Source organism: Folsomia candida, unplaced genomic scaffold (genome assembly GCF_002217175.1).
Source record: "Folsomia candida strain VU population unplaced genomic scaffold, ASM221717v1 Fcan01_Sc016, whole genome shotgun sequence".
Lineage (NCBI taxonomy): Eukaryota > Metazoa > Arthropoda > Collembola > Entomobryomorpha > Isotomidae > Folsomia > Folsomia candida.
The window spans coordinates 2,515,181-2,587,045 of NW_019091208.1; the positions used below are offsets into that span (position 1 = coordinate 2,515,181).

General features: G+C 37.4%; 7 protein-coding genes and 1 long non-coding RNA gene across 8 annotated transcripts; all 8 read left to right on the top strand.

Moving 5' to 3' along the window:
• The first annotated feature begins 6,608 nt into the window (after positions 1 to 6,608).
• Positions 6,609 to 12,414, top strand: LOC110856552 (cathepsin L). The gene is made up of 8 exons (XM_035857087.1): positions 6,609 to 6,823; positions 8,736 to 8,956; positions 9,401 to 9,485; positions 10,674 to 10,897; positions 10,977 to 10,984; positions 11,419 to 11,514; positions 12,031 to 12,177; positions 12,295 to 12,414. The coding sequence occupies exons 2-8, from the start codon at positions 8,783 to 8,785 to the stop codon at positions 12,329 to 12,331; spliced, it is 771 nt and encodes a 256-aa protein (XP_035712980.1). The 5' UTR covers positions 6,609 to 6,823; positions 8,736 to 8,782; the 3' UTR covers positions 12,332 to 12,414.
• A 5,027-nt stretch (positions 12,415 to 17,441) lies between these two features.
• On the top strand, positions 17,442 to 19,873 carry LOC118437797 (cytosolic beta-glucosidase-like). The gene is made up of 3 exons (XM_035857170.1): positions 17,442 to 17,587; positions 18,176 to 18,573; positions 18,917 to 19,873. Exons 2-3 carry the CDS (start codon positions 18,364 to 18,366, stop codon positions 19,073 to 19,075), a joined length of 369 nt encoding a protein of 122 aa, XP_035713063.1. The 5' UTR covers positions 17,442 to 17,587; positions 18,176 to 18,363; the 3' UTR covers positions 19,076 to 19,873.
• Positions 19,874 to 27,622: 7,749 nt separating this feature from the next.
• LOC110856523 (vascular endothelial growth factor receptor 1) lies at positions 27,623 to 33,764 on the top strand. The gene is made up of 10 exons (XM_022105008.2): positions 27,623 to 27,704; positions 28,071 to 28,205; positions 28,283 to 28,567; positions 29,060 to 29,120; positions 29,202 to 29,287; positions 30,028 to 30,334; positions 30,869 to 31,278; positions 31,441 to 31,566; positions 31,921 to 32,134; positions 33,284 to 33,764. Exons 1-10 carry the CDS (start codon positions 27,645 to 27,647, stop codon positions 33,391 to 33,393), a joined length of 1,794 nt encoding a protein of 597 aa, XP_021960700.2. The 5' UTR covers positions 27,623 to 27,644; the 3' UTR covers positions 33,394 to 33,764.
• A 6,931-nt stretch (positions 33,765 to 40,695) lies between these two features.
• LOC110856524 (cytosolic beta-glucosidase) lies at positions 40,696 to 43,759 on the top strand (the record flags this gene model as incomplete). The annotated part of the gene is made up of 7 exons (XM_035857088.1): positions 40,696 to 40,833; positions 41,178 to 41,329; positions 41,411 to 41,579; positions 42,138 to 42,353; positions 42,429 to 42,567; positions 42,726 to 43,123; positions 43,505 to 43,759. Coding segments are annotated over 7 exons (1,341 nt in total), but the record flags the coding sequence as incomplete, so codon positions are not given.
• Positions 43,760 to 43,863: 104 nt separating this feature from the next.
• Positions 43,864 to 51,631, top strand: LOC118437758 (discoidin domain-containing receptor 2-like). Its single transcript, XM_035857089.1, has 4 exons — positions 43,864 to 44,190; positions 44,354 to 44,479; positions 46,739 to 46,795; positions 51,491 to 51,631. The coding sequence occupies exons 1-4, from the start codon at positions 43,864 to 43,866 to the stop codon at positions 51,629 to 51,631; spliced, it is 651 nt and encodes a 216-aa protein (XP_035712982.1).
• Positions 51,632 to 53,070: 1,439 nt separating this feature from the next.
• On the top strand, positions 53,071 to 55,280 carry LOC118437856. The gene is made up of 3 exons (XR_004836425.1): positions 53,071 to 53,232; positions 53,299 to 53,393; positions 54,895 to 55,280. It is a non-coding gene; the product is annotated as an uncharacterized LOC118437856 (long non-coding RNA).
• A 646-nt stretch (positions 55,281 to 55,926) lies between these two features.
• On the top strand, positions 55,927 to 58,377 carry LOC118437759. The gene is made up of 2 exons (XM_035857090.1): positions 55,927 to 56,068; positions 56,138 to 58,377. Exon 2 carries the CDS (start codon positions 56,146 to 56,148, stop codon positions 58,375 to 58,377), a length of 2,232 nt encoding a protein of 743 aa, XP_035712983.1. The 5' UTR covers positions 55,927 to 56,068; positions 56,138 to 56,145.
• A 2,097-nt stretch (positions 58,378 to 60,474) lies between these two features.
• On the top strand, positions 60,475 to 63,679 carry LOC110856525 (myrosinase 1-like). Its single transcript, XM_035857091.1, has 3 exons — positions 60,475 to 60,612; positions 60,947 to 60,971; positions 61,045 to 63,679. The coding sequence occupies exons 1-3, from the start codon at positions 60,475 to 60,477 to the stop codon at positions 61,224 to 61,226; spliced, it is 345 nt and encodes a 114-aa protein (XP_035712984.1). The 3' UTR covers positions 61,227 to 63,679.
• The last annotated feature ends 8,186 nt before the right edge of the window (positions 63,680 to 71,865 follow it).

Here is a 71,865-nt window from a genome sequence, read left to right on the forward strand (position 1 = left end):
AGGCTAATTTACATAAACAAGTACTTACGATGGGGTTACCTCCAAGCTCGTTGGTAAAGTTTAACTTTCCAACTAATTGATATATGTATTTATATGTAGGTTTAATGTCTCAGCCCACCGTAAGCACTCAATTTACAATATTTTCGTTGAGAAATCGCATTTCGTATTGTATATTTAGAGTTTTATTTAGTCAGAAAGATACATAGTGTAAACATTAATTGTGTGGCAGATGAGACCGATTGAGAGACGGATCGGTCGTGACTTGTTGACATTGGTTGAACGAGTGGATATGAAAGATAATTATGTATAATTTGGGTTTTGTCATAGGCCGGTCAAGGTTTTCAAGACAAGCTGAGCCATACATAATTAGATAATTAATTAAGTTATGCAATGAGCTTGCAATACATTGAGGATGATAGGAGGTTAGCATGCTTCATACATAGTTAAATTAGTCTGGAGATTAAAATAAGCTAAATAAATTAGTTAGTTATTAAAATAAGTTAAAATATGGAAACACTGCATTCACTTTACATGAATATGTATGATAGCGCATTCTTAATGGACTGAAACTAGGAGTTAAAGAAAATCGTCCCCCACCAATAGGCACAACCTAATCGCCTCCAAGTAGGTTTTAAATATGACACTGTTAGGATTTGGATAAATTGACTATTGAAAAACCAAGGCATGCATTTATTATGGGAGGTTTTTGGGTGGGGCGCGATTAGTCTGGGAGGCGATTGAACGAGAGGAGATTGGGTGGGAGGCAATTGGAAAGGGAAGCTGTTGATATGGGAAGCTAATTTCCTCAAGATGCCATTACTTGGAGGCGACTGGGGGGAGGCCATTGGTGGGAGACCATCATCCGTAAGCCTTAAGTCAAAGCTTTAATTAAATCCTTGTCATTAAACCTGCATAACCCCCATGACCATAATATATACATCGCATACTCAATGCCCGCAATTAGAACACAAACCCCTAGACAGGTCCCCAACAGGATAAAAACGGTTTGAATATTGTCCTCCAGGCGGACGTCCATGTAGGACGTGTGACCTTGACCCTTCTTACCCTCACCCTTACCCTTACCCCTTTTGGCCTCCCGTTCTCTCAATATTGTCGCATTAATCGTTAGCCTATTGGAAATCTGGTTGTAAATCCCTGACTCTAAAAACCCATTAAAATACTGCATCATCCTCGATTCCCTCCAAACCTTAAAGCTAAATCCGATCGGACTTGTCAAAATATCATTCTTACCCCGATACCATTTCTTCTTGGGATAATTTCTCCTCAAATAATCATAGTACGGCTCAACCTCACCCGATTCCCCGATAAATGCGGATTTGTCACATTCCAATATTTCATCCTCGATTACCCCATTTACCCTGGGAATGGTCACATTTTCCAAAAATTTCACCCTTTCCGGATACCACCGAATCCTTGGATTGAACATTAAATACGGCAAATACTCTAAATCTTTAGGGAATTTGTAAGCCTGGTATAAAATTTCTATGTGAAATATATCAATTTTGTAGTTATGCCGGGGATACTTCATTACCCCAGAACGTGGGGCAAATTGAGACAAAACCGTGTAACAGAATCCCCCCAACCCCTTAAGGACCGGGTGGTTAGTAAAATTCTCAATCTTATCGCCCCGTAACGCCAAAAATACATCCGTTTTCTTCATTAGAACTCCCGAATTTTTCGACTCTACTATTTGACGGGTATCATGACAAGAAATTTTTTCATACGTGTCTACCCGTTCCCCAGGGATCGGCGAGTTTAGATTTGTAATGAAAATACTTAGGTAACACGTGCTTATCAACATGCCGACCAAGAGCCACGGAATACTTAGGAGTCTAAAGGGCAGTAAATTCCCCCATTTTTCGGGGAGTTCCATAACCTCGTCGACCAAACAACCGAAAAAGTAGAGCACCGGCTCAATCCAATAGATCGTTTTGTTTATCAGGTAAAATCCCACCGATAAGATGAACGAGGATAGCAGCAGGGTGGAACACGTGGCGAACCACGTGGCTGCGTCGTAAGGGGTAAAATACAGGGAAAATGAGATCTCCCTCCCTGCCAAGTAACAGGAAAAGAAGGACATCCCGGGAAAAGTTGTGGTAACGAGGTGACTTTGGAGTATCATGGCGATCCCGTTTTCATGCCCGAATTCCGGGTAGAGGCAACCCTCCGTGAAAACTGAGTAACACTCCTCATCATCAATTCCTTTGTGGACGGTTGCATTAAGCTGGGCTAGTGCCGTGGACATTAGAATCTTGGATATAGCACTGCCTTCTTTAAAGCTACCTTCCACCCAGTCAAGTTCTGGAGAGAATGACGGGTAGTTAACTCGACCCGTCATTTCACTGGTTGGGGTTCTGCAGGCAAAAGTTTTGAGCAGAGGAAAACTCTCTTTACTCCTTTGCTCGCATAATTTCACCTCATTGTCGGTGAGAAATAGTAAAACTGAAAATATGACGGGTAGTAGTTTCTCCATGGTGAAGGGTTATTCGTAAATGGGCGAATTTAAGTCGGCTACCAGTACTTTGGCGTTGCTTGGGATGAATAGAAAATAAAAACTATCGGGATAAACGTTTAATTTTGTTTCGTACCCGGTCCGCTTATATGGTTGTCTGAAACGGTATCTGCCCTGAGCCGTGATCCAATATCCTAACGCTTTGGCGTTCGTTTTAGTCCAATCTGGCTGATTTATGGTGACAAATAGAAGGACAATTTCACAAGTCCAACCCCTGTTTTGGAACATGTCGAGTTCAAAGGGTTTCAGGGATGGGAGGTAGAACTTTTTTTGATAAGTTTCCGAAAAAACACGTTTCGTCAGGGTAACCGGGACATTCCGGGTAGTTGGTAAGTCTGCGGCGGAAATCTGGTTGAACACGAGGTTATAACGGCAAGCAGCGGGTTGGCTGAGAAGAGAGGACAAATCCATGGAATATGATCCTCTGAGCGGAATCAGGGAGAAATTTGTGACGTAAGGCAATGCTAAATTTTGTAAAATGGTACTTGATTTGAACATTATTTAAATGTACATATTTACCGTGTAATTGATTCAAAATATGAACTGTACTTTAAATATAATGTAGTAAAACCGGGTAGATAATGATTTCCCGAGATCAATTTATTAATCCACTGAGGGAATAATTTTATTAGCAAGCAACTATGGTGCCATCATTGAAAGAAGAATCCAATTTTTGAGTGCCTATCAACCTTCATCCTTCTTCAGTGACCTCGTTCGGCTTCAGGTGATCGGAAAATTACTATCAGTTTCCTATCCAACAAGTAAGGCTCAATTAATCATGAAACACAATCGTCCTCCGAAGTATGTAACTGTGCAAGGATGATCGTGACCAAGTTGTCAGGAATTCTACTCTTCTTTTAATGTTCGCTCAATGCATAGGGGTCCCATCGTTGGATTATGCATGTATTTTATTGAAAAGGATAAACGTTCAGACTCCTAGATGGAATGTCACTCTGATCCATTCGGAAAGTGTATAAATATTCGTGGACAGGAACAACCCCAGCTAGAAATACATAACATTAACCTTTAACTTTAAATATATAAGATTGACGTGTATGTATGTATCGATTATTTATATCGCTGAATTTAAGCTTTTGTTTTAATCAAGCTTCAGGTCCGTTCATAAATTGTGTGGGGTAAGAGCAGTCACCAATCTGCTTTGTTACACTAAATTCTAGACTTTTGGGGAGCATTCTTTCAGATCCCAGGCACGCGCTCAAATTTGCGCATTAGCGGAAACCCAAAAATACGGATTCACCTTTGATGAACAAAGTAAAATTTATCCCACCAAGATCCAAGCTTTACATTACAAATTCCAGCAGTAGCGACTCAAATGTGATAAATACACATACTCGCTGCACACTTCACTTTACTGACGTGCATAAAAATCTGCACGCATGCATTAATATTAATACAAGTATTCATAAGCCTCAGAACAATATTTATGCATGTATAACTTTATCTAAATTTACATAAATATGAAAACTTACCTAACATCGCGTGACAATGGTAAAAAGAACTTTCCAGTCGCGACATTATTACTTGCTGCAGCAGAACTTAAACCCAACACGTACCTTCTGCCTGGTGACGCTGGGTAAGTATTTTAAGAGACTAGCACAACGTGTACATGGTCAGGTGAAGGACAGAGAAATAATTAAATGCATTAATAATTGACAATTTTGTCATTTCTTGTCCCATCTAAAATACATATTTGTCCTTGGAATGTTCCCAAAAGCGTGGGCACGATGCATAGTGCATCTTTGGTTCAGAGGGATGGATCCCTCTTTCGATAAAATCAAGCTTATCGGCAATGTTATTTAGCTTATTATTCATCTTATCAATGTTAGTAATTCTTATACGTAGGGTGCGAATTAAATCACACAAGAAAAATATTTTTTCTTCCAAAGAAAATTAATATTTTGTTCCAATTGTAGATCTTGCAATTAATTATTTTTTTATTCCAAGATTTTTAGAGTAAATTCCAAACAAATAATAAAAATCACAATGCGTAAAATACAAGATTTAAAATATATATCGTATATCTGTATCTGTATCGCAGATTTCATGATTGCAGAAATTATTAATTTTCTTTGGAACAAAATATTATTTTCTTGGGCGCAATAAATTTGACCCTTATACATATATATTCTTGATGTTATTTATGGATATCTTATCCATTTCTCCGAAGATGAATTCATCTATTACACAATTACATTATCATTTAATACTACACAATGCTTTTCTTATGCAGGAGTACCAATTTTTTTTGCAGTACTTTGTGGTTCATGATGCTAAATAATTTAGAACCTTGGGTTTTGCCCTGTTATTTGTAGGAGAAAGGACAAGATCTGAGGTTTGCAGGTCATTTGTAATTTTTGTTATAAACAAAAAATGTAAAGAATTATTATTCGGAAATTAAAAGATCAGATTTCCTAAAGTATTTGCAAATCGTGACAAGAAGAATTATCTAGCTCAGAAAAGTACGTCCTGTTCAAGTAACCGCTACACAATCCAATTCAAAACGCAGGTTTATGTAGACACCCAAAGTTTTCATTATCTACAACACGTCAAAATTACGTTTCATGTTAGAATCACTCAATCCCAAGTTTTGCAAGACAATTAGCACATTTTATAGCATTAATGGGCTTTTGAATTAGTTTATTTGCAAAAAAATGTTCCTACTACATAAACTTTCATAGATAACAAAATATTGGATATTTAGGATACATACACCTGTACATAACCCCCACTCCAAAAACTTCAAAAACTCCAAAAAACAGTTTAGGCATTCGTCTCCTTTCAGATTACCTTTCATTTCTTCAGTTTCCTGAAATAATTGATTGACTGCGTCTTGGAGCATGTGCACGGTACGATCACGCCATGCATAAATGTTCAAGCAATTAGGAGTGTAAAGTGCACCGCAATTTTGATTTGTGTATGTATATGATAAATTCTAGTCTGGAAAATGAATTAAAATGATGACTTGGTAGCAGGGGTGAGTACCCAACCCAACAATGTCGGGTTCAACCCGGCCCAACCCAACAATGTCGGGTTCAACCCGGCCCAACCCAACAATGTCGGGTTCAACCCGGCCCAACCCAACCCAACTGGGTTTGGGTGGGTTGGGCCGATTACGAGTTGGGTTGGGTAACAATAGAAAGGTTTTGGTTCGGGTTGGGCTGGGCTGGGTTTACTTTTCGAGCTCAACTTCGTCTCATTTTTGACTTTTTTGGCCACAAACTATAAATTTATGCTCTATGATGATTGGAAACGTACTCTAGCAGTGATTTCCCAAGTATTCTCAACTCAAAATTGTCGGGTTGGGTTACCCAGTTACCCGTTTACCCAACCCAACTAGGTTGGGTTGGGTTGGGTAAAATAAAAGCCGGGCTGGGTTGGGTTGGGTTTTTATCTTGACCCAGGAAGTCGGGTTGGGTTGGGCTGGGTTTTCAAAAAGGCTGGCCCAGCTCACCACTGCTTGGTAGTATAAATTTTGAGCTTTGTAGAGGAAGATAAGCAGTTGGTAAGAGCAGTTGAAGTTGAATGCTCCATTAAGTTATCCGTGACCTACGGTTCGCCTCATTATCAGTTCGCTCTTCACATTGAATTCATACATCAACGTGCAAATCTTGAGAAATAACTTCAAGGAATGAAGACACGAGTTAATGGGACGTCTCGTTCAAATGCTGACACGTACGTACGTACATATGTATGCCTGTTGAACTTAAATATGCCATTTCCATTTTTACTTTACACATATGCATGTCTGTATTAGGTATACATAAGTTCTTCTTGATCTTGACATATGCACATCAGAGAGGAACATGAAGGTCTGTACAGAAAGCATGTGAGGGGATGTGTAGGGGTCAAGACATCCCATCCTTCGCATGTTAATCATTACATGGGGCACATAGGTCACACTGGGGGGGGGGGGGTAGGGGTCAAAATTTCCCGAAAATCAGTCACATCCTTTCTGTATGGCCCCTAAGTCAACCCATAAATTTTGCAAACTACTAAAATCCAATTCATTAAAGTTATGTCATCCAGTTGTGCCAACTCATTCTCTTGTCATCACTACTCTTGACCAGTTTACTTAAGAAAGTAGCAATTTTTACAAGTTCTAAGTATTTCTTAAAGACAGTCAAACTGTGATTAACAAGATTTTAATACAGAAAAGATCACAAGATGAAGCTAGTTATTTGTTTCTTCGCAATTATCCCCCTTGCAGAGTCGCTCATCCAAAATTTAACTAAGGAAATTTTGGATACGGTAAAATAGGACGCTTTTAAGGTACATACATATTTGTAACACATACATATGAATTGTTAATTGTCGTAATATCATATTACGCCATCTTACTAAACATATTAGTAATATGTTTCAGTAATAGAATCTGAGAAAAAATAAATTCGTATTCCAGATAAAATACGGAAAATATTACGATAATTCTACCGTCGAGGCTAAACGCAAAAATGCATTGCTTAGCGCCATAGACCTCATAAATGCGCACAATTCAAATCCAGCCATGAGCTACCTACTACTGCCATAAATAATGTCTCACGCATTCCGCGGGCCAAAAACATCAGTAGCAGTTACGTTAGCCAGTTGTACTATTTTTTATTGAATTCCCCATGCAATTGTCTATCAGAAACCATCTTCCGAAATTTTTTGTGATACAAGGTGCTAAAATGACAGATCGGACAAATCGACGTGTTGCAATTTTTCAGAAACATTTTGGTAAACATAAAAATCCGACATTTTTCAACAGTTCATTAAAAATCAGAACTAAACGCAAGGTGGTCTACCATACCATGAAATGATCCACTAACATTGGCGGTGTTTATAGCCGAAAACTGAGTTGAAGGGAACGATCAAAAAGGTCACGAAAAATCACGAAGGCGCGCAAAACCTGAATTCATGCCGGACCATAAGAAAAAATTCCCTACAAATGAACGGGCCAAGTAAAACTACGTCCCAGGCCCCTAAGCTCGACCTAGGACTTATGTCTTTAAGATGTGAAAAGCAACACTTGCTAACTTCACGCCAAGTAAAAATAGACCCCTCAAAAGCCGGGCACTGATCATGCGGTACGCGCTTGAAAAATGAAAATAAATATTTTTGAAAGATAGGCAAACTTTTACAATTGAGGCCATATAAAATCAGTTCAAGCACTGTGTCCACACCCTACCAGTCCGTATTATTCATAAAAATTTTTAAAATAGTAATCGGACACATCATCCTGATTCTGTGATTTTTTTATTCGGTGTAGATTGGATTTGGTCAAAAAGTGAATTTTTTACCTCTGGGGGTGAAATTTCTTGTTAAAAAGTATTTTTTGAAGTTATCGAGCTAATGGGAGAACCACTGGACCACACTCTATTAAAAAATAGCTGCTAGATATTCGAGCAGGGCTCAGGACCTTCTGATAAGGCCAAAATCGTAAAAATGGGGTAAAATTCCAAAATTTCTGACTCCATTTCGGACCGAGAATAAAATTCACTTCCGCCGAGCTTCAACCTTCTGGATTATGACATGTGGTCCAAACTGAAGCCAGATACATGTGCTAAACCCCACATAAGTTTTAAATCCGAGAAAAAATCTGTCGCTTAGAAATGAGACTAATATTACTTGTAATGAGTGCGTACCGTGAGTGGTATGTGGATACCTAGACTTTGGGCTCTTGTAGCTTCGAATGGAGGAAATTTGGAAAGTGCCTGGTATAATTTGTAGGAAATTTAATGGGCTTTCTCGTGATATCGCTATGTTTTCAAAATTCAATAAACTGAGCCCGCTATATTAATTTGTGTAGTGGTCAAAACTTATGGCAGTAGTAGGTATAAACTTGGTACGGTGTCATATGTACACAATTCTGACAATGGAACCCTCTTTCAAGATACACCAGGATTTTGTAGCGAGTTATGTCAAAAAATCAACCCTATAATTAGGAGTCACATGACACTTATATTTCCGTTGAATTCCCCCTTTGAAGAAAAATATGAAACTTAACTCGAAAATTGAAATTATTTTATAAAGGGGCCATTCAACGGAAGTATTTATGAGTGTCACGCGATTCTTAATTTTTGGCTTGATTTTTTTTCTACATAACTCCCTAACAAACTCCGATGTAGCTTGAAAAAAGGTTGTTATGAGTTTCATGTCTCGACAACTTTCTTAAGTGTTTATTATAATTTCTATATTTCAGCCACCAACGAATACTCTGATCTCGAACCGGAAGAATTTAACTCGATAATGAACGGCTTTAAGGCTCCAAATCGTACAGATGTACAAGTTGATGGACAATCCGAAACAATTTCATCTGCGGCAACGTCGTATTCGCCACCACCCATGGATTGGAGATGGCTTGGATTTGTGACACCGGTTAAAAATCAAGGCTCTTGTGGTTCATGTTGGAGTTTTTCTGCAGTAAGTTTCCTCCCTATTATGTACGAGCTTTGACCAGAGTATGCTACCCCGGGTTTTTGGGGTATTGGGGTTTTGCGGGTTTTGATGAGTATTGGGGTAGCAAATTTGAGCAATACCCACGGGTAGTCGGGGTTTTCAAATTTAAAAAAGTGCGTAATAAGTATATTAAAACAGCATGTTCCTGATAATTTTGTAAGTTAATTAGATGCCAAAATTGAATTGATGAACAGCTTTGTTGTAATAGTTGAAAAGTAAATTTTTTTCATAATATAATACATGTGGTACTGACTCAGTTTTCGCCAAAACCCCGAGTACCCCGGCTACCCGCAAAACCCAGATAAAACCCCAGGATATGAGTTTTGAATAGCAAAACCCGGGAATTTTCCTTACCCTGGCTTTGACAATACTAATGAAAAAGGATCTTTCCAATGCATATGTATGTAGACGGGAGCAATGGAGGGTATGCACAAAAGACGGACTGATGTATTACCAAATTTATCGGAACAGAATTTAATCGATTGTTCCTCCGGTAAGTGGCAATTATTAACTCAACTAGCCTGCAACATCAACTAGATTGGCAAGTGACTATGGAATTTATAATTAAATAATGCATTTTTGACATCGCTGCTAAGCTAGCAATTTGCTAATTTCTCTTACGAGTGAGAATTTTTAACGTTTTCACGAATTTTTTTAACGTAGCTAAGGATTTTTTTACCTTTGCTAAAGAATTTTTAACGTTTCTAAGGATCTTTTTGACATTTCTAAGGAATTCTGTTTTCGTTGTTAAAAACTTTGATAAAAAATTTGTTTGATTTGGTTAGGAATTTTTTGTAACGTTACCATAATCATAATCCTTATCGGCATCACAAGCGGAGTGAGTAAAATTACCTAAATAATTTTAAGCTTCCACCCTCACTTAATTTGGTCAGTTTTAAATTCGGTTGAAATGAATGACCTTGAATCGACAACTTGAATCGTTTCTTTTCGAGGTTAAAATATGTTTTTTTGAAAAAAAGACATTGAAAAAGTTAACTTGATGAAAATTTCGAATTCTTTCATTTTGGATTTTGAAACTAAGCAGAAACTATCAAAGAAGCAATAAAACATTGTAAAATGATGAAGTTTTAAGTGGGAAAAATAGCGGAAGTTTGTTCGAAGTTTAACAGCGATAACTCTTTACATCATTGAGAAATTCGTCGGTTTTTGCGAATTTCCTTCCCTCTCCCTTGGGCAAGAGGTGCGCGAGTGGAGTAGAAAATCCTAACAAAACCTTCGAAATTCCGTTCCACCTACATCGCCCAAGTCTAATTGTGACCATACCTGTTCACTTTCATTCATAGAGAATGATTGAGAATGAAAATGAATTTCCTGTCATTCGTATGAAACTAAATGAAAGATTCCATCATTTCAGAGGAGTGACTGTAAATGAAAGGATTTTTCTTTCGTTTCATTTTTCACCCTATGCTTAATAATTGGGCGGAGTAAGAAATGAGGTCAGATGACGTGATATGAAATGAGCTTGAGAGAAAATGACTGAATGTGAATGAAAATCCTCCGTCAGAAATCGGGATGACTGAATTTTGAATGAAAAAAGTTTTTTTTAACAGATATGATTCTGACATTCAACATTATTTCCTTCATGCATCGTTTAAGTGGAGAGGCTGCAATTTAAATGCAAAACTCATATTTAGTAAATAATCCCTGATTTACTCAACAGATTATGGAAACTTAGGCTGCAAGGGCGGATATATGATTAATGCTTTCAATTACGTCATACGTAACCGTGGAATTAACACACAAGCCAGTTATCCATACCGAGGCGAACAAGATTTCTGCCAATATCGTAGTGATACGAATGCCGTGACTGGCATGACAGGATACGTGCGAGTTACTCAAGGAGATGAGATAGCACTGGAAGACGCCGTGAGGAGAATTGGACCGGTGAGTTTAAACAACCAAACTGAACGCCTGGCTTTCAATGCATGCAGTTTCGAAAAATTTATGAATTGCATTTTAACAGCTTTTTGTGTATTTTTTACTGGTTTGCACTGGAAAGCAGAATATGGCTAACTAGAATTGAGGGGTATAAGTTAGTTAGTTTTGTTAGTCAGTTAGTTAGTTAGTTAGGGTATGAGAGTCAGTCTGAATTGTATCTTCAAGAAACTATTTTTGGATGGGAGTAACATAACCTAGCGAATAAAATATTACGTATTTTGCATACTTCTTAAATAGCTGCCACATAGAGATTTAATGAAAGTGAATAATTTGTAAATTTTGAATAAAAAATCTTCCACTACCAATTATGTAAAAAAAGCCGTCCTGCAGCAAGCCCCACACTTCTTTTCGTTTCTCCCAATATTATTGATTTTTAATAAAATCACTCCAAAACTATAAGAAGATTAATAGCCAGGAATATGCGTATATAATCAAAACTTAAATTTGTTTAATGCTACAATTTTTAGATTTCTGCCACTATTGATGCAATATTACTCGTCAGGAATATTCAACGATAACCGTTGTTCCAGTTGTGCACCGAATCATGCCGTCCTAGTGGTTGGGTAAGTCATCTATGTATTCCCAGACGTATGTAAATCAACCATGATGGCCCAGCAACCCTCTTTCGAAATTCCAACTTATCTAGATACATATGTTACATATGATATGTGAAGAAGGGTGTGGTCTGTGAATGGTAATTGTGTGACTTTGGATGAGGATGTTAATGTGTAATTGTGAATAGTGGAAAACTTTGATGTTTAATAATGTGTAGAGCACAAAATGGGGGCGTTTTAATTTTGATGTTAAGTTACAATTTAATGGTCAAGAAAAATCTAATGGTTTACAGATTAAGACCGAATTGACTCATAAATATATTGGATTAATTGTTGAAGAGTGACTAATTTGGCTTCCGTGCTGGCTGACGGCTGGTCTGAGAGTGCGGAGCAAGTTGAAATTGCTGGGCAAAAGTGGACAAGAGAGACGAGTTTCATAATGCATTTACATAATAATCAGAAATATTAAAATGAGACAAATCATGTTTGACAGTACTGAACAATATGTAACAACAATTTTTGTAGATATGGGACGGATTCGAGTGGGAACTTATACTGGATTGTGAAGAACTCCTGGGGAACCTCGTGGGGTGAGCAGGGATACTTTCGTTTGGCAAGACGGGCTGGTAACATGTGTGGAATTGCAAGCTATGCAAGCTATCCTACAGCTCGGTACGCGTAATAGAAATTAGCGTCATATCCAAATTGACAATTGAGTAAATTCAAATCAGTTCATCTACAAAATTTTTAATTGCTTAGCGTTTTACTTATTTATTTTAAAAATTGCAGGAACAGTAACCTTTATTATAAATTCATAATAAATTAGGCTGATGAATTATATACATATTTACATTTAATTATTAATACAAGGTCTTGTTAACAGTGAATAAAAAGTTCAATTCGATAGCATGACTATTTTTGTTTACGAAATTATTTTTAAAAAAACTGGAAATCAGATGTATAGAAAAGTTCAGTTTCATGCTTGGAAAACTTAATTAAATATTTCAGTGGTTGGTTTGGCCGACTCATTTTCTTGAAATCATTCTACATAGTTCTCGAAATTTAACAAATTCGGCAACACGTGGGTGATCTTGTCAGAAACATGGGTTATTAACATTCCCTATCCCTTAACATTTATTTACGTCGGGTGGGCGTGTGGTTGCCAAAATCCAGAATTTTTGACGGCGTACTACCTGGATCACCCCTCAAGCTATCAATGAACCCGACAGCATTTGCAAGCCAAAAATATTCAAAAATTTGCTTTGCTTTATATTCATTATTTTGTCCTCCAACGGGAATGGCGTTATTGGCATATGTGCAAACTTATACATGATTTGTTTATTTGTTGGTACAGAACAATGGGGACAGGAATTTTCCATGCATATTTATGGATTATTTGGTTCAGTGGCAAATTGCCACTGGCAATAAATTATTGCAGAATTGTATTAAATGTCTAATTACGAAGGAGAATGATAGATATTTATGCATCTGCACAAAATGACGTTGCGAATTACACTATTTATGGCTCTTGTGTTACTAAATCGAGCTGAAGACAAGTTTTTATTCAACGTTTTCCCGCCAAACTTTCAGTGGGGATTTTCCTCTTCAAGTTATCAGGTTAGTGGAAACGTTGCAAGTTATGGGTTGATTCCACATTTGCTACACTAATTAGTGCTACAATTTTACAAATTTTAAATTTTACAAGGGCTACATTAATGTAACCCTTTTAAAAATAAATACGCTTTCAGTTCTTAAATTATGTATATTCAACTCAGAGCAGATTTTACTCTTTGTCACGTTAATGTAACTCTGGATGAAGTAATTTTTACTTAAGATAAGAAATGTACCACTGATAATACATTTACTTCAAACAGTGGTAAGATTAGTTAGAGATTATATAGATTGCCCCATAAGTACTCGGAATGTTATAAATGTGATTAATTCGGTGAGAAAACGCACGAATAATTTAATTCTCTGTATGTCCTCCTAAGTACCAACTAATATACTAATAATAATTGTATATCAATAATCTGACAAATTAAGTTGAACAAACTGACGCGAGCCGAACAACAGGCACTCCAAACTCGATTTTTTCACTGCCATGAAAATGACGCTGACTTTAATCGGAAAAATGTCTGGCAAAATTGAGGAAGTCAAGGCCATCAAAAATCAACAATTTACTTGTATTGTGAAGGTATTAAGACGATAAAACTTCAGCTTTTATAAAAATTACCTGACACTAGGTATCTCAATCGAGTCCGAAATACTTGAAAGCTGTTAAGCGTCTGCACAAATAGAACGCATCCACCCCGTGCCTTACCACTGCCACACGGTCAAACTACGCGAACCAACGCTAAGGCAAATTAAAGTACATTAATTGGGGATAAGATCTGAAAAGTATAAGATGGGTCCAAGGTAGGTTAAGATAAAAAATCTAGAACCAAACGCGGGCTTCCAAAAATTTACAAGAAAGCCAGATCCAGATTTTTAGCCATTATCGAGTAGAGTTATTTCCCATCCGACCAATTTGATATATCCATTTCGCAATATTTCCATGCACAAACTCGTAGCGAAGTGAAATGTGAAGAAAGAACTATTGAAAAAGCGAAATAATACACCAAATGCATGGTTTAGTAGACCTCCGACGCAAATGGTCACATTTTGAATCCCTCCATATCAAAAGGAATCTTGGTCTTAGGTGCGTAACTAAACCAATGCATTAAGGGGCGTCTGATTCCCTCCATTCATAGCTATAATGGGGAACACATTTTGTTTCGGTCGGATATGACAAGTTGCCAATACTGGAGAATTGTTATAAGGCACCACGAGGTGGGAAAGTTGGTTTTTCACCCCTGAAGGAAATTGCACAATTGCACCTAGTTTTCAACAAGCGAAAGAATTTGAACAATTTTGGGCTTAGCCCAAACAAGAATATTCCTCACGTCAAAAAACAACGAAAAACTTCCCAGAATTCCGAACGCTAATTTGTTAATCCTGCAAAATGTAACCACAAAGTCGGGAAAACCGGTTATGGATAGTGCTTGCAAAAAGCTGTGACAAATGGGTTTCAAAGGGGGTATCGAGCTTATGTTTTTTAACATAAATTCCTCAATAAATTACGTACATTTTCCAATCGACCTTGTTATTCTAATATTACCCCAGTCCGAAGAAATTACTAAATCAAAATTCCGAGAACTTATGGGGCAATCCATATTATGATACATAGACTGATATTAGGTTTGTAGAAGAGTCTGGCGCGAACTTGCAAATCGGCGACACACAAGCCGTCTTAGGATTTTGGGTTGTCGAATACGTAAATCAGCAGGGGTGGGCAAGATACATTGGTCATAAGATACAAGATACAAGATAAGATACTTTCTAGGATAAGATATAAGATACAAGATATAAGATACATCTTGGCCAAGTACACAAGATATAAGATACAAGATACTTTCCTAAAAATTGAGTAGTCAAGATACAAGATATGTATCTTAAGATACTTTTACATTAGATAAGATACTTTATTTTTTAGCCTAGTATTCATGCCCAATTAGTCATGCTTAATAATTTGAACGAAAAAATCTGGTGAGTACAAAATTTAAAATAATTCTATATTCATACAAATTTTGTTGCAAGTGCTTATACTTCGAAAAATTTCGTAAAGTTTCGAAAAGTTTCGAAAAACTAGACCTCTAACTAACATACGTATATTTTTACGAGGTTCGTAATATATTCCCTGCTAATTCAAATCAAACTAAACCCTACAATACCTATACATTAGTTAAGCGTAGTTACATATCAGTAATGTGCAATACACATTGTGCATGTGTATGTCCGTATGTGTACATATGTACACATTAACTTATATAATATATATGTAGGTATACATGAGTATATGTACATGTGTATGCATGTACAGGTTTGTTAGTAATTGGCAAAACATAAAATAAAATTCACCAAACTCTGGTTACGCCAAATTCATAATCAAATTCACTGACTGTAGTAAGAAATTTACTTAATTTGACGGAATTTTGAAAAAAGTATCTTGTATCTTGTCAACTATCTTAAGATACTTTTCTGCCAGGCATATCTAGATAAGATACTTACACAAGATACTTTCGGCTTTCTAAAAGATACAAGATACAAGATAAAAGATACTTCTCTGATCAGGCGACGAAGATACAAGATAAAGATGCTATCTTGTATCTTCTATCTTTTATCTTGTATCTTGACCAAGTATCTTGCCCACCCCTGTAAATCAGGTTTGGCTTACTTACTTTCAGACGGAGGGAGCATGGCGGGAGGATGGTAAATAATAAAATAGATGATCGAATAACTATTTAATAAAACTTGATCCTCGATAAAAATTCCAGGGAAAGGGTTAAACATTTGGGACGAATTTGTTCATCGGACGCCATCCCCGATTGCTGACCACTTGACGGGAGACATTGCTTGCGACTCGTACCACAAGTATCGAGAGGACGTCGCTCTACTAAAATATTTGAGGGTATGTTAAAACGTCTTATTTATCAGCAAATATTTATGAGGAAATCTCAATAAATAAGTGTCGAACACTCAAGATGAAGTCCAGTTTTCAAGTCGCTCCACAAATGTAGTATTTATCGAATTAGAACTGCGCATTCATTAATTAGAAGTAATTAATGAATGAATTTCATGTTAGGCTGTTATTTTTTAATCTGGAAACCAGTAATGTAGAAATATTCTACAAATTGTATTGACTCTACTTTCTCAATATTACACAATTTTAGGCGGGAGTGTATCGGTTCAGTTTATCCTGGAGCAGAATCCTCCCCTCGGGCCGGGTAGATTACATAAATCCGGCGGGAATAAAGCACTACAATGATCTGATCGATCTCCTCCTTGAAAATGGGATCGAACCCATCGTCACCCTCCACCAATGGTAAGTGTTCAACAGATCAGTCTGTCGTTCCAATCCGATAATATCCGATCCGTCGGATCGGATATTTGTACCTGATCATTTTCTAGGACATGGTCGGATCGGATATGTCCGATCAGTTCCGAGGGATCGAATCCCTGTTATAGTTAATGGTCGGATAATCTCGGATAATCCGATCGGATCGGATAACTAGCCCTAGTTCAAATTACAAAGTTAATGCAAATTGTGTTTAAATTCTCACGTTGAACGTGAATATTGAGTTATACATATTTCCAAAATTTGTATTTTTCTGCCGCAGGGACTTCCCCCAACCACTCATGGAAATTGGTGGTTGGTCAAATAACGAGGTGATTTCGCACTTTGTGAATTTTTCACATCTCGCATTTCGCACGTTTGGAGATCGTGTAAAGAAATGGGTCACTTTCAACGAACCAAATGCCATGTGTTTTTGGGGATATTTAGTGGGGGTAAGGCTAATTTTAATTTTCGATTTACCCGAGCAAAAACTTGAACATTTTTGCAGAAACTTGATATATTTTGGCGTGTAAATTTGGCCCGATTTTATATATATCATCACATAACTTTAATTAGGCTAAAAATTATCGTTCTGCAGAATAAAATCCGCAAAAATTTTGTGCAATATTGGGTAAAAAAAGTACAATACAAATCTGGCTTTTGTTGCTTACTGCAGAATTCGACGTACCATTTTTTACTCAAAATATTGAAACAAATTTGAAAATCTTTTCTCAGAGTGAAGCCCCAGGACTTCGAAATATCGAGGAAGCCAAAAATTGTGTCCATAACGTTTTAAGATCTCACGCAAAGACTTATCACCTATACGACAGAATATTTCGCAAACAGCAACATGGAAAAATAGGAATGCTAATTTTTACCCAATGGTTTGAAGCAAAAAATCAATCCAATCCGAGCCACGTTAAGATGGCCGAATTTGCCGTGCAGATTACCGTAAATTATTTATTTTCTTATCGTATTCTTAGTGTTTTGATTAATTAAATGCTTATCAGTGGGGAGTGGTGGCATCTCCAATATTTTTCGGAAAATATCCCGACGAGTTTGCCGAATTTCTTGGACGCCTCAGCCAAAAACAGGGCGTCGTGTCGACACCATTTCAATTCACGTTGGCAGAAGCTGCAGAATTACGAGGTACATAAGTTTAAATGAACCATAATGTATTGAATTTTAAATTCTTGTAATCCTGCATTGATCATGCTAACATTTTGTATAAACTGAGAACCATTATTTGCTCTAAGATTTCCCAGCTAAATACGTTTTGGTCTTGGTAGAAATTTTGAAAAATATAAGTTAAGATTTACAAAATAATTAAATAATTAAATGTATTGGTTGGGATGGTGGTATGTACATTGTATGTAATTATGTATTATGTATGTGGCTCTGAAGGATGGATGTATGAGATGTGTATTTACGATGGGAAAGAATGTTACTCCCAAAGGGACTTGTGAGAGTGGAAGAGATCTTTATTATAAGGTGGTCAAAGTACAAGTCCACGATCCAATACCGGATCGGTGCATATATGTACGTGCCTCCACTTTCCCGTTCGGGGAAAGTGAAGCCACGTGAACATGGGTATTATTATAGTACATTATCTTAACGTATATTTAAGCTCTTGCTTCTTATTTCGTGCATATGTCTCATGTAAATATGTACCTGTTACGTTTAGTGCCTCCTTGGTTTAAAGATTCCTGTGATATTTTAAATAGTTTAAATTTCCAGGAAGTTGGGATTTTTGTGGGATTGCACATTACACGACAAGTTTGATTGAACCGACGACGCCGAACCACGGGTCGGCTGGAATATCGGATCCCATCGGTATTAAATTGTCCAGTGATCCCTCATGGCACGCCGGCGCAAGCAGTTCAACCACTTGGAGTTTCTACGTGGTTCCGTGGGGTTTAAGAAAAATGCTGAACTGGATAAAAAAGAGGTATGGAAATCCACCAATATACCTTTTGGAGAATGGATACCAAGGTCACCCGGAGGATGGACTGGAGGATCACGAACGGGCGGAATATCATCGTTCTTATATCAACGAGATGTTAAAGGCGGTGCGAATTGATGGCGTTAATGTGCAAATGTACGGGGCCTGGACGCTACTGGACTCATTCGAATGGGTACGTTTATACTACAGTTAACCAATTTTAATCGGTTCCATGCAGAAATGTGACCCGTCTTTCTCCTAAAATAAAAATTGTATACCTCGGACAACCTTCTGTGAAAATCCTGCGATATGTGCTGAAAACTATGCATGTTTATGCACACATATTTATGCATATTTATGCATAGTAATGCAGACGGTCCTGATACGAACTTTGATCTATTACTGGAAAGTTTTCCACTCGGAAATTGCCAGTTCTGAAATTTCTTCACTCCTGTATGACACAGAATTCTGTACATTACAACCATGGCCTTCCTGAGCAATGGCTCGTTATTAAAAGTGGTTCCTCTTTTCTGCAGGAGGACGGGTATTCAGTCAACTTTGGCGTAGTGGCCGTAAACTTTAGCGATCCGGAGAGGAAAAGGACGCCCAAATTATCGGGAGCTTTTCTAAAAAAAGTATTTATGAATAATGGATTCCCTCGATGCAAGTGGCCTTGCTTGCAGTCCAAAATTTAGTAAAACCTCTATTTATAGCCCTATTCTAATTATAGCCGGTCTCCAAATATAGCCGGGTCTGGAGACCAAGGTTTCAAAATTTTAGCCGGGTATCTAATTATAGCCGGTCCCTAATTATGACCGGGTCTCTAATTATGGCCAGTATTTTTCGCTGTGTCCCCGCTCATACCCAATCCTAACAAAATACTGATCATCCCGTTAATAAACGAATAAGGTCAAAATTTACAGAATTACGTGTTAAGATCTTAATAAGAAAGCATATATTCACGACAGCAAGTTTTTAAAAACTACAAAACCTCGTCTAAAGAGTAGATTTAAAGCTAATATTTAACTGATGCCATATTTTGCTAAATCAAATAACTCAAATCGAGTCAACATTAATTATTCGCCAATTTTATAATTACCAAAATTAGAGGCGGAACAAAGTTTAGCCGGGTCTCTAATTGTAGCCGGGTCTGTGACATCCAGTTTTGGATTTTAGCCCCGGCTATAAATAGAGTATTTACGGTACATATAAATACATAGATTTGAAATTATAATTTATTAGAAAGTTGCTTGGTCAAAGTTATATGTACCTAAGTATTTATCACTTAAAAAAGAGAAATAAACTTAAGTATGTATCTATCACCATTTTATGTAAATTTGGAGTAATTCCAATAGTCAATATGTATGCATTGTGGAAAAGATTGAAATTAAAACTAAGTTTACCTAGAGATTACCTGTAAAAATTAAAATGTACATACATACCTTATTAACTTACATTTTAATAAGCAAAACTAAAAAAAACATTTTCACAGAAATAAAACATCTACGGTATGTAAATATGTATAGTTTTTAAATGCTACATACACAAATACTTTATGATAAAGCTGCAAAATTAAATTTTTTCAAATCTTGGCCATTTATCATTTAAAAAAAGATAGCAATCCCATTTTCAACATAGGTTAAGGACATTTCCGATAGTGGAACGGTTTGGAAAAATATTGGGATTAAAAACAGGATTATCTCTCCTTGCATAACACAAAATAATTGAACTGAATAAATAATGATAATCTTATTCAGGTAGGATATGACTTTATTAAATTGCGATAATCCTATAAAATTTCCGTGAGTTTGTTAAATTTCGATGATGTCATTAAATTAACCGGCGAGTTTCTCGATATTTGCATAATCAAATCAAGCTTATTATTTTATGTATGCTGTTGCACATTATCCCTGAAAGTGAATATGGCAAAGGATAACAAACCAAAAAAATTATTATATTCTTGCCAATTGACAAACAATGTGGCGAAAGTCGATTTCGCGAAAATAAATTTTCGCCAAAATGATAAAAGAAATATAATAAAATCACGTACACCGAAATTATTGTCACAGTTGGCGATAATGAAAAACATTTACGGGCACCTACATACATATATAAATTTTTCCATTAATCCTGACAAATAAGTTGAAATAAAAATGACTTCTACTTATTATTCTGTCATTGGCATGTATTTAGAATCGATGAATTTTTTCACCAAAGTTTGTTGATTTGTTTTGACAAATTTCTTTCTCCAAACTGTTCAATTTCCTCTCTGCCTACGCTTGTTGTATTGGATATGCCACTAAAAACAGTATCGGCCAACGATGCGCACTCTTATCCGCCCTTATGCATCCGTCGCTACCGCCAACGCTTATCCATCAGTGTCCACCCTTATCCATCGCTAACCATTCTTATCCATCCGTCGCCGCCGCACTCTCTTATCCATCGCTATCCATCCTTCGGCATCTCCATCCATTCTTATGCATAAGTCGTCGCTGTATTAGTTTATTCATCTAACTCGTGTACTCGTTATGATCACAACTCAAAAGCATGAAAATCAGTCTCATTATGTCTCATGAAAATGAAGACGGATTATTCACCAAGCAAGTTGTAACAAAGAAAAGATATCAAATGTCTTATGCCGGGTTTATGCTCACCCTTCAAAAATAACAGTGCGCAGCTAAATAAAGTAAAATAGACTTAGCTGAGCTGTAGTTGGTTTGTTGATAATAAGTTTTTACGACTCTAAGTAAAGTGCAAATGTAACACTGATTAAAAGTGCAAAGTGCTCAAAGGGTAAAATAAAATATTACGAGAACAAATGTTAGTGTTTCTCATACTCGTCGTCATTACAGCAAACGGTCAGAGAGCCTTATTCTTAAAATTTTATTCTACTTTGCTTAATTAAATTAACTAATAATTATTTATTTTTCAGCATGTGCCGCGTCCCAAGCAAATGAGAATTGTGAGGTATGTATCCGAGATGGATGCTACGACTTTATTAGTGGGGAGAATTCAACATGCGGCTTGCCTCCAGCCCCACCGAAAACCGAAATAATAATTCCACCCGGCGAATACTGTGACTCAGGAACAACCAGAACACCATTCCCTACGTCAACCTCAGCACCCCACATCATCTCACACGACATCGATTAATGGGAAGTGAGTCACTTCCCACCAAGGAAGGGTAAGCATAAAATATTGTTACTCGTCGTTTGATTATCAGAAATATTACTATTATTATTTAGATATTTTCCGCGCTGGGGATTAGAAGTTGTTTATATGGACGAAGTAAAAAATACTCTCCATTCAAGCTAGTATTTGAGATATGAAGTTGGAGAACATGTTCCTGGTAAGGCATTAATCAAATTCTCATTCTCGCTCGTGTATAAATTGTATGATTTTTTGATACAGGAGTGTTTTACGAGCCAGAAATTTATCCGTGGTATAGAAGGCGTCGGAACCAAGCGTCCTAGCTCAGTGTCCGGTTAGATGTTCTATTTCTATGTCCTGCTTTAAAATCTGCAAAGTGTTCTTCTGTATGCGACGTTATTCCAGTATGGAAAATTGTTCACATTCACACAGACTTCCACAAGCACTTTATTGTCCGTTGCAATAGCTAGATTCCTTTTTCTTTGGCTGGCACCTGCTTTCATAACATTTTCCAAAAATTCACGTTCGCTTTCAAATCTTTCCATGACCACTAAATTGGACTGAAAACAAACAGGCTATCGTCATTGAATACGCTTGACCTCACTGAAAAATTACGATTTTGACGCGGACTTAAATAAAAAAAACACAACCATGAACTTGTTTTGTACAGTAATCATAAATGTCTTTAAGAAATCTACTGTTCCCTGGCATTATTTGTCGTGCTAGTATTGAAATGATGCTCCGATCGCGAGGAAAGTGAAATATCTGCAGAAAGGGACAATTAATTAGAGATTCGTATATTTATTAATGCTTTGGATTTCAACTTACTGCCAATTATTCAACCAACAAGTTCGCAGTCTTAATCCTTTTGTGTAGCGACTGTGCAGTATGCAAATTACGCTTATTCTGCTGTGATGAACAGTTTGCGTTATAAATCCTGTAATAAATTCGCATTTTCGGCCCCCAAATTCTTGCCCATAATCATCAAAAATAATTAAACTCTCTGGTTTTAAGTAGCTGTCATCCCACCGGTTTATGAATTTCAGTTCGGGATTATTTTTTTCAAATTCCATAAATTCGGGTTGCTGCTGGGGGGCCACATATGTGACGTGTTTTATGTCACCAGCAATTACTTCCTGACAAAACTGATGCAATCATTTAACAGTATCACATCATCACAATATTACATGCATTTGAAGATGAACGAATAACGCATGTATGTACCTTCCTTCGTTAACTTATTTGCTGACACAAAAAGCTCTTTCCTGCCTTGGCTGGTCTATGTAAGTTTGGATAGAAACACAGGGGAGAGTTAAGTTTCAAATATGTAATCTCTGGAGTTTTTATTTTAGCTGTATCGATACATAGGGATGTAAAAAATCACTTACTCACCCTACCAAATACATAGCAAACGGATGTAAAATCTGCAGAAGCAGTTGGTCTGGAGCGAGCATAGTGTTGCCTGTGCTTGTAGAAACACACTGATTCGCATATTGAAAATCACAAACTAATTTCATCATCTTCATCATCATGAAAAGAAATTCGAGTGTAGCTTATCGCGGTGGCCATGACATTACCTGTCCATTGTTGAATTATTCAATGCGAAGTTCACCTTTGCCGTTAATCACCGAGAATTCAACGCTGACATGGACCCTAGAAACACTGGAAAATGGCAATTATCATCCCTGCATCAGCAGTGTCCTTATCGGTTTGTGTCCAGATTACTACGAGTACAACTCGACATCACCCTTCTTTGGTAATGATAAGTTGTCGAGGTTCGAACTGGATTATCAGGAACGGTTTGCTAAGGATGTGCTTGATCCATTAAAGGCCTTTGGTGGATTAGATATGTATATATGTTTTTTTACACCATATAATTTGCTGCCTAATGATATGTATTTTGATTTAAAACAAATGTGTATTGATAATGATATCATTTTTGATAGTATAGAACTAACGAAAAATTTATATAGTCCTGACATTTCGAATAATGTGTACTTTGCTTGTAGATATAGTAATTCATACAAACCAAACAATGTTTGCCTTGATCAAATTTTTAGATTGTATGAATTGGATCAAAACGATTTATTACGCAGATCACTCTTACGTAATCTACCAGAGAAATCAAATTACTTGGCTTTTGGGTTGAAATAAACAAGTGTATTTGTATTTAAATTTGTTAAGTGTTGAAATTGTCATTAATTTGCTTTGGTTCATGTAGAAATTTCATAAATTTTCTACTTCTTAGTAAGTATATATTTAGCGTTACATGCGTCGATGACGGTTAGTCTTTGATTTGCATATGACAATGACGTGACGACTGATGCATAAGAGTGGATAGCGATGGATAAAAGAGTGCGGCGTCGACGGATGGATAAGAATGGATAGCCGTGGATAAGGGTGGACACTGGTGGATAAGCGTGGGCGGTAGCGACGGATGGATAAGGGCGGATAAGAGTGCGCATCGTTGGCCGATACTGTTTCTAGTGACACCCAATACAACATACGCTCGGGCATAAATATGTAAAATATTGTAAATTTAAGGCTTGAATTTCCAAAATTATGCATTTAATATTTACAGTTGAGTGTCGTACCCGTCATCCTCATTTTTATAATAACTGCAAAATTTAAGAGTAAATCGATACATATGTATTTAGATTTATGCATTTATATGCTACATACGTCTTAGTTTAAGCAATAAACTAGAAGCAGAATCGGCGCATATCCTGCAATAGACAAAAGCAAAACAGCCGGTACGGAAGCTTATATGGTCTGCTCGATTTTCTCTATAACCTGATCCGCAAAAATATCAAAATTACAAAATTACTTCCATATAAATTGGCGCACCAGTGGATATTTCATCTTGCTATACGCGAGCTCGCATTCGTAACCTTAAACTAGTTGTTTGGCCTGATATTCGAGCCTGGAATTCACACTGTAATGGTGAATCCCCGGATTCACCGACTTCAGCATTTTAAGACTCCACTACATCCGAATCTGTATTTGTTTGAACCCGACTCTAAAAAGTTGATAAACCCGAATTCATGTGGTGCACTACTTCAAACTTATCTAATCCGAAATTGCCAAAAGCAATCTCATTCCATGTCCGATTGGGATGTTTAAATCAATCCCAACTCACTTCAATCTTTCCAATCATCAATTGAAAATGCTGATCAAAGTTTTAAAATAAATATTATTTAGTTCTGCCAAAACCTGCCACAAGAGTCGTCGATAAACTTGAAAACTGAAGCCATGGCAACCCTCCGAATGTGGAAACTTTTAGCATTATTTGTAACTCTATTCGGCAAAACTTTGAATCTGTTGAATTACGAGGTTACCATCTCGGAAAGGAAACTTTCCCTAGTTTCTCCAATTTCAAAGAGGAGAAAGTATTTTATCCTGACGAGTACGTGCTGGTTGACGATTCACACGTTCTACTGTTTTGGAACATTGGGTAAAATGATTACCCAGCCGAGAAGGTGGGGGACGGTGGACTGCATTAGTGTCATGGAAATGATGCAGGTTTACATGCTCGTCTTGGGAGCCTTTCTACCCGCTTCAATTTTGGCGATTAATCACATCCTCTGTTTCACACCGAGCGTTATACCAAACATTTTTAATTGTATCACCCAATTCGAAAAAGATACTAAAGGTAATATGAATAAATCGGGGATAAAATTAACATTATGAAATTTTCGCGTATGAAAATTTTCTGAAGGAAATTTGACCAGATATTCTGCACATAGTTGGCCAAACTTTCTCACGAAAAACTGTAGAGCAATATGTGCATAAACTATGCAGAATGTATGCACATACGGATCTGCAGAATAGACCCGGCAGATAAGTATATTCTGCAGTCTTGCGTCAGATTTTCATACATGGAGTTACATACATATGTATATCATTTCCTGTTAGAAATTCCGAGGTTGCTACAAATTTTGAAGAAAATGTAGCCCCAACATCGTAGACCATTCGAAATATAAAATCCAAAATTTGTATTTTTAATTGGACATTTCTCTATTCTCTATTCCAAATCTGTCTCAGAATTTTATCTCCCACTATTTAAAAAAAAATCAATTTCAGACTTGGTCAAAATAAACCCCACCAACAAATACGTTATCGTCGAAATGGGAATGTTTCTCATGCTCTGGGAATCCTACATTGTCGGCCTGGTCGCAGCCCCAATCTGCGTTTACATAGGGATCGATCCACTCCACGTCTTATTTTCAACAAAACCCCACAATTACTCCTTTCTTCTTACCTTATTCCGAATCGGATTGTTCGGCCTCGTCGCGGCGGACGTTATGAAATCCGTCACTGCATTTTTCCTCTTGAGATTAATGGTCGTCTGTTCGATAAACGATATAATCAACGATCTCCGCCGTTTAACCGGTACGAAAGGCATGCTGCTCGGAAACAAGGAAATTTATCTCTTTCGAAAAATGTATGTTTGGAACAAATACACGAATTCCACTTTCTCAGCTTTTGCAGTCCCTCCCTCCATATTTTTCGGTATTTCTGTCGTAATTTTGACGTATTTTGGAAGTATTAGACTCTCCGGAAAGATGATGTTTCTAGCTTATTTACTGAATCCGATTGGCGGGTTTTTAGCAACGTGTTTCGTCGTAGTTTTTATTCCCCAGGCCGCGAAGATGTTTGAATATTCGACCTCGTTTTTAAGAGAGATGCGAAATGCGCCAAATTTATTGAAAATGCAGCGGAAAGGTTGGAAATCTTTGAGACCTTTGAACATTCAGGTGGGCCAGTTTGGCGTGGTGAGTAGAAAGTTGACCCCGATATTAATAAAATTCGCGGTTGAGACTACGGTTACTTTGTTGCTCACGTTTTGAGTATTCTTTGTGCAAAAAATTAACTCTTACGAATTTAATATCAAACAATAGCAAGCGGAATCCATTGCAAACGTGCATACATATGTATATTACTCGTTACCGACTCTGGTAAACATTTTAATACTGATTTTATTATTTCAGAGAGTATTTAATTGATTTATTCCCGGATTAATTTGAGTCTATTTATTTAAATCGAAACAATATTTTTACAGCTTATGTAATTGTCCATAAGTAGTTGTGATAAGCGTGGTTTCTTAACATGCACATATTTACATACCTAACCACACACATATGAATGCAAATATTTAACACTTTCCACATAATTATTTCACATTTTCCTCCACTCCGGAAGTGGTTTTCATAGATAATGTGTTATTGTAGCTTACGAAATGAGGATCAAGTTCAAGTTGACAGTAACAAAAATTATAAGAAAGTAAGTATATAAATATGACTTCAGAAGATTTTGTTCCATAATTTACTACCATTTTGCTGCATAAATTGCAATTTGTTAATGCATTATTTAAAATTTTATGTAATGAGTTACATACAAACATAACATATTTATCAGTATTAATTATGTAAATAAAGAAAACGTGATGCAATGAATGTCTCGGGTGACGTTTACAATTTAACCAAGATGACGGACCTTGCTGGATTCATGACCCTCTAAAAATTTGCATGCAATTAAAACGATTAAAACTATGATTGACATCATAGTTTTTCCTAACAAACGCACGGATCACATTACTGAAAATAATGCGCAAGTATTTATCACGTACATATGTGAATACAATACGCACGTGTACATAATTCAGTAGAACCCACATATTTACATATTTCTCGCTAAATTAAAATGCCACACGCGCATAATTACGTTTTCTGCAAATGTTGTAAAAAAATTGATTTAAACTCCAGCGAAATTTTAAAACTTGCAAAGGAACGGCCAGACACTACGGCATCATAAAATCGCTGAATTTTGGGATCACCCACACCACCTGCTCCTTATCCTGCTCATGTTAAACTTAGCAGGAGTGAGGCAGGCTGGACATAACCTAACCAATGACACATTGTATGAACGTTCCTAGAAACAAAAATTGCAGACTTTGTCCACACGCAGGAAATTTATGGTTACGTTTCTTAGCATACCAAACGCACGTAAATTGTAGTTAAAATTTCCGTTACCAGAAATCACCCTTTACTTCAATATTTTCCTCATTCTCAGTTCAATCGGCGTAAAATTTATGTACTCGCACTCGTGAACATAATGCTGAGCAACATTAAAGTGGTCGAATTGCTCCTGTATATTCACATGATTCTACTACCAGTAAGATTTCCAGTTACATATTTACATAATTACGTGCATAAGTAATGTAGCTAATTTAATGGAAATTTGTGCACTCTTAAAAATAAAGTTACCTTTTTAACGAAAAGTATTTAAATGTACTTTCAAATTGATAGTTTTCGAGTCAAAATCGAATTGATAGTTTCAATTCGATAGTAAGTAAATTATACATACGCATGTAATCCAGAGTATCGTCGACTTGATAAAGACCAAAGTTTACCCGGGATTTTGCATAGTTTTCTTAATACAAAATTCAAACTGACGTGACTTTGCTAAAGAGTAGCCTTATTTTTTAGAGTGTATTTAGTAGAAATATATATTCTTTAAGAGAATAATCCTAATTTCCAGGCTATCAGCATCGTTTGTGCCGTGCAAAATGAGACTTTGCCCCTAAAACATAAATCCTTAGGAATAACTTATGCTTTGATTGTTTCCTTGGGCGTGATAGGGTTCGGAAATATTTTGGCCGTACTGGTATGGCGGGTAAGATTACTTTTTTCCGGGCAACTTTCCACAATTTAAAAAAACGGGTATTTTAATTTTATTATATTAATTTTCAGAGATCAGAACGATTCGTTTACTTTTATCAAGTTTTCTTCTTCATTATCCCACCAATTTTTTGGGCCCTACTAAACTACCCGATTTTGTCGGAGAAGCACATCCCGACAAAGTTGGGATTAATACCCGCCTTTCACTTCTTGTTTTGCTTAACATTCATGAATTGCGGAATCCTGCTGGGAATTTATCAAGACTTGTTAAGAACGAATGTGGGATATCCCCCAGCTTCGAGGCGGATTGGGGTTCATGTCACCAAGCTAATTAGACTACATTTCTGGGCACATTTTGTAAGCACAAATTAATTAACATTTACACAAACCACGTTAAGAAAGGTGGACGATCTGTAAAAGTGCAGAGTTTTTATCAATCCTGTGTTTCATCAATCCCAAATCTGCTGCTGCGTTAAATTTGTGAAAATCGCAAACCAAAATTTGAACGGCCTTCGTTCAGGAACGTAGGCAAATTTTCTGTGTCAAAATTTTTCAAGGTAGATACATTTGTAGATTTGTGCAAAACAATGCATACAAGAGGCGGAAGAATAAAACCCATGCTATGTAATTTAATGAAAATATGTAGAATATTTACAAGGCGAGTTTACCTTACGGCAGAATTCCTTACAGTAATTTCTTCTGTAGAGTATCCCAAGTGTTGAGACCTTTCCAGCAAATCTTGAATTTTGCTGCTGTTTTTTGACCATGTGTTTTAACATTTACTAATCGTTTACCAGTCTTACACACAAACCATAATTTACTTAATTAACTAAATACTCTTCGTTGCAGGGTTACACCGTAATGTCTCTGGCACTTGTCATTTCTGCACAATTTACACGCACATTTTATGGTACGTGAATCTTTTTTTCAATGTGAGATATGAAATTGTGAGAATTGTTTTATCTATCATAGTGCTTCATTCTTTTTCCAGAATTCCTCCCATTTACAATCCCAATTTTTTTGAGTGAATTAATGCGATTGATATTTTGGTGCATGTTCTACAAGGCTTATCAATTAGTAATTACCAAATAGTGTGCAATCAAATTTCGACGTTCATCCTAAGAATCAGGCACCAGAATTACTATGACGATAGTCCCTCCCTCAACCACTTTTTCTCTATAGAGACTCAAGAACTGCTAAACTGATCGGAAATGTAAACAACGCAAAATTGCGCGATCGACATGCAATTCAAAACTTACGCATTTTGTAACCTTAGAAATACATTTTTAATTTATTTTTATCGCCATGACCTTTTTTTCGTCACCATATGACCATAGCAGTTTTTGAGAGTCCCTATAGAGAAAAAGTGGTTGAGGGAGGGACTATCGTCATAGTAGTTCTGGTGCCTGCTAACAATGAAGGTCTCTCAGACCATGTTAACTAATTTTGGCCAAATTAGCGTCAATTTATCACGAATTCAATTACCAATGCTACAACATTTGACCAAGCCACGCTCCCCTTTTGCGCAGGTTTGCCAGAAATATATGCATCCAAAAGGGGATGACAACGTAAAGTATAAAATCAGTCAACTTTATTTACTTTATGGGCATGTTTTCTCCTTTTTGGACGCATGTAAATTTCTCCTTACAAGAAACAGACTGTCATATCAAATAAATTTGTGATAGATTGACACAAGTCTGATCAAAATCTGGGAGCTTACGATAGGAAACCTTCATTCTAAGTTGGTCGAGGTGGTAAAGCAAGTTGCTTTAAGCAACTCAAAAATATTCAGTTCTTAGAGATTTTCTTCTCCACAGAAAAGTTCCAAACCGATCGCACGACTGGTTTTCGTCACCTACACGAACGACGTGATTGGGAAAGGAATCCAATTCGTTGCCGACTACCACAGGCAAATCGTTCTCGCAAAACCGTCCGGATTTTCGGACAAGCTCGGGATAACTTTTCCCCTACAACTTTTCGTATTTATCTTCTTCTACCGGCTTTGGTTCGTTTTCATAAACTACTTTAAACGAAGAAGCGAATCCGTGGAGATGGACCATTTTCACCGGAGTTTTGAAAAATTTATGACTGAGACAAAAATACCGGTGATTAAGGTGAAATGTGGTATGGAAACTTTTCATAACTTTATAGCTAACTAGAAGAAACTGAGGTGTTCGGCGAGGTTTAAGGGTTGATTAGCCTATATCAAAATCACTTGAATCAAACCTCATCAAGGAGTCATTGCTTTATTCTAAAATTGTTCATTTTACAAATTGACAAAATATCATTCATTCATTTATTACTCATTCCCATGTATTCAAAATTAGGAAAAATCTATATTCATTAATTACTAATTTTATTTCGAATTCGCCTTATTTTGACGAATTTCACAAATTATGGCTTATTTTTGTAAATCCGATTTTTTTCCCATGTGGGTAAACAAATTTTCTAACCAACACCTGAATTTTTTGTATTCACTTTTTTTTGAATTAACCGTAATGTTGAATTTCTTGCATTGCATTGCAACGACATTGCAAGAAATTCAATGTGCAAAAAATGCAATTGTCCAGTTAGGCGTTAACCTTTAATTTAACTGACACCTCGGCGCGTTTCCAAGTGAAATAAGTATGTCCCCTAATGCGAGTGTTCCATTTTTAGACCAATCTGACGCCACGTTTTTGGGGGGAGGCTTTTTCGGAAAAGTGTACAAGGCAGAGATGATCCATCCTAGGGACGAAATCGTAGCAGTGAAATTCATCACCGATTTCAAATCGGTACTCAAAGACGCGACCGCTTTGGAAAAGGAGTTACAAATTTTAACCTTCCTTTCCTCCCATGGGAACCCGAATCTCGTCGGGTTTCACGGAATCGCCTGGCATTTTTCCAATTTCACGTATCAAGTTGGCATCGTCCTGCAATATTGTGCGGGCGGAATGGTTACACAATATTTGGACGGAATCCGGTACCAGGACAGCTTCCCGTGGAATGTGAAACCGGAAATGTTCAAAACTCTGGATAAATGGAGTCTCCAAATTGTGAATGCGATGAAATACTTGGAATCGAGAAATGTACGTAGTATTTCCGAAAGAAAAATTAAATAATGGTTTGGTTTTTAAGACGTGAACCTGTCCGCTATGAGCTGTGCATGTAAAAAATTGGTCGCTTTAAAAAATCAAGCCATACTCGTCTTCCAATTCACTTTCTTAATTTTTGCGTGTCAATGCATGTAGATTATCCATGGCGATCTCGCAGCCCGAAATGTGCTCTTGGACGGACACCAAAACGCAAAACTGGCCGATTTTGGAATGTCTCTCAAGTTATATCAGTACCAGGAATACGCTCTTCCAGGCCAGACGGTAGGGGAACCATAAACTAAAACACGATGTTACATTAACGAGTTACAGATACATGTAAATCTCTATTAGTTGACCTTGAAATGGGTTTTATGAAATTTGGAATGCACAAGTTGTCTTAAAAACAGTTAGCAAAGGTTTTCTCGTAGACATAATTTCTTCATGAAATGCAGAAAATTAGCCCCACCTCGCGGACAATCCTCGTAATATGTGCAGCACTACGCTATGGCCCCATACTTCTTTTACCTTACAATTTCTTACCTTGTGGTACAACAAATCCTATAAAGCTGCAAGAAATCAAGACCTTGGATGTTACTCGTTACACTAGATAATAATGACATTCATTTATTCTGCCAGGTGTTCCCCTGGAGGTACATGGCCCTTGAAGTTCTGCAGGATCTAAAATTCTCTGCAAAATCCGATGTATGGTCGTTCGGCGTGCTTCTCTGGGAATTGTACACCTTCGGAGAAACCCCATGGGCAGGGATGGAATGGAATGCGGACTTTGTAACCCAGCTCACAAACGGACGAGTACTCAGAGCACCCGAGTTTGCGCGTCAAATTTATAATGGTACGCATGCACAGTAGGGTTGCACCGAGTACTCGGCCTAGTTTTAAGGTTTTGGCTATAACCTAACTCGGCCAAGTATTATGGCACTTTAATTTACTACTTTTAAGGTCATCATCATGCACCCGTGTTGATAATACCTATATAGTGCTTCTTAAACTCCCATGCATATTAATTTTTGTTATTTAAGTGTCACCCAGAGTTTCACCAAGTACTCGGCCGTACGGAGTATACTCGGCCTGACCAATGAGTTTTTTCTAAATTCCAGTGGAACTTATATATTCAATTAAGGTAGATATTTTACTTAAAGGTAACTCAAATAAATAGTATCCAAGTTGTTTTTAAGTAAAAAAATCTACATTAATTGAACATACTAGTTCCACTGGAATTTAGAAAAAACTCACTGGTACTCGGTGTGGCCGAGTACTCAAACGGCCGAGTACTCGGTGCAACCCTAATGCACCGGGGGGCTTAAATGTCTCGCTACAATGAAAAATGCTGTAAAGGGAAGGATCCCTAAATCACGGATAGTTACGAGGACAACAATTTGTAAGCTGTGAAATTTTATAGACAAAATTTCGGAAACCAATGGAAATTTACGTTCCAATTGAAAATATTTCCATTGTGGCGAAACATTTAACCAACCCATGACATATCAATTACAGTATATAGTATTCATGTGTAGTAGAAATAACGAAGGTGGAGCACATTATGTTCATTCCATTTCTTTCATTCATTTCCAAAACTTTGAGTTTTTCACAATACCATGCAATGCAATATCCCAATCTATTATCTTGTAAAATTTGGGTGAATCGCAGCTTAAATTTTTGCAAAACCACAGCCGGTTTACGAAGCATTGTAGGTATCCATACTTAAAACAACTCCGTTACGATCATGTACCACCACTCGTAACAAACTTTTTATTACTTGGTGACAAATTTATTACACTGTGGTAAAGTCATATACATATTCTTACTTTGTATGTAGTAACTAAACTATTTTGAGTGATTAACTACGACCATGACGGCGTTAGTCTGGACACCATCGTTTAGTTTTCTTCATTTAGTAGTACTACATACGGCAGATCTTTTATTGGCTTAATTAATATACATAAACGAAATTTACATTTACATGTATTTTGCGAATTTGCAGAGGTAATGTTACCCTGTTGGAATGCAGATCCAGGTGAGCGTCCATCATTTGCGAAACTGGAAACATTGCTGTCTCAGGGGAACATGGATTCAAGTTCCGTTCTAACATAATCCGACACTGCAAATAAACTGGTGTCAATTCCGCGCGGTGTAGTCACATATAGACACCACGCGGTGTTAATACGGGCAATTAACACCGCGTGGTGTCTATATGTGACTACACCGCGCGGAATTGACACCAGTTTATTTGCAGTGGACTATTTGAATGAGAATTTTATTATCTATTTACTTACGTGTTTATCAATTAATTATATGTATAATTAATCTCTTAAATGTACATATGCATGCATATTATTAATACGTATAGCACATAAACAGTCTACCCACCAAAGCACATAAATACGTATGTAAATATTGCCAGGATTACTCGTACCCGACAATGGGAAAGTCTATTTAGTAATAAATTAGCGTTATTTTATAAATATTTTATACTTTTTAATCTACTGATTCTCAAAAATCGTGAGTTATCGTAATTTTGTGCAGCATCTCTATTATGAACTTTTATTATTTCTGCTTCCTACTTATGTACATATCTGCGGCTAAAAGCTTGTTTCCTGTTTATTTGTATTTGATTTTTATTTTGGAAGTATATTTATCTTCCCTAAATTTTTATACATTTACATATGTATGTAAATACAGCAAGCATGACGATGAAGATGACGATGAGTATCATATCTATTTATGAATACTGAAGAGTTGTATAACATCGCAAATTTAACTGAATTCTGGTCTTGATCGCGTAATCGTGAAATATGTACGTAGATAAGTACGCAGTTGATTGATTACTGCATATTTATTTGGGTTAAGTATGCTACCCCACTTATACACACAGACACTATTCGTGACTCAGGACCATGGCAATGTATATATAAATAAATTAATAATCGATCAATACTAGTTATTCAATTTATCCTTTAAACTTTGAGCTTGAATGTGGCCATAGATTACCTCACCTGTGTTTATGATTGATTAATTTGTGTTTCTAGATAATAAATGAGTGTCGAGATTGCCCTCAATTAACAGAATGAATTGATAACTTCCTCAAATTCATTGAAAAGGATTTCCCTTAATTTAAAAATGTGCACCCTAAACAATTTGGGGACAAATCTGCACCTATTGTGGAGGTATTTTCCATGATCCTAAATTTTTGGCTATGATTGAAGAGGCGTTTTGGCACCGAAGGAAAATATGTAATTCAAGAACTGGTGCACCAAGCATACGTGCAATCTTTATTTATTCTGCAAAGAAAAATAACTCATTCGTGTTAAAAAAAATCTATAAAATTTTCGGGTTTTTAAAATAATGACTTCCCTTGTTTCTGATAAGCTCTTGACTTACTCATTAAGTAGTTTCGGCTCCTTGGTCGTGAATACGCCGTCCGTCTGTTTGCCTGTCTGACGATCCGTCCGCGACGGTCTGTGGGTCTATGCATTTGTCTGTCTGTCTGTCCGTCAGTGTGTCCATCACTGAAATTAAGAATTCTCGCACTGTCTTCGGCAGGGTTTTAATGAAGTGATGAGACATGGGACTGAAGTTACTTTCGCTATGTGCATTTGAAAAGGTGTATTTCGTCATCTTTGCAAACCCCCCTTCATCATTAGCCAAAAATAGAACACTTCGATAAATATGTACCTCCGCGGGTGACAATTTGCCTCCAAATTATTTATAGTGTATCTTCTGATATTGCGTGATTAGCATTAAATTGAACACGGAAGTCTCAATTAGAACCCGTCGTCACAACATGATTGACATATTTCAATTTCATCTTACAAGGGAACCTTAAGTACTGTCACCTCTCGATTTCCTTCCAAATAGCCTTAATCGACAGATAATTTAGTGAAACTAAAACTTTGTTATAGAACATGCGGTGCAAAATCGCGTTTTCGCGAAATATTTGTGCCAAAACCTGTCATTTTCCCAATGCTTTTAGCATAGCCACCAGCCTTTAGAATGATGAAATGAACTTTACAGAATCTTAATAAAGTTCATTTGTACCTGTCCGCGTAATTTCAGCCCGATCACGAATATTCAAAAAATGATGCAAAGATTCGCAAATTTTTTGCAAATTGCGAAAATTTAAAAACTTTCGCAAATTTTGAATTTCTTCGTTTCTTTAAATTCAACGAATTTATCAGTTTAACTTATATAAAATATATTTTTCTTATTGCAAAAAATTTACAAAATTTGCAAAAATTAAAGTTTACAATTTTTTAATTTTGCTTTTTATAGAAACTTAAAAATTGTCATATAGGTATGCAAGTAAATGGAAAAGCTAATTTGTTGAACAATTAAAACATGCAAGCATTGCAAAAAAATTCTACATATTGAATTAAAAAATTGCACACACTGTTTTTGCAACTTGCAAAGATAAATATCGCAAATAATTTCGAAAAATGTAGACTAGCATTGGTTATTTAACTTATTTTCATGAAAAATTACGAAGTTCAGTTTTTGCAAATTTTTGCAAATTTGTTGCAATAAGAAAAATATATTTTACATCAGTTAAACTGATAAATTCGTTGAATTTAAAGAAACGAAGAAATTAAAAATTTGCGAAAGTTTTTAAACTTTCGCAATTTGCAAAAAATTTGCGAATCTTTGCATCATTTTTTGAATATTCGTGATCGGGCTGAAATTACGCGGACGGGTACATAAATAGTTTTTCAATATTCTATAAAGTTCATTTCATCATTCGAAAGGCTGGGGGCCATGTTAACAGCATTGAGAAAATGCAGGTTTTGGTGCAGCTATCGCCAAATATTTCGCGAAAACGCGATCTTGCACCGCATGTTCTATAACAAAGTTTTAGTTTCACTAAATTATCTGTCGATTAAGGCTATTTGGAAGGAAATCGAGAGGTGACAGTACTTAAGGTTCCCTTGTTAACTGGAATATAGTTGACCAATATTTTACCAGGAAGATTGGAAACATGCGGGGTATAAAAGCGAGTTACCTGAAGCACAATCATTACAACGATGTATGTACTTACTAACAAACAACAGCGCAATAAGTCGGGCAAAACTATGGAAATTTGCAATTCAAATTTTTCCTTGCTCTGTATTTTACTCTGCGTGGGAAAAATAAATTCGCAAACTACCGAAACACCTTGCGACTCCATTTTATTACCCGAAGTAGCTATTTTATTAAAGTAAAAATATAATTCAATAAATGATTAATATTTACTTTTTGGATTTATTTGCAAGTACGATGGATGTCCACCGTGGGAAAACGTTCCAACTTATTTTCCGTATCCGTACGACTGCCGGAAATTTATCGAGTGTGGCAACGGGGACGCAATTGTGCAATGCTGTCCGCCAAGAACGGTGTGGGATCAGAATTTATTGGTCTGCAATCACGAAGGGGTAACTCCTTGCGTCATTGTCACTACCACGGAAGTATCGTCCAGGTAAGTAAATCGTGCTAGATTGATACTATGCATATATATTAAATTGTGACGATTCCGACTATGGAGGCTACAAACGGCGAAATCATAAACTAAATAGGACAACGTTCGATTTAAGCGTGAGTTTTTAAATCTGTGTTTTAGCGATCCTACTACAACGACCACACCACCAACTACAACCACACCAACTACAACCACCCCAACTACAACCACACCAACAACTACCACACCAACTACAACCACACCAACAACAACCACCCCAACTACAACCACACCAACTACAACCACACCAACTACAACCACACCAACTACAACCACACCAACTACAACCACACCAACTACTACCACACCAACTACTACCACACCGACAACAACCACACCGACAACAACCACACCAACCACAACCACACCAACAACTACCACACCTACAACAACCACACCAACTACAACTAGACCAACAACAACCACACCAACTACAACCACACCAACTACAACTAGACCAACAACAACCACACCAACTACAACTAAACCAACAACAACCACACCAACTACAACTAGACCAACTACCACCACAACCCGACCACCAACCACTCCACCACCCATCGAAGTAGGATCATCATATAAGATTATTAACGTCCAAGCTAATAGGGTAATCACGTTAACCTTTTCCTATCTTTAACCATTATTTCCGTCTTTATTTATATTTTCATGTCCCCATTTACAGGCTCTGGATGTCTACTTCTCACAGCTTGAAAACGGGAATAAAATCGATATGTTTACCGTAAGCAGCGGTTGCACCAGGAACTCGCAAGTATGGAGGCTGGACTTCACAAGTACTTAATGATGCAAAAATTGCTCTGGTTTTACCCCCTAAAATTTTACTCTTCTTAACTTTTGGTTCGACTTCAACCTACGTAATTCGATCGGGCCTGGGTGAGTCGAACCGGTGGCAGTATGCAGTGCACACTGACGGAAGAGCCCCCCACATTTGGGTACGTACGAAATGTGCCATTCGACTAGATTTTTTAAAAAGTATGTGAAGAAATCAAAAAAGTATTAAATTGCGTGCTACTATCTGAAATTAAAATCTACACAACGGATGTCTCTCAGCGTATACTATCGGATAGTCACGTGTGTCAAAGTTATTTTTATCAAAAGAGAACCCGCTCCTTAAAGGTTACACACCGTGAGTTTTCACATCTTTTGATGCAAATAACTTTGCCGATTAATGTGAGATCGCGTCGTTTGTAAAATTGATACACATTCAATTTTTGATCAATTCCCTTTACCACCTAAAACAAAATTGGAGAGCATTCGTTGTGAAACCCCATTGTTCATTGGCTCCTTATCCGACTGCGTTGCAATTGGAATATGTTCGAAAATCTTAGGGACCGCTTGCCAATTACATAAAAAGGACGATTTTTAGTCTACTCACCAAGCCCTTTTCTATCTTACTCATGTCAAGGCAAGCCTCTATGCGTCATTCCCGCCCGTCTCATTCCGCCCCATGTGTCATGTTTCCTAATGGAGAACTTAAAATGAACTTTTCAGCGTTAATATTCAATGAAATTTGAATGTTGTTACTTGAAAAAATTATATATTCTTAACTTAACAAAACTGTAGATTAGATTTTTGGAAAAGATATTCCTTCCTGAATAGTTTGTTGCCCCTCACAAGGAAGGGAAAAGTATCCAATCATTACTACAGGGTGAGTTACTTCTAACGTTACCATTCCTGTGCACCTTCACTAAATTTAGGGAAATTGAGGCTTCATTCCCGATGAGGGAGTGTAGGCGAGTGAAGCTGAGTGAGGGAGTTGAAAAATTTGATCGAGTGAGTGAAGGCGAGTGAGGGAGGCCAAGACGAGAAATGACTGGAATGAAAGGTGAAGAAGTGAAGGAGATGAAGGCTTCATCTTTTTCACTCCTTCGTCTCCAGGGAAGAAGGGCGAGGGAATATAGGGTAGATAATTCGTTTGCATACTGAAATTACCGTTGCCATATGAAAATAGTGAGTCTCGTTTCGCCCCAAGAAATTCTCGCGTTGCCCCAGCCTCGTGTTACATTACACAAACCAAGTCTCAAAGTACCCCAGCTCAGTTTCACATTGCCCAAGCCCAGTCTCACATTGCCCAAGCCCAGTCTCACATTGCCCAGTCCAGTGTCACATTGCCCCAGCCTAGTGTCACATTGCCCCAGCCTAGTGTCACATTGCCCCAGCCTAGTCTCACATTGCCCCACTAGATGCCGCCAAAATATTTAAATTATGACGACACGAGGCATTTAATTGAATGAAAGAAAGAGTGAGGAAAAGAGCTGAGTGAGAGGAACGAAGGAGTGAAGGGAATGAAGGAATGAGAATGGGATTTGTCAATGAGTGAAGCTCACTCAGCCTTCCTTCACGCCAGTGAGGGGAGTGAAGGCCAACTTGGCTCGAGGTGAAAAAGAGTGAAGTTGAGTGAAGGCAAATTCACTTGCACAGGTATGAACTTTAGTAGGGTTTATTTTGTTCTTCATTAAACAGCATGCACAACCACCCACTGCGGATGGTTACTGGCACTTAGTTCGAGTCGATGGCACAAATTATTGGAATATATATTCCCGACGCTACAATTCTACTGGACGGAGCAGCCTTCGTAATACAGGGTAATTTTGTACGTATATATTTACATAATTCGCTCATTTCTTTACTAAAATCTTGTTTTAATATTGATGTACAGGGTAAACAATATTGGCGGTGGAATAGATGTGGACTTGGCACCTTTGCAGCCGTCAGATCTCTCACAGCGGTGGGAATTTAGAAAATGTTAATTCAAAGTGGCAAGAAATAAAGGATTATTGTACGAAATATTTTGGAATTTTAGTTGCTAATTTTAGTTTCCATGCTTATCACCTACTCGAAGGAAAATTGGCCACTTGTGTAAAAACATATTACCACACTCTAAATAAAAATGAGTAAAATTTACTCAAGGTCGAGCAAAAAGGTGCCTGTTTTACCAAAAGGTAACACTTATTTAACCGTATATCTACATCAAGTGGATAAATTTTTCCACTGACAACGACGTCGACCTGTACCTCAGGTGTGTTCTAGCGATAAAACTGTCAATGAACCAGGGAACATCTGCAAGTCAAAAATAAGCCATTCCAGCAAAACTTCTTTTACATATTCAATACGGCCCAATTTTATTAGAAAAGTGTCATCAGCCTAAAAATATGTTTCATTACACAAAACTCAACCTTTTGTTATCGGTTGGACAATGGGCGAAGATTTGTCCATGCATAAAACTAATTTGTGTCTGCCGCATCTGTTGACGTATGTATGCACTTGCCAAACATACACATATTCACAAACCTGCTACGATGGAACGATGATGTCGCGAAGTACTGCCCTCATTAGTAAAGTGTTTATAGCTCTTGTGTTGATCTCAGATTCGAGTGAAGTTGACGATGACAAATTTTTATTTGACGTATTCCCTCCACAATTTCAGTGGGGATTTTCCTCTGGAAGTTATCAGGTGAGAGGGTGCGTTAAATTATTTGCTAGACTGTTGCTCCAATAGTCAGTGGCCGTGCGGGCAGAGGGATAATGTGCATACTGTATTTCTTGTCCAAATTATCCCCCCGTATTGGACAAACCCCTCTTTTATAATTTGAATGTCCTCGCGCTTCCGCAGCAACTGCCCAAATTGACCAAACTAAAGCCTGTTTCTAAGCCTTGGCCAAACGAAAAGTTACTTACTAGGGAAACTTCTTAGGTGTCCGTCGAATTCAGAGTTATAACTGGTAACAAAATGAACACCTCAGGAGTTTCTCTACTTGGGATGTAAATACGCCGAATAATATTTGAGTCACTTTCAGACGGAGGGAGCATGGTTAGAGGATGGTAAATAAGTTAGTTGATTAATCTAATCCGAAGTTTTGATTAGTCGATTAACTCCTTAATCAAAATTAACAGGGAAAGGATTAAGTATTTGGGACGAATTTGTTCATCGGACGCCATCTCCAATTGCTGAGCACTCGACGGGAGACATTGCTTGCGACTCGTACCACAAGTATCGCGAGGACGTCGCTATACTAAAATATTTCGGGGTTTGTGGAAACGGTTTGTTTATCAGCACACTGAAAATTAAAAAGATTAACTTATCTGGTTTTCAATCCAATTTCAATTTCTCAAGTGCTACATAAATATTAATAATGCTCAAATTTTTTTTCGAAACGTACCACGAGAAATTTTCATTATTTAATGTAAGAATTAAATAATGAAAATTTCTCGACGACGGTGCAACGACGGTGTAATGTGCAAAACTCTAATTTGGTAAACGAGCGATTCTTATCACACCCTTCCAGTAGTTTAAGCATATTTACATACATATTCTATTTGGTACAAAAATATTTTAATAGTGGTTTACTGACTACCTCTTTAATCATTTTAGGCGGGAGTGTATCGGTTCAGTTTATCGTGGAGCAGAATCCTCCCCACGGGACGGGTGGATTACATAAATTGGGCGCGAGTCCAACATTACAACGATTTAATTGATCTCCTCATTGCCAATAATATCGAACCAATCGCTACCCTACATAAATGGTTAGTTCAAATTCCAAAATGTGTAATTAGAATAAATTTCATTCAAATCTAAAATTCTGGTGGCTAATTTTTTTACCACAGGGACTTCCCGCAACCACTGATGGACATTGGTGGTTGGACGAATGATGAAGTGATCTCGCACTTTGTAAATTTTGCACATCTCGCATTTCGCACGTTTGGGGATCGGGTAACGAAATGGGTCACGTTCAATGAACCAAACGCTCTGTGCTTCTGGGGCTATCTTAAAGGGGTATTAGATTTTCGTTTACTTTTATGTTTAGTACCCAACGAGATCATGTTTTATTGCAACCAAAAGGAGTCATTTTCTCAATGATTAAATTGCCAATCAATATGCACTAATTGATTTTGGTTGGATAAAAAATTGCACATTTTTTTATCCAACCAAAAGGTACAATCATGCAACCAAACACTTATACATCCAAATAATACAATTACGAGAAGTTGAATCTAGTTTACTTTACATAAGTAATTCTAAATATACATCAAATGGAAACCTACATATTTTGTCGATGTCGTTTTTCGCAAAACGGAAAAATCTAAATTTAGCTACTTACTACAAGACAATCAACTAGAAAATTGGCAAATTAATTCTTTTAGAAATTTATTGAAAAAAATGGCAAATGAAGTAGCATTTTAAAAAATTTCATATAAATTTACACCAGAGTACGGAAACTTGCATTTAAGTATATCACAATGAATGCCATTTAAAAAAATGGAAGGTAAAGAAATGGAATTGGGGTACATAGACAGGGCCAGAAGCATAACTGAATTATTTTACTTTATTCAGACCTTAGCCCCAGGACGTAGAGGTATCGAGGATGGCAAAAGATGCGTCCACAACGTGTTAAAATCTCACGCAAAGTCGTACCGTTTGTACGACCGCGTATTTCGACCCCACCAACATGGAAAGGTTGGAGTGGTCATTTTCACCCAATGGTACGAACCAAAGGATCCCGGAAACCCTTCGCACGTCAAGTTGGCCGAATTTGCCGTGCATATTGTGGTAAATTATTTAGTTTCGAATTATGTATATTTACTGTTTAGGTAATTGGTTAAATAAATTCATTGCATTGTTCAGTGGGGACTTTTAGCATCTCCAATCTTTTTTGGAAAGTATCCCGATGAGTATGAAACATTTCTGCGACTACTGAGCCAGAAGCAGGGCACCTTGTCGACACCGTTGCAGTTCAGTTTGTCAGAAGCTGCCGAGTTGCGAGGTACCTTACACAATTTAATGTATTACATTTAAGTTTCGGTTACCTACTTTCATAATCCTGCATGGATCCAGGCTTTGTAACCCTAAGCCTAGATTCACCCTTGTTTGAAATAATCAATTAACCCTTCCTACACTATTTTACTTAATTCAAAATTTCAGGCTCATGGGATTTTTGTGGTATTGCGCACTACACGACAAACCTGGTTGAACCAACAAACCCAAGTCACGATTCTGGCGGAATATCTGATCCCCTTGGTATTAAACTATCCAGCGATCCAGGATGGCCGGGTGGTGGAAATACTTCATCCAATTGGGGCTTCTACGTTGTTCCGTGGGGTTTTAGAAAGATGTTGAACTGGATAAAAAAGCGGTATGGGAATCCACCAATATACGTTTTGGAAAATGGATATCAAGCTCACCCGGAGGATGGCCTAGAGGATCATGATAGAGTGGAATATCATCGGTCTTATATCAACGAGATGCTAAAAGTGGTGCGAATTGATGGCGTTAACGTGCAAATGTACGCGGCATGGACGCTACTCGACTCTTTCGAATGGGTATGTTTACATCATCTCTAACTTAAAAAAGATGCACTTCCCTGTCGCGTAGTCAAAAACTTTTATCAATCAAAGTTAATAATTCACGACAGAATCCTCTTTGATAGCCTTAAATGTGTGGATATCAAAAACCTGGTAGAGGCACATATCTAGATACTCCGTGCTGATTTGGGAATCATTTCCTACCGGATTGGTAGTAAATTGTTCCTGAATGATAAATTTTGTTAAGTTCAACATAGAAAGGGATAATTTCGTATGCAAGTGCGTTATGCAAATTGACACGCTGCCTGGGATACAAAATTCTAAAATTAAATTATTTGTGGTTTCATCTGCATTCCCGCATGATTTCAAAAATTATTAAATCAGGCTCTTGTTTTTCAGGGCGACGGGTATACAATAAACTTTGGCGTAGTAGCCGTAAATTTTAGCGACCCAGATAGACAAAGGACGCCAAAACTGTCGGGATCATTTCTAAAACATGTTTTTATGAATAACGGATTTCCGCGGTGAAAATGTTGTGGTCTTGGGTAAACATTTAGCAACAGTCTTGAACAATGACTTATGATAGAGTGGCATAACAAAAATTGAATATGTATGATAATAAAGGTATGTAACTAAGGTTTAAAAAATAAGCAACATTGAGTCCAATATTTGCTTCAGTTAAGCGAAAAATGCTTCAGCCGTTTGACAACCTCTGAAATAAAGTTGCGTTATAATGCTTGACGAAGTACCAACTGAGGATGAGCTCGAATTGGTTCAAAGGTTTCAAGTCGATGCTCAAAGACGCCACGGCTTTGGAAAAAGAGTTGCAAATATTAAGCCTCCTTTCCTCCCATGGGAACCCGAATCTCGTCGGGTTTCACGGGAATGCCTGGCACTTTTCCAACTTTACGCATCACGTTGGAATCGTCCTGCAATATTGTGCTGGGGGAATGGTGACACATTATTTAGACGAAATCCGCTACCAGGACAGCTTCCCGTCGAATGTGAAGCCCCAAATGTTCAAAACCCTGGACAAGTGGAGTATCCAAATTGTGAATGCGATGAAATACTTGGAATCGAGAAATGTACGTAGTACATATTTTCCAACGAAAAACATAATCATAGTTTGATTTTTAAGAGGTGAACCTGCCCATCATGAGCTGTGCATGTAAAAATAGTGTCCCTTTTAAAAAATCAAACCAAACTCGTATCCCAGTTCGAGTTCTAAATTTTTGAGTATTTATGTAGATTATCCATGGCGATCTCGCAGCCCGAAATGTGCTCTTGGACGGACACCAAAACGCAAAACTGGCCGATTTTGGAATGTCTCCCAAATTATATCAGTACCAGGAATACGCTCTTCCAGGCCAATCGGTAGGGGAACCATGAACTTAAACCTAGGGTTATAATAACGACTTACAGCTAAATCTGGACTATGTAGTTGACTTTAAAAGGTTTTCTGAAATATGGATTGCACAGCGCTTCCCTTACACACACTTCGTAACAAATTTGAAGATTTTTTTGTATAATTTCTACAAAGAATGCCAGACATGAGCTGTGGCCAGGGTAGGCTACGCTGGGTTTTTGGGGTTTTGAGGGTTTTAGTGGGTTTCGGGATAGCAAATGACACACAGGTAGTCCGGGTTTCAAAATTAATAAAGTATTATAACCGGGCATTACTAACAATTCTAAAGTTAATACGTTATGAAAATTATATGAATAATCGGCTTTGATGAGAAATTACTGAAAAAGCAGATTTCTTGCAAAACCAAATACCAGAGACCCTACCTCAGTTTGTGTTTGCCCCAAAAACCTTGACCACCCCGACTACCCGCAAAGCCCAGGTAAAACCCCTGGGTATGGGTTTTCAATAGCAAAACCCCGGGGTTTGCCTTACCCTGGCTGCAGCTCGAGGACAATCCCAGTAAAATATACATTTTAAACATAAAACGTTCGCCGCATTTCTTGCACACATCTTGCAACTTCTTTCCTTGCGGTGCCAGAAGTGCTGAAAAACTGCATCAAACTCTGGGATTTTACTCGTCACACTAAATAATTATGACATGTAGTTACATATTTTTCCAGGTATTCCCCTGGAGGTATATGGCCCTTGAAGTTCTGCAAGATCTAAAATTCTTCGCAAAACCCGATGTATGGTCGTTCGGCGTTCTTCTCTGGGAATTGTTCACCTTCGGAGAAAGGGGTAGGCATGTACAGCGTGGTGTAAATGTCTCGCTACAGTGAATTATGTGGCCCCTAAATCACAATTACTTATTTACGAGAATTTATGATTTCATAAATTACCTGTTTTCTAAAAACTAATGACAAAATTTTTAAATTGTTAAATTTTAGAGACAAAATTTCGGGAACTAATAGAAATGTAAGTATGTACATACGTTCCCATTGAAAATATTTTCCATGTAACGAGACATTTAAGCCACCTTGTGCATATTAATGTATGTATCATGTATTAATGTATTAATGTATGTATCATGGTTTAAAATTTTTATAGGATGTATGTAGATATTTTCTTAGTATATTTTTAAGTTGATGTACTAAAAAATGTGAAATTTCAAAAAAGGTGTCTTTGATGTCGAGTATTTTAAAGTAACTACAGGAATATCTGACATGAACAATTTTTTTTAATGTACACTTTTTCCAATAATTTGTATCTTAGCAGTGCACATGAAAATTAATTTATAAATTAAGGAAATCCGGATTCATTCCAAAATGAAATCCGGATTTCAGATAATTCGAAATCCGAAAAATCCGGAATTTTCGAAATCGTAGTATCCGGATTTGGCGGCCCTAAAGCCCGCCCAAATTCGGCAAAAATTATGAGTTTTTCACAATATGGACTGGTCCGTGAAGTTAAGTGTCAAACTATTTTAACCTACAAAAACTGAACGCATGGATAAAATCCAACGAAACTTTTGTGGTATATTAACGATGAATATACCAAAGTTTAGTAATCCTTCATTTGTCCAAATACCTCTTCCGTACCGGTGGAGAGAAGACTTTGTCGAGGACCTCTCATGAGCGCTTTGCCACTCGTTTCACCAACTTCTATGATGATTTTCTCTATAACACGCCGAAATTTTTCGAAATTTCTTTGTGTCCTTTTTTTCAGAGTATATTGTTTATCAATTAATGCCCAAAATCTTTCAATCGGTCGACACTGAGGTAAGTTTGGAACGTTGTCCTTTTTCTTGACGAAATCAGTTTTTTCCCTTCGATGGTACCCTTACACTATTTTGGCATTCTAGCACTTGCCCATGTTAGACCAGAATAGAACGCGTTTGTTTCTGATAGAGGGGGTCAATCTTTTGATGATACATTCTTTGAAATAAATTCCAAAGTTCATATTCTTCGTGGAAACGAATGGATTTGAGACACTCCCATTTTTGTCGCTCGCCAGCCATTTTATGTATTTCATTGGAAATTTTCCTCATTTTTACGTCATTTTTACTTCTGCATGAGTAGAACTTTACACGATTGATGCTTCGAGGTCAACGGGACAGTAGTTTTCATCATCCATGATGACAAACTTCTGGGAGTAAATTTTAACATTTTCTCAACAAGTTTTACACAAATTGTTTTAGTCCCTGATTTTTTATCTTGATTGTATTTTAGCGCGGTTATAATATTGTGAGTTTTGAAGCCCAACTTATTGGCTTTGATTTTGCAAAGGTAGGTTTTTGAAATTTTTAGTTGTCTGGGTGCAACCCTTACCGATCTATTCGGGTTTTCTGTAAGAGTTTTTTCATGTTTCTCGTCAGTGTTTTGACTTCTGGCGGACAGGTTAGCAAGGTTAAATTTTATATTTTGCATTTTCACGATCCTTATATCTGTATAGTGTATGAGGAATTTTGTCCGGTGCATCCCTTGAAAAATGGGGTGGTCACGAGCCTTTTCCCGATCCGAGAAAATCACTTTTTCGATCGAGTGGCAAACTAGTTTGTCCACTTCCTCTACATTTGGTGCTGTGATTTTCTAACGAAAAGAGATAATCAAATTCTGTTTTCGGTTTTAGAAAGCTTATCCAATTTGCCAAATTTGATGATTTTTACATATGCAAAATTGACTGTTAACTGGTTGAACCAAAAGGAGGAACCATGACGCTTAACTTCACCGACCAGTCCATATCATACAATGTAATATCCAAATCTATGACTGTGTTAAATTTGGGTGAACTACAGCTTAAATTTTTGGACAACTATGGCTGGTTTACGAAGCCTAAAATAATTCTGTTATAATCACCACCACTCGTAACAAAATTTTAATCAGTTGGTGACAAATTTATTCCATGTCGGTAGACTCATACATATTTATACATATCCTAATCCTTTGTTATGCAGTTGTAACTAGACAATTTTGGGCGTATGTTTTATCTTTTATTGGCTTAAACTTTTTCATACTATTGATTTTTTAACAAAATTTCGCGTGGGTATTGCGTCTATTTCATAATTACACCTGATAGCAACCAATTAAGGTTTTCATGATTTTCTATAAAAGACGGAATATTTATTTCAACCGGTTTCCTAGTTTTGAGTTTTTTTACGAAAAACAAGGAAAATCCACTTTTTAACATTGGTCGGTATAGAAAAAATTCCAAAATTTTAGGAAAAAACATATCAAAAAAGTCCTCTTTTCACCATCGAGTTTTCCACAAAATACTGAAGAAATGTTCTAATTTTTGAGACATTTAGGTGTCAGGGTAAGTTTTGCAGTATACACATTTGTGTATTTCGTCTGCAACGGAAATTGCTCGGCTACACAAATATGTGTACATATTTCGTCCTCAAATTTAAATAAAATACTTCATAAATGTGTGTCCTTAAGAGGAGGAAGTCACACGAAGTTAACCTGCACTACAATTCACACCATCCATTGGCTCATAAAATTGGCGTAGTGGATACATTACTTACAAGAGCTTTTCGACTGTCAGACGAAACCCACATCGAAGAAGAATTGGAATTAACAATGGACATTTTAAGAAAAAACGATTATCCAAACAAGTTAATTAAGAATAGATTGGATATAGTAAAAAGAAAAGCAGAACTAAATTTTCCAAAAAAGATCCGGAGTTTGAAAAAAGAATCATTTTACCCTATGCTGGAGATGTAACTACGAAATTAGCTAAATTCTTGAGGAGAAAATTGGAGATAGAACTTGGATATTACCCTGGGACTAAACTAAGCTCTCTTATATGTAACACAAAAGAAAAACCTCCCAACACCAAAGCAGGAGTCTACAATTTCACGTGTAAAAACTGCTCATCTAAATATTTTGGAGAAACTCAAAGAGATTAGCATGAGAAGAGATTTGCAAAACATCAATCCGACATACGCAGAGCAGTAACAAATTCTCCTGTAGCATTACACATGGCAGAAAATGATCATCAAGTAGACACAACTTCTGTCAAATTAATTATGAAGGAGAAAAGACGCTATTTCCAGAAGTTTAAGGAAGCATTATGCATACGCAGCTGCGTATGCATATGCGTATGCGTATGCGTACCGGGGTACGCACGCATACTGCGCGCGCAGCACAGAAGAAAAAATGAATAACTCTCAAGGAATGCATATCAACCCTATATGGTGCTCAGCACTCGTCACTTTTTTAAATTATCAATCGCCATAATCACCAAAACTGCACTTCATTAATCCCAAAAAACAAATATGTATGTACTTCGCCATTTATGTTTTGACCCCAATTTATGACCTGATGAAGGTATCTGTTTGTGCCGAAAGCTTGTCAATAAACTCAATTTAAAAAATATGTCCTCCAACGTCGATCAATCAAATGATATAACACGAAGTTTTCTACATTTATGTACATTTATGTACATTTATGTACATTTATTTTTGCCAATTTGCAGAGGTGATGTTACCCTGTTGGAATGCAAATCCAGGGGAGCGTCCCTCATTCCCCAAACTGGAAACATTGCTGGCTCAGGGGAACGTGGGTTCAAGTTACGTTCTAACATAATCAGACTATTTGGATGAAAATTTTCGTATCTACTTATTTATCAATTACATTTATAATTAATCTCTTAAATGCATGCATGCATATTTTATAAATAGCACATAAATAATTATGTATATGCCGCAAGGATTACTCGTAATGCAAGTCCATTTAGCGTTATTTTGTAAATATTTCATATTTTTTAAACTACTAACTCGCATAAATCGTAATTTTGTGCAGAATCTGTATTTCTGAACTTTTATTTCTCCTCATCTGCGGCTAAAAGATCAATCGCTTGTTTCCTGTTTATCTGGATTCGATTCATCTTTTTTAAATGTATTTTTTCCCACAAATTTTTATATATTTTCATACAGCAAGCATGACGATGACGATGACTATCATATCTGTTTATACTAAAGTGTTATATGTATAACATCCCAAAATTAACTGAATTCTGGTCTTGATAACGTGATCGTGACATTGATAAGTATGCAATTGATTGATTACCACATAGTCCACATAACTGGCTCAATCTACATACATTCGTGACTCATATGTAACATGACAATGTAGTAATAAATATTTAATCAATCCATATGTACTTGCCATCCAGTTTATTATTTTCAGCATGGAACTTGCACTTAACCAAAGATCACGTCACCTGTATTTATGCATGATTGATTGATCAACTTGCGCATATAAATAATAATTGAGTGTCAAGATTGCCCTCATTTATCAGAATGAATTGATAATTTCTTCAAATTCGTTCAAAAGTTGGTTCTCCTAATTTAAAAATGTACACTCTAAATAACCCTGGGACAAATCTTCACCTGCGAAGGTAATCCTTGATTTTTAGCTAATAATCAACCGATGTTTGGTCACAAGCGGAAAATATTTAAGTCGGAAACACGTGTAGTAAACACATGTTTATCCTTTATTCTAAAAACTCAAAATTTTCGCATAAATCCTACGTTGTGTAGGGAAAAATTCACAATTTTTTAAACAACGACTTCACTTGTGGGTTGTGCTTGAATATTAAAACTATTCGACAATACCTGTTCAAGAAGGCTTTTTTTCATTCAAAGTTCCATCACCCCTATTTCTGGTGAGGATTTTACATTCAAAGTGTCTAATCTTCTTTAAATTCATTTCCTTCGTCTGACTTCATTTCTTACTCGCATCATGTACTTATTGAGCATCGGGTGACAAATTGAAGGAGTGAGAAATCCTTTTTTCACAGTCGTTCATCCGACATTATGGAATCCTTCATTCATTTTCATTCAAATGGTAGGAAATAAATCCTTATTAAGTACCATTCTATCACAATTAGTCAGATGAATGAAAGTGAACAGGAATGACCTTTACAAAACCTCTTGTCGATCATTATGTATCAATAAATAGAGCATTCCACAATAAATATGTAAAACCGTGGGTGACGCTTTGTCTCCCACTATTTAGAGTGCATTAGTTAGTATCGCTATTTACGTGAGTTTGATTACTCAGTAAATCAAATTAGCCTCAATTGGAACATATTTATCATCACTGTATGATTGGCATATTCCAAGTTTATCTTGACCGAATTCCAGTTGATTGATATTTTCTGGCAAGATTGGGAATATGGGGGGTATAAAAGCGAATAATCTGCAGCGGAGTTATGTACTAGTCCAGAGTATCTAAGGACATACTTACAAAGAACAGCACCCGTCAAGCAGAATGTGGGGCAAAACCATGAAGATTTACGTCTCAAATCTCTCCTTGCTGTGTATTTTGGTCCACGTGGGCAAAATAAATCCGCAAACTACCGGAACAACATGCGAATCTATTCTATTACCGGGGGTAATTATTTAATAATCGTACACAATTTTAACAATTTTAATCTTACCTTGAGGATTCATTTCTCAGTACGATGGGTGTCCGCCTTGGGAGAACGTGCCGACTTATTTCCCGTATCCGTACGACTGTAGGAAATTTATCGAGTGCGGGAACGGCGACGCGATTGTGCAATGCTGCCCGCCTGGAACGGTGTGGGATCAGAATTTATTGGTTTGCAATCACGAAGGGGTAACTCCGTGCGTCATTGTCACGACGACGGAAGCATCGTCCAGGTAAACCGAGCCATATTTATTCAGCGCATATTTGGATCGTGACGATACCAAACATGTTATTTAGATTGTGATGATTTTTGAACGCGGCGGAAGCATTAGTAAATAGGACGTGAAGAATTTTTATGCGACTTGGATTTCACTCGAATATGTTTAAGCGTCTTCTTTATTTATGAAGCGTCAAAAAGTAGTAATATTTAGAAGCGTGTTCAAATAACGAGGCAGAGTTCCAAATCCAAAAGCATTAATTTTTGACGGCCGCTTTTCGCAATTCGTTTGCTGATAAAATGTTGGAGTTATTAAATCTTTGTTTTAGCGATCCTACTACAACTACCACAGTAACTACAACCACACCAACTACAACCACACCAACCACAACGACACCAACTACTACTACGCCAACTACAACCACACCAACTACAACCACACCAACTACCACCGCACCAACTACCACTAGACCAACTACTACCACACCAACTACAACCACACCAACAACAACCACATCAACCACAACGACACCAACTACTACTACGCCAACTACAACGACACCAACTACTACTTCACCAACTACAACGACACCAACCACATCGACACCAACTACTACCACCCCAACAACAACCACACCAACTACAACTAGACCAACTACTACCACAACCCCCACGACAACGAGGCCAACAACCACCACAACCAGACCACCAACCACTCTACCACCTATCGAAGTGGGATCATCATATAGGATTATTAACATCCAAGCTAATAGGGTAACGATTTTCATCACGTTAACCTTTTCCTACCTGTAACAATTATTTCCGTCTTTATTTATATCTTCATGTCCCCATTTGCAGGCTCTTGATGCCTATGGGGTGCTTAAGAAGTTTCCGGAATTTTTTCATGGGCATATATCTAAGGCATATCAGTTTGCCCCAAATTCGAAATGACCGAGGTCGTGTAGCACATACATTCCTCGACTAAAATTCGAAAACCGGAAGTCGATATCTCATATCGTTCCAAAATGAGGTCAAAAACCATGGAGCAATTCGCAAAAGCTGTCCGCCACTACCAAGAAAAAGTGGTTGCGCGCTCCAAGAAATTGAGCTATAGCCAACCTAAAACTCAACTAATTCAAAAATCAAAAATTTGTCATATACTACTGAGATATGAGCTAGAAAAAACTGCTAATCACAAAAAAAATATCCGACCCTCCCATTCGTGTGGCAGTCGCCAAAGTTGCAAAACTCATAGAAATAGAAATCTGCAATTTCGGAGTGAAATTCGGTTAAGTACCTTAAGTTGCAATCTAACACTATACATTATTTTAAACCTTAGAAGCTGGGCAGCAATTCCTACAAGCTTTATAAGCTTGTCAATACAGTCAATACAGTCAAAATTAATTTGTTAAACAAGCTGGAGGAAAAAAGACGCGACCTGTAGTCATTAAAATTGGGCGTCATCCACCACCCGACTTACTGCCCAAATTATCGAAATGACTTTATTTCTACAAAGTACAACTCTCCTACTTTCTAGAAAACCATTCAAGCAAAAGTAGAAATTAGATCTAAGCAAAAATGCCCTCCCGTAAACGGATCAAATGCAATTAACATGGGAGTGGTGAATAACGTTCCCCAATTTGCCCGATATAAGACCTATTTAACAGTTTTGGCTTTATTCAGTAAAGAATATAATAGTCGAAAAACTTCAGTCAAAAATTCGAACTTATTTCACCAAATGTGGTCAAGAATCGCAAAAAAGTTAGCTGAAAACAATGGCGAAACACTTTTTGAAACGTCTAAAAAACGCTCCTCCAAATTGGGGGGAAAGGGGTATATGGACCATTGAAAGCAAAAAATAATTAGTTTTAGACCTTGTCTCTTTCCAACCAAAATTTCATTTAAATAAGTTCATTACTTTATTTTATATGTGCGAATTTAAAAATTCCGGATACTTCTTAAGCACCCCATACATAATTCCCACAGCTTGAAAACGGGAGTAAAATCGACATATACACCGTAAGCAGCGGTTGCACCCGAAACCCTCAAATCTGGAGGCTGGACTTCACAAGTACTTAATGACACAAAAATTACTCTGGTTTTACCCCCTATAAAATTGTATTGCTTTTAACTTTAGGTTCGACTTCAACGTACGTAATTCGATCGGCCCTGGGTGAATCAAACCGGTGGCAACATGCAATGCACACTGACGGAAGAGCCCCCCACATTTGGGTACGTACGAAATGTGTCATTCGAGTAGATTTTTAAAAAAAATATGTAAAGATATCAAAACAGTATAAAATTACGCGCGGCTATGCGAAATTAAAATTTACGGAACGGATGTCTCTCAGCGCATGCTATCGGGTTTTAAAGAAATTCGTGCCAATGAGTGATAAATATAATTAAATTAAATCTGACCCGACACCATGGCAGAGTGGTTAGAGGCCCTGCCAGGAGACACCAGCATTCATCTCTATCCTCTCGCGGTGCTGGGTCGAAACAGGGTGGAGGCTTGGGTTTTTGGAATTAGCATTCAGCGTGCTGGATGAATATTCTCCTGGGGATAGCCAGCTCCTGTATATGCATGGCTAAGGCTGGCTCCTATCTCCGAATGGAGTCCACCCATACCTACCTAGTTAAACTCACCCTATCATGTTAATAGTCTGTCAGAGCCATGTGCTATACATATATACGGACTTTAAACCCCCATTTTTTAAATGAAATCTGAAGCAGATGAAAACTCTCAATAGTTATTTCATCCAAAGCGGAGAGCCGGAGAACTCGCTCCTTGAAGGTTACAGATTTACAGACCTTGAGTTTTTGCATCCTTGGATGCAAATATGTAACTTTGCCAAGCATATATCGCGTAGTTCGTAAAATTGATACAAATACAATTTTTAATCGATTCCCCTTAGCTAAAACAAAATTGGAGAGCATTCGTTGGGACACCTCCATTGTTCGTTTGGCCCTTATCCGACAATCGGGAGCATTGATGCAAAACGCACCAACAGTGCACAATAACTAGTAGAAATAATTTCACAAATTTGACTCCAGGATTTCATGAACTCACGACAAAAATTAAAATTGCGTTAAAATTAAATATTTATTGTGTGGCCTTAGACTACATAAATGCACAATAGTGCAAAATTTTATGAAAATTTTGTATCGATTCCAATTACAAGACACCATTGGTGCAATGTTATAAAAATTGTATACTTATTTTGTGCGCTTATTTGGCACCCGTGGTGCAAAGTTATAGCCTAACTAATATTACAGGTTGAGCTACTTCTAACGTTACTGAGGACTTTTTTTTGCTATGAACCCCCTGAAACATTTTTTTTAGTTTGACCTCTATAAAAATTAAGCTTTACCGTTTATTAGCATGCCAATTTTATCGCAATACATGTAAATTTAAAACGTCAGACTTTTGGTCAAAAAGGTCACGTAGCGACTCCTTACTGAAGTTCGTTTTAGACAATCGCTTTTGGATAAAAAATATCCAAACCCCATATTTTTACGACTTTTGGTTGTCGCACAATGAAGGGATATGTGTAAAAGATGTAATGAGTCCCTCAGAGGCACCCTTGACATGTGGATTTTTTTAACACGCATTTTTTGCATTGTTTGGATGTACTTCACTAGCTAATATTATAATTTATCAAAATTTTAATGTTTCAGGGGGTTCATAGCAAAAAAAAGTCCTCTACTACAGTTTATTTTGTTCATTAAACAGGAGGCACAACCCCCCACTACGGATGGTTACTGGCACGTAGTTCGAGTCGATGGCACAAATTATTGGAATATATATAACCGATACTACAATTCAACTGGACCGAGCAGCCTTCGTAATACAGGGTAATTTTGTGCGTAAATAATTCGCTCATGTCTTTAATAAAACTCGGGTTTAATATCGATTTATAGGGTTGCTGTTAAATGTAAAATGATGTAGTTATGAAATTGTTTTATGTATTTTTGTAAATTGTTGAGTACGCGTCTATAATTGCCCCGAGACGTGGTGGTGGTTGCCATGGTGACGTCAGGGTGGGATTTTTGGTCGTCTCTCTTTGTTAAGTCGTAGTAAGTAAGTAGGTAGAAGAATTCTACACAGTCGAGTTTTAGTCGTTGTCAGAGTCAGACATTTTGGATTTAGTCGTCGTGGTAGGAAATCAAGAGTAAGAATTGTTAATTCTTTGTAATTGATGTCATCGATTAATTTGTTAATAGTAAGTCACCAATCAACTCGTGTTAGTGCAGAGCTCTGAATTGTGTTGACAAATTAGTAATTTGTTGGAAATAAAATCTAGTTTAATTAGATAAAATAATCGTATATTCACTCAGTCGCTTTCTTTAATTCCAACGAGCAAGGCACAATTAAATATTCGTAAAGACACTATACTCCGGGTAGGTGATAGCTTGGTTTTTACATTAGTGGTGACCTCGACGTGATTGCTCGTTGGGTCAGTTTTAGTTGAAAGTGGACTAGTTATAGTGGTCAGTGAGTTGTGACCTTTTGAGCGAATTGGTGTACGTGCAAAAAGTGATGCGTGGAAGTCCTGTGCAAGTGTTGCTGTCTGGACGAGGAGCAGATCGAATTGGTGTACGTGCAAAAAGTGTTCCGTGGAAATCCTGTGCAAGTGTTGCTGTCTGGACGAGGAGCAGATTCGAAGGAGAGGATCACATCAAGCCTTGCCTCGTTGAGGACCCGACCCTGAGTATTCAGGGGCTGTTCAGGTGATACCTTTCAAGTTTTTTATTGTTGCTGTGAAGTAGTCCGTGAGGAAGGAGTGACCGACCAGATTGAAATCGGCGTGTCCGACCCGAGAGGAACTTCAACTTTATTCGTCTATTACTCAATTACTGTCTTGCCTCGTTGAGGGCCCCATCCTGAGCGTTCGGGAGCCATAGAGGTCGGCATTGTTGCTGATTGAGTTAATAAGCTTGTACTGTTCTAATTGTTTTTGTTTGTTGGATTTGAGATAACATCATGGATCGACTGAAGAAGGCGAGGGCTCCAGTTCGAGCTTCCATTACCAAGACGGTGGATGGTGTAGTTGCTGAGTTGGCGAAAGATCCAAAGGACTCGAGAGAACTTACCATCAAGTTAAGGAAGTTGGAATCCCTGCAGACGTCGATCAGAGAACATGATGAAAAGGTGCTTACCCAGAAGTTGGATGACAATTGCACGGCGGAGTCTTATGGGGAGGAGAGTGCAGTGAATGAAGAATATTCAGATAGAATCAGAGTTTCTATCATGGATATTGAGAAGATTCTTAATGCAGAAATCAGTCCACCAAGTCCGAGTGCAAGTAGCAGCTATGTCACCGTGAATGGGGAGCGTATCAAGAAGAATAGAAACTTCAAACTGCCCAAGATCGAGCTACAGAAATTCGATGGGAGTTGGAAGAGCTGGTTGGGGTGGTGGGCTCAATACCGTCAGATTCACAAAGATGATGAATTGCAAGTAAACGTGAAGTTTCAGTATTTGATTCAAGCCATCGTCCCCGGATCAGAAGCAGAAAAAGTGATCAAGATTTATCCACGGTCGGATCAGAAATATCCTTTGGTGGTTGAGAAGCTGAAGTCCCGGTTTGGTGATGAGAAGATTTTACGCCAAATTTATATTAGAGAATTGTTGGGCCTGGCTATCAATAGCGCCGTGGATTCAAGAGAAGATGCCGACGTGGTAGAATTGCATGACCAGTTGGAAGGTCATTTGAAGAATCTGGAGTCTTTGGGGAAAGTTAGTGATCCAAGTGAACTCATTTATCCATTAGTGGAATCCAGTCTGCCACAGCAAGTGTTACTCAGGTGGCAGAATAGTAATTTGAGGGTACGCGAGAAGAAATCAGATTTGTCTTCTGCTACCAATTTAGAAAACCTGATGGAGTTTTTGCGGCTGGAGGCACAGAATGCCAAAGAAAGAAAATTTGTGCTGTCAACCTTCAGGCAAAGTCCAGTCAAGAATAGAGAGAAAGTAAACGTGTATGCAGAGAGTGAATGTGAAGATTTCCCCACTGCTGCCGGTCTCTATTCAAGTCATCAAGCTGAGCAGCGATGTGTCTTTTGTGGAAAGTCGAATCACAAAAGTCAGAAGTTCTATAAGGCTCAGACATTACCTCTCGAGGAGAAGAAGATCCTGGTGAAGGAGAATCGGGGATGCTTCATCTGCCTGGGAAGAGGACATTATGCAAATGACTGTACCAAAGAGGTCAGTTGCCAAATATGTGGACGGAAACACTACTCTGTGATGTGTCCTGGTCAGGTCCGAGATGAGGAAGTGACGTCAATTAATGAAGATGAATCAAGTAGTAGTTCGGTGGAAGAAACCACCACAAACTTCAGTCAGGAATGCAAGAGCAAAGCCGTCCTGATGAAGACGCTCCGTGTTATGGTGAACGGAGCAAATAAAGCCAAGAAAGAAGTCCGGCTACTTTTCGACGAGGGAAGTCAGAGGTCATACATCAGGACGAAAACTGCCCAGGAATTGAAATGTCAAGTAGTGGACAAGTTGACTCTTCAGAATAGTTTGTTCGGTGGACATGTGACCAGCACCGAAGAAAGGAATTGTTATCGGGTCAACGCCAGCGGTATCGATAGGAAGGATTGTAAGAGGATGAGTCTCCAGTTGGTCAACGAGGACTTTATTTGTGGAGCATGCCCAGCGATCCCACCTGGCCCTTGGTGTAAAGAGTTGGCTCGGAAGAAGATCCACACGACAGACACTTCAGCGTCCGAAGTCGACATATTGATAGGAAGTGTTCTGTGGGGAAGTTTGATGACCGGAGGAATGGTCAAACTTGGATGTGGATTAATCGCCGTGGAATCCGTGTTTGGATGGACTATCAGCGGAGTGGTTCCAGGTGTCAAGAATAGCAAGTTGAATTGCGCTGGTGTTGTAATTAGTTCAAGCAAGAGCTCTGTAGAGAAGAAAACTCAAGAAGAGCATGAACGAGTCAAGATCTCACAAGATAAACGTGTAAAGGTCGACGAGTTGAGACGGTGGGAGCGAAGTGTTGTGGGGGTTCCCAGAATCGGCCAGCCTGCCATGAGGGGGTGCGGATTGGGAAACGACAACAGCTTCACTCTGAAGAAGTCAAGATTACTCTCGACAACACAGGTACCTGGTCCAATTAGTGACAAGTACACGAATAAGTCGTCGTGTGGGAAGATGGAAGCTTGTAACCCCATCGGATTCAGTCGTCCAGCCTCTATGTAGCCGAAGATGAAGGTGCAGAAAGTGGTGGAGAAGAATGCCGAATGGTGGGAGCGACCGACCCCTAGGATTTCAAGATGTCAAGAGAAGAAGCAAGTCCAGAAGGAGCCGGAAGTTGGTGGTAAGGATCAAGATAGGATCTCCAAGAAACCAGTGCGGTATCCGAAGTGGAATTTGTAATTTATTTGTGTAACTTAATTTGAATTTGATAATTGCATAGTTGTTTTTAGAATAGTTCTTTTGCTCTCACAAAAGAAGGTGGGAGTATGTTCAATGTAAAATGATGTAGTTATGAAATTGTTTTATGTATTTTTGTAAATTGTTGAGTACGCGTCTATAATTGCCCCGAGACGTGGTGGTGGTTGCCATGGTGACGTCAGGGTGGGATTTTTGGGTGCGCGTCTCTCTTTGTTAAGTCGTAGTAAGTAAGTAGGTAGAAGAATTCTACACAGTCGAGTTTTAGTCGTTGTCAGAGTCAGACATTTTGGATTTAGTCGTCGTGGTAGGAAATCAAGAGTAAGAATTGTTAATTCTTTGTAATTGATGTCATCGATTAATTTGTTAATAGTAAGTCACCAATCAACTCGTGTTAGTGCAGAGCTCTGAATTGTGTTGACAAATTAGTAATTTGTCGGAAATAAAATCTAGTTTAATTAGATAAAATAATCGTATATTCACTCAGTCGCTTTCTTTAATTCCAACGAGCAAGGCACAATTAAATATTCGTAAAGACACTATACACCGGGTAGGTGATAGCTTGGTTTTTACAGTTGCAAATGACAACAGTGGCATAGATGTGGACTTGGCACCTTTGCAGCCGTCAGATATCTCACAGCGGTGGGAGTTAAGAAAATGTTAATTTATGTACAAAGCAGCCAGAAATAAACCGTTGTAACGTTAGAAGTAGCTCACCCTGTAATAATGATTTGGTTATAACTTGCCCCAAAGGCGCAGAAAAATGCAACACAATAGATACATAATTTTTATCCAACTATGCACCAATGGTGCAGAAAAATCCAACAAAGTGGATCAATAATTATTATGCATCGAGGACAGTCCAGAAATTGTGCATCACTGGTGCAGAATTACCTACCAACGATCACCGATAATTTTGAAAAATTTGTGGCAAAATTGTCTAATAAAATCCGCCGAGTGGTATGCATTATTGGTGCGTTATGCATCAAAGCCCCCAATTCTTTCGCATCATTTGGTGTTTCCGAGTGTCAGATACCAACGGTGCTATTAATTTATGAAAAAATGGAGCAGGGACATTTTAATTAGCATCAATTGATGCAAAAAGGTCGTTAACAGACAGACGGACAGACAGACGGACGGACAGGAGGAATTCAATAGCTCTCATGCTACGCAGGGTGAGCTAATAAACGATGATTGTTTGAAATATTTTGGAATTTTAGTTGCTAATTTTATTTTCCATGTTTTCGAAATCTTCAAATGCTGTCAACCTTACATATGTAGACGCATTGTGTCTGTACACTTTTGGCATGATGGCATTGAATCATCAACAACTAGAGGGCATAGTAGCCTTAATTAATCGACTTTAACTAAGAAAAATGTCAGCAAAATTTACCACTTAGAACAAAGTAGTACACTCTTAATAAAAGTGAGTAAAATTTACTCAAGGTCGAGCAAAAAAGCGCAGGTTTTACCAAAAGGTCAAAGTTATTCAACCGGTCTGCAAAGTTTGTCAATAGATACAACCAGCGGATAAATTTTGCCACTGACAATGACATCGACCTGTTGGTTAGGTGTGTTCTAGCGATAAACCTGCCAACGAACCAGACCACATCTGCAAGTCAAAAATATGCCATTCCAGCAAAATTTCTTTTACATATTCAATGCAACCCAATTTTATTATGCTCTCGGGAAAAACGTCATCAGCCTAAAAATATGTCTCGTTACACACAACTCAACCCTTTGTTATCGTGTTTGGACAATGGACGAAGATTTATCCATTCATCAAACTTAGTTATTTGGGAATAGCTTATTGTTTAACTAATTTGTGTCCACCGCATCTGTTGACGTACATATGTAAGCACTTGCCAAACATACACATATTCACAAACCTGTTACGATGGAACGATGATCACTACCGCCATTAGTAAAGTGTTCATAGCTCTTGTGTTGATCTCGGATTCGAGTGAAGCTGACGATGACAAATTTTTATTTGACGTATTCCCTCCACAATTTCAGTGGGGATTTTCCTCTGGAAGTTATCAGGTGAGAGGGTGCGTTAAATTATTTGGTAGACTGTTGCTCCCATAATCAGTTGCCGTGGGGCAGAGGGAGAATGTTTTTGGTGTCCAAATCATCCCCCCATATTGGACAAGCCGCTCTTTTTCAATTCGAATGTCCCCACGCTTCTGCAACTACTGCCCAAATTGACCAAACTAAGGCCTGTTTCTAAGCCCTGAACAAACGAAAAGTTATCTTACCAGGGAAATATCTGAGGTGTCCGTCGAATTCAGAGTTCTAACTGGTAGCAAAGTGAACACCTCAGGAGTTTCTCTATTTAGGATGTAAATATGCCGAATAATATTTGAGTTACTTTCAGACGGAGGGAGCATGGTTAGAGGATGGTAAATAAGTTAATTGATTAATCTAATCCGAAGTATTTGATTAGTCGATTAACTCCTTAATCAAAATTTGCAGGAAAAGGATTAAGTATTTGGGACGAATTTGTTCATCGGACGCCATCTCCAATTGCTGACCACTCAATGGGAGACATTGCTTGCGACTCGTACCACAAGTATCGCGAGGACGTCGCTATACTAAAATATTTCGGGGTTTGTGGAAACGTTTTGTTTATCAGCTCACTCAAAATTAAAAAATGAAAACTAAAATAATCCTTTAACATCAATGGTTGTCAGATTAACTTTTCAATCCTATTGAAATTGCTGAAGTGCTAACTATTAAAACTTAATTAGGGTACTCAAAGCAGGGCTGTTCAATTACCAATGGAAGTAATTAATTCTTAATTCTTAATTACTCCGACTGCGAAAATTGGAATTAAGTACTAATTACAAATACTTCTTTGTCCAGTAATTGAACTTAATTATCAATTACAATTACTTTACAAGAATGTAATTGACTTTCAATTACCAATTACTTATTAGTAATTGAAAGTCAATTACTTAATTACTAATTACTTAATTCTCATACTTAAGACTAATTAAACGCTATTTAAAGGCTAACTTTCGACCAAAAATTCATTTCCGAATAGGATAAAACTTTTATAAATATCTTGGTACAGCAAACAGTTCATCTTATATGATCCAAAAGTTTAAAATTGCTGTGGATCTTTACTCCAGATAGATAATGGCCTTTTCTTCCCACAATTACAACATTAAAATTGTTAATGCGTACATTTCTACCCAATGTATTTTATCTGAATCTGACTAACGAGATTGCTGAAGTAATTTTTGCAGTTCATGGAACACAGGTGGTCGAAACAATTGTAATATAAAATTGTACTAAGCTTGAAGTCCAAATGCTGAATGGGAATGATGACCAAAGCGTTCACAACAAAAGATATTTACATAATTCGAGTTCTTCGGGAGAGGGAGGCTTGTCGTATTTCATTCCAAGTATGTTCGATTAAGTAATTGATCAAAGTAATTGAGTATTCAATTACTAATTACTACTTGGCAAACTAATTAAGTACTTCCAATTTTAATTACTCCAGGTCCTCCAAGTACTAAAGTACTTAATTACTTTGACAAATACCGGAGTAATTGAAATCAATTACCAATTACTAATTACTTCAAGTTCTGTAATTAAGTAAGTAATTAAGTACAAAAGTAATTAAGTACCACAGCCCTGGGATGGAGCTATATATACACAAAGCTCCATCCTCAATATTTAAGTCCCTTGTAAATCTATCATAACTCAGGAAAGTTCATAATACATAATCAGTACTTCAGATTTTCCTCTCGCGTCTGCTTCGCAATACGTGTTAAAACCATTTCTGAAATTAGCCTGCTGCTGATTTTTTTATATTTTCAGGGAACTACCTAACTCTGAGCAAAAATTGTGTCCAACTTTTTGAATTGGGTTAAAATTCGAAAAGCTACAACATTTTAAAAAATCCAGATTTTGGCTGAAACCCGTTTATTTATTTCTTCGCGTGAACAAATCAAAATTAATCCCGTAATAGTTACACCTACTCATTGTAAATAAACTTTTTATGTATATATTTAATAGGTACATTCATACACATAATTTGTACTTATGTATGTATCAAACATTAATATCTTGGCAATAATATTTATCGGTCGTTTGCAATATTTGCGTAATTATTTTATTGACTGGGGAATTACAGATAGGTATGTATTGCAAGTAATCAATTTAATACCTCGTTGATTGTAATACAATGTCTTATTCATTTACGTACAATTCATGAAATCAAGTTACTGAGGTAGATATAATTGCTATTAGTAAGTCAATCAATACTGACCTTATTTATTTATTTATTAAACGATGAAAAGCAATCCTACGTATGTAATTATGGTAATTAAACTTAGCCACAAATTTACAAAAAATCAATTAACAACGCACAATATTTAGTCAAGATAAACTTTTACATACATATAGTGCATCGTTTTAATTTATAACCATACATAATTTCGAACATACATAAATTTATATCTTTTGTATCTCAATTTTCCCTTGCAGTATGTAGTAATTTTTCCGGGTTATTTGGCCAATGTGAAATTTAACGAGAGCTGTATTTTTCAAAAATTGGCAAAAAATACCCAAGTAAATTAGCCTTAAACGTGTTTTTTTTCTTCATATTAATCATGAGAAGTTCTCCCATGAAACAGAAGCAAGGACACGGTTGAATTAAAACAAAAGTTCTCTATCACCAGAGGAGTTCCCTTGTCTACAAAATTTTGTCCAAATTGCACCTTTGTTGGTTGGCAAGCTCTCAATTCCTTTCTAAAACCGGATCGCACCGGAAAAGTCTGCAGCCCTCGGGTCATATTTTTCAACACAAGAGACGAATTGGTATGCACTCCAGCAGCCAAGGTATTTATGACCAAATTGACGACCGTCGCATCCGTTAAGATGAGTGGAAATAAGAGAAAGTTGGGCAACTGGATGCTCGCGTATAATCGGATGCAAACGAATAATGAGAAAACTTGAATCTGTGGGATGAGACCGAGCACTGCGGGGACCACTTGACCCTTCATGGCTGAGTTTTGCACCTTATCCAACAACTGGATGCAGCGATAGGTGCGAAAAACTTGTGCGACCGGAATGTCCTTGTTTTCATCACTATCTCCTCCATTTCCCAAGTCCTTGATTAATCTGTGTATGTGAACAATTAAAATAATGCTTATTCTGTCATTGTGTTTCGTGGATTTGCATAAAGGTATTTTGCATAAATGTCATATTCTATAATCTTTGCTGACTAAACACCTCCTCACATAAAGGAACACTTTACATAATTGGATATCGCATAATTTTACACTTCGAATTCCGGTAACAGTCAATGATGGTTGCACTGATTTCTCCGTATTAAACTTGTTACCGCTAGGTATTAAAATTATACTGGACATTAAAAGTTTACTAAAACTTCCCTACCAAACGTGCGAAACGAAGATTATGCAAATATTCATTAGACAAAATTTTTGTTTTTTATACTTTAAAATTAGACAAATCACCTTAATGGGAATGCATATGAATGTTGTGCAAAATAAGTTATGGCAATCAACCCTAGGCCGTTTTGTAAACTTACTTACCTTTCCACATATTTCAGATAATCCAACATACACACGATTGCCACGAAGAAGGTGTAAAACATGAAAAACGTTCCCTCATACGCGATGTGCAACCAGATCCAATATTCCACGGCGAACATTCCCACCCGAACAGAAGGACAGGGCGGTGTCCATACGTTCTTTTCGCAATATGGGGACATTGATCCGAAGAATGGGACGGCGCAAGGGCTGTGAAGTTGCATGACGATGACCATGAGTGGAATCACGACGGACGTGATTGCCAAGAGTTTGAGGAAAAGAGCGAGTATCTTATCCTCCATGGATGGGGTGGGTAGTGGACCTTAAAATTAAATTAAATTAAATAACACGTGGGTCACCAGAATCTACATATTTACCGTAAAAACTCAAATAGTTTCAGTGGGTTTTTCGTAATAGTGACCTCAAATAATAGCCATTGCCGTAATAAATAGTAGCCATTTCCAAATTGTATTCTTATTCGGATTATAGAAGCATCCTCATTTCCGGCGCCAATACAACATATTTCATGCCAAATCACTTAAATAATTCAATTGCAATTCAATTTTATCACAGTTACAAACTATCGAACTGATTGAACAGAATAAAATTCTTACAATTTATCGACTACGATTATAAGGGCGAGATTGATGCTCTTATTAAAATTTAGATTCAGCCTGATTCCGGAAACACAAATAATACATAGTAGAGTGACAATAGTAGCCCTAGGTAACTATTTGAGTTTCTACGGGACATTATTTTTACAATTTCAGTTAATTGTTTGTCTCACCATTTTTCCGTATTGTTTTTTCAAACGTAAGGAACGCATTCAAACTTTGACACGGTTCATTAACTCCTTTGAAATGCCATCGTGGTAGTAAAAGGACGAGCGAAATTCCTAGGAAAACTACACCCTGACACTTTGCCGCTAAAGGATCTTTTCCCAGCCCTACTTTTGCCGTTATCGCAACCACGTACGCGAGATGGGACAAGACTTGCAATTTTTGGAAATAATGGTGCAAAATTGTGCAATTTTTTGGCACCATAATTTGTTCTGAGGTATGATCCCATTGAAACAAAGTACACTTAAGTAAGTTACAAATCCGTAGATGGTAGATTAAAAGTGGTTTGAAAGTTTTTAACCACATTATGCAATACAATTTTTCGAGATGTTTTAAAGTAAAAGAAATTATAAGGGTCACTTTAGGAAATTATTAGATTACATTAAAATCGCAAAATATGTATGTAGCCTAAGTTTTTTGAAATATCTAGTATCTAGAGAAGCTAAAGGAATTCATATATGTATGTATAACATATCTCGGAAATTAGTACGAAAATCAGGAGTACGAAATTAGTTTAATTACTCCAGGATTAGGGACGGCAATTCACTAATTGCTTTTAATCATATACTAATGGAGTAAAGAGGGTATACATAGATATGTATCAAGTTGAAACTATCAACTAAAGTTTCCTATTACACAGAAGCTCTAACAATTACGTTCTGAATATCTAAACAGTTACGGTTAATTTGTCTATTAAACCCAGCCCGTTAATGGTTTTGTTTTCCTTGAACAACACCCACGAAGGAGGGAAGCTTCACCACCTGCCCTTCACAGATTCTGATGCCTTTTGGAATGTTGTGTTACACTCTAAAAGGTGTGGTTAAAATTCTATCCAGAAAGTAAACATATATGTATGATTCAACCGCAACTTTTTAGTGTTTCTAATGGAGGTTTGACTCCATGGCAGCATCGACTCAAAGAGGCCAAAAACAGGAAACAGGAAGCACTATTTTTACTTGTTCAAATCCTCGCCAAGAATTCAGAAAATAAAATTTTATTTTTTTGAACCTCTGGTCCGGATATTTTCGAATATATGTATGACAATTAAAAAAAACAGTTTTATATTGGATATGATGAAACAACTATGTACTTATTTGCTCAAAAATTTGAAAATCCGGGTAAGGTTTGATTTTTGGTGATCACTTGATGACTATCAGTTTGTGCCTTTGAGTGGGTGTGTCGGGCGCAAATGTGGCCATGAAGTGTTGTTCACTCATGGGATACTCCAACATTTAAAAGAAACATCAAGATATATGTAAGAGCTGCAAGTGGTGAAGTTCTCTTCACAAGAAAGTAAGAAATTACTGCTGCATTATTTTCCATCTATTTTAGTAATTTACTTCAGGTTAATTTGCAATTGTAAATAGTATTTAGCAGCAGTTTATCTACTCTTGATATTGATCAATCAATACAACAAATTACTAGCATATATGCCTGTGTTAAAGACACGCAAGATTCAAAATTCTGATACTAACATATGTATCGGGCATAACATCGATCCTATAAGTAATTTCGAAAAATTCGTTCCGTTAATTTTTCGCCGTTAATTCGTCTTTAATTTCGCCGAAAAGTCCGTTCCGTTAATTAATCGCCCATTTTTTTCAAGTTTGACCTCAAATATTTTGACCAATTCCAAACATCGCAAAGAAACGTTGGTTGTATTGCCCTGGACTGCATGTATAATTCCAAGATCTAAACCAGAATCAGTCTTACAGTGTTACACACCACGGCATTGTTAGTGTTAAAACGGAAGAGCAAAGTTTACAGGACAACTTTGAGCGAAAAGTACTGCGGGGAATTGATAAAGTGTCCGCAGGAGTATCCCCACATTTGCGGGCTTCTGACGCAAGTTGAAGGAGCAAGGTTTAGTAAGTATTCTGAACAAAAAGCAGGTAGCTATGTAACAATGCGTAGGCGGGAAGTGTTTTGCTAAGATTTTGACCGGTCTAATTTAAATTGGTCAGGACCAGAAATAAACGCAATCGCATGTCCCTGCGTTTGTGGAGTTTTTTTAAATAAAATCGCCGCCGCACTAGAAATTTTTACATGCTCAGAATTATGTATGTACATATATGGGTATTAAAAAAAATATGCTTCTCATAGTTTGGTGCAAAGAATTCTGAGCAAACGCTCATACATATTCTTTAATTCTTGAATTAGGATCGAAAAATTGAAAAAGTTCCAACCGCTTGAAAATCCTGATTATCGGGTGAAATTATTCCAGTCAAAATTGCAGCGAAACACTTGGCGCCTACGCATTGTAAGGAAACCTACGTATAAGTATTTATAGATGAAAAGTTGTGTTTTTCAGTTGGAGACGATACTTCCCTGAATAATGTTGATTTCTTCTGCTGCAAGGCATATGTACTAAGATTAGCGATATGAGTGCTGGACATGACTTATATAATAATGTTACAATAATTATAGTTATCATTATGATTATGTTCCACAAGTAACAATCTACGACAGATATTTCAGAAGGAGAATAAATGTGTCCAACATGTTAAATATTTCTACAGTAGTTCAAACTTTTGAATCCTGCAAAATTCTCTCATGTACAAAATGAACAAATAGATTTAAAAAAGTTTGATCAAAATTTGTACAAAAATAAAATATTAAAATAATCGTAAAATTTAGGTTGCGCTTATGAACTAAAACTTGCTCATGAGAAGACAACGACAAGCACAACAAAAGATACATGCAACTAATTTCACATTAAATGTAAATAATAAGGCTGTCGCCATCATCAAATTGAGCTTGGACAGGGGGTTCTTGTAACACAGGCCTTCCATGAGGTTTCCGACAACACGTTTTACACGTTAGTTTAGGTTTAGAAAATCTTCTAAAAAATATTGCAGTTGTAATAATAATCCCACAAACAAATCCACCCTTACGCCTCCCCTCCACCAAAAACATCAATCCTGCCCCGCTCAACAATACCCCACAAACGGCAAACATATACTTCACAACTTCCACGGAGACTGGCGCCCATTTTTGAAACTCTTGCTTAAACGCGACCCCGCTGTTCACTTGGGCCGAGTACTGCTTATACAAGTGCTTCCATTGTTTCCTTATATTATTCAGCCGTACTGATTGCCAGTAAGCGCACAACCATATCTCAGTCAATCCAGCTTCTGCCAATTTCCTATATCCTGAGTTCAATAATGGAACTATGAGATTTCCAGATCCATACGTTACCAAGACAGTAGCAAACCCAGTATCACCTAGCCCACGTACGACGAACCTCTTTCCCAGAAACATTATTTCAATTTCGCGTAGGAGGTTAAACCCTGGTTTGAGTTTCAGTGTAGACTGACGACACGGCAGACAGGGTATGTTCACCCATTCATGGCTACGTGACCCGAACAGGACTAGCTTTGATGACGAAATCCCATAATGATATCCTTCATAAGAACCACGAGATCTGTAAGGGTTAGCCACGCGGGCGAATATGTACTGCGCGGGGGGAGAACAGCGCAAAATTGCGAGCAGGAGATAGATGTGTTTAACAAGTTTTATCGACTTGCCCAAATCCACGAAGACGACTAGGGTTCGAAATCTGTAAATATTTTGCGGGATTGAGGCAACGTTCAGGCGAACGGGTTTATGGGAATCAGCGTTTAGAACGAATTCCCCGATTAGTTGAGGAGTGTAGGGGTTGTGACGGGTGATGCGTTCGTGCAGCCATGGGGGAAATTGGGACACGTTCCCACCCATGAGGAAATGGAGGTCGCAGTCGTGAAATGGGTTGGAACTGTACCACTTGCATCTTACCGGCTGGTAAAAACACACGAATAGAACGAGAATTAAGTGATTCATTGTGCGGGATTAGATTTCTAGAAACAACAAGACAAAATTTTTCGGCAAGAAACTTTTATGTGTATGGTGTTATGAAATGTTATGAATTAGTTATGGATTATAATAATTGCAATTTGATTATGTCGACCCGAGTCGCCCCTTGTATTCCAAGCCCCTTTACCCGTTATCCTGCTGACAGACAGGCGGATAATGTCTGGGCTTTAAGCAGCTGAAGCTGCTTAATAATGTATGTTGCATTATTAAAAATAGTTGGCGGCTGTCGATTGTAGGGAATATTTGATCAATTATACGTAAGTTCTTATAACATACATCATATGTAGGAATATATGTATGTGTACATACATACTTGTACTTCTGTCCTAGCATGACATTTCTTGTGTCGTTCACCCAAGCAGACCTCCGTGATAGTCATTGGCTGCGGAACATATTGGGGGACCCCCAACTTCGCGTTTTTGTAAGATAACGCTAAATTATTTCAATACATCTATATCGAAAAATCATGGTTTTTATGGATTTTGTCCAATTATTTGAATAGAAAAATTCAAAAATAAAAGACCCAAAATTATTTAAATATACGGCTTACCAATGAAATTTTGAGTAGGTCTTGTGTTATTTAAGTAATCATGTGCCAGAATTCTGGGTTCCAATTTAGTACGATCCTGTAAATGACCATTTCAGCCTTTAATTCATAATAGTGTTCAGAATTTAAATTGAATAATAATGTCCAAATGATTTTGCCCTAATTTATAGTTTGAAGCGTATCTCAATCCGCCCCACATAAAAGATGAACCTGCAAAACCTCTTAAAGACCACGTGGTCCGCGTGGTTTTCTGAACTATTGCCAGTCCCCCTGGTTTTACAACAACCCCATCATCTGTCCTTGTTACATAAACCATGCAAGAGAAGACGTCCTCGGATGCCCCAGCACTTTGGGGGCCAATGCAGTTCTCTGTCTACCCCACCCATGCTTGATACATGATGGCGTGTTTGGTTTTATAGTTTTGTAAGCAGTTTTTGACCATGGGTGAACTGCACCTACTATCACGAACTTTTAAACTATTAAGAATAAGTCACGAAATGGTTGTCGAGGGCTATCATAACTCTGGAAAATTCGCATGTAATATGTATGATTATGACTCATACATACATAGCCCTATTAATAATCGTATTCATGATCATACTCACAATTCGTATCCATTCTATGAGTTGTGGACCTTGAGTACGAACAGTTAATCATAATGCATGAAAGCAGATTAAAATTATTTAACTACCTTACACTTCCTCTTTGTAAGTACTGTTGTCCTATCTATTTAATAGGTACATACATTTATACATAAAATTTGTATTTATATATGCATCAAACATTAACACGTTGGCAATGATATCGATCGTCTGTAATATCTATGTAATTATTTTATTGATTATGTAATTACAGATATCTATTGCAAGTAATCAATTTAATACCTGCTTGACTGTAAGACCATGTCTTTACATTTTGACGATGCATTTACGTATAATTCATGGCATCAAGTTACTGAGGTAGATATACATAATTGCTATTAGTAATTCAATCAGTACTGACCTTATTTGTTTATTTATTAAACGACTAAAAGAAATCCTATGTATACAAGTATGTAATTATGGTAATTAAACTTAGCCACAAATTTACAAAAAATCAATTAAAAACGCACAACCTTTAGTCAAGATAAACTTGTGTCTATCGTTCATCCAGAAAGTACTGAGCAGGTGAAATGGCCGACCTCTCCATAAGCTATAACATGTAAAGTTTCGAAATTAATTGCACGGTCATTTCCTGATGGATTTTAATAATGGCGCCCGTTTTGGAAACCTTGGACCTTGGGGAGAAATATATATTTTCAGATTTTTCAAATTCTGCCCCACCCCCTCGAAATCTAGGTCACAAGGTCAAAAAACAAGTAACATTTCTTTATCGGATTTTAAAATTTTACGACTGGATTCGACGGACCTGGGGATAAATTCTTGGCGAAAATAGTCAGATCATCATATTCATCGACTAGTAGGCCGCACCCCCTGCTTTGGAGTCATTGTGGGGGTGGTAAAATGTCAAATCAACACACTTAATTTAGTAAAAAAATTTCCCCCCACCGTAGTTTCCGAAATTCAACGTCGCCAATACACGTAATCTTACCAAGGCCCCCTATGTGAACGACATTCCATTGTCGTAGACCCCATGGCGACAGGGGGTGTGGTTATCGGCGCTTCTGCCAATACCTTACGAATGCACGCCATGCGACATATCATTTTTCTCAGGCGGGTAAGGAGATTTCAGTGGCGTATTTCAAATTTCAATATGTCACACCCCCTGTGGGTGTGGCTATCGGTATCCAATGGATAAATTTAAACCTGGTCATGTGACATATCAATTTTCTCAGCTCGCCAAGGGGATTTCAGTGACGTAGTTAAAATTTAGTAAACCACACCCCCTGGGGGCGTGGCCGTTGGTATGCAGTGAATCAACTTAAACCTGGTCTTGCAACATCTCAATCTTCTTAGGACGTTAGCTAGATTTCAGTGGTATAGTTAAAATTTAAAAAGCCACATCCCCTGTGGGTGGGGTTATAAGTATTCGGTGAATCTAACTAAACCTGGTCATGTGACATATCAATTTTCTCAGCTCGCCGGGTGGAATATCACTGACGTAGTGAAAATTTAGTAAACCACACCCCTTGGGGGTGTGGCCGTTGGTATGCAGTGAATCAACTTAAACCTGGTCGTGTGACATATCAAACTTCTTAGGACGTTAAGTAGATTTCATTGACGTAGTTTAAGTTTAAAAAGACACGCCCCCTGTGGGTGTGGTTATAAGTATTCGGTGAATCTACCTAAACCTGCTCATGGCTGTTGTCTCAGCTCGCCAAGGCGACCACGACGGAAGGCTTAATAAATGCTAAACCACGCCCCCTGTGGGTGTGGTTGTTGGCTTCCGGTGGATTTTGCGAAACAATGTCACGTGATCTGCAAATTTTCCCACCACCTCAGGTCGATCAAAGTTACGTAATTCAAACTTAAAATACCACGCCCAAAATGGGTGT

Excerpts from the sequence above, each read along its gene's own strand:
- LOC118437797 (XM_035857170.1), top strand. The coding sequence starts at position 18,364 with ATGCTGAACTGGATAAAAAAGAGGTATGGAAATCCACCAATATACCTT. Across the intron at positions 18,574-18,916 it reads TACTGGACTCATTCGAATGG|GAGGACGGGTATTCAGTCAA; the intron begins GTACGTTTATAC and ends TCTTTTCTGCAG.
- LOC118437759 (XM_035857090.1), top strand. The coding sequence starts at position 56,146 with ATGGATCGACTGAAGAAGGCGAGGGCTCCAGTTCGAGCTTCCATTACC.
- LOC110856525 (XM_035857091.1), top strand. The coding sequence starts at position 60,475 with ATGATCACTACCGCCATTAGTAAAGTGTTCATAGCTCTTGTGTTGATC. Across the intron at positions 60,613-60,946 it reads TTTCCTCTGGAAGTTATCAG|ACGGAGGGAGCATGGTTAGA; the intron begins GTGAGAGGGTGC and ends AGTTACTTTCAG. Across the intron at positions 60,972-61,044 it reads GGGAGCATGGTTAGAGGATG|GAAAAGGATTAAGTATTTGG; the intron begins GTAAATAAGTTA and ends CAAAATTTGCAG.
- LOC110856523 (XM_022105008.2), top strand. The coding sequence starts at position 27,645 with ATGCTGAGCAACATTAAAGTGGTCGAATTGCTCCTGTATATTCACATG. Across the intron at positions 29,288-30,027 it reads TCTACAAGGCTTATCAATTA|AAAAGTTCCAAACCGATCGC; the intron begins GTAATTACCAAA and ends TCTTCTCCACAG. Across the intron at positions 31,567-31,920 it reads ACGCTCTTCCAGGCCAGACG|GTGTTCCCCTGGAGGTACAT; the intron begins GTAGGGGAACCA and ends TTATTCTGCCAG.
- LOC118437758 (XM_035857089.1), top strand. The coding sequence starts at position 43,864 with ATGAGCTCGAATTGGTTCAAAGGTTTCAAGTCGATGCTCAAAGACGCC. Across the intron at positions 44,191-44,353 it reads AATACTTGGAATCGAGAAAT|ATTATCCATGGCGATCTCGC; the intron begins GTACGTAGTACA and ends GTATTTATGTAG. Across the intron at positions 46,796-51,490 it reads TTGGCTTTGATTTTGCAAAG|CGATCCTACTACAACTACCA; the intron begins GTAGGTTTTTGA and ends TCTTTGTTTTAG.
- LOC110856552 (XM_035857087.1), top strand. The coding sequence starts at position 8,783 with ATGAACGGCTTTAAGGCTCCAAATCGTACAGATGTACAAGTTGATGGA. Across the intron at positions 11,515-12,030 it reads CATGCCGTCCTAGTGGTTGG|ATATGGGACGGATTCGAGTG; the intron begins GTAAGTCATCTA and ends CAATTTTTGTAG. Across the intron at positions 12,178-12,294 it reads GCAAGCTATCCTACAGCTCG|GAACAGTAACCTTTATTATA; the intron begins GTACGCGTAATA and ends TAAAAATTGCAG.